The sequence below is a fragment of the Neolamprologus multifasciatus genome, chromosome 9, assembly GCF_963576455.1.
Source record: "Neolamprologus multifasciatus chromosome 9, fNeoMul1.2, whole genome shotgun sequence".
NCBI lineage: Eukaryota > Metazoa > Chordata > Actinopteri > Cichliformes > Cichlidae > Neolamprologus > Neolamprologus multifasciatus.
The window spans coordinates 278927-339874 of NC_140447.1; the positions used below are offsets into that span (position 1 = coordinate 278927).

The window sequence follows — 60948 nt, forward strand, 5'->3', positions numbered from 1 at the left end:
CACCAGGCACATGATTATTGGAAAGTGTCTCTATATAATTGAAGAAATGAACAAATAAAACTTTAATTTTTAATTTAATGTTTATTATAATTATTGTTTATTATAATATAATAATTGGCAGCACGGTGGCACGGTGGTTAGCACTGTTGCCGCACAGCAAGAAGGTCCTGAGTTCAATTCCAACATCAGGCCGGGGTCTTTCTGTGTGGAGTTTGCATGTTCTCCCCGTGTTTGCGTGGGTTCCCTCCGGGTACTCCGGCTTCCTCCGGCTTGTTAAGGTTAGGTTAGCTAGATTAATTGGAAAAATCCAAATTGCCATTAGGTGTGAATGTGCGAGTGAATGTTAGTGTGAATGGTTGTCTGTCCCTGTGTGTTGGCCCTGCGACAGACTGGCGACCTGTCCAGGGTGTACCCCACCTCTCGCCCTATGACAGCTGGGATAGGCTCCAGCGCCCCCCGCGACCCTGAAAAGGATAAGCGGAAGCGAATGGATGGATGGATGGATGGATGGATAATATAATATATTTTATTATATTTTATATAATATATTTTATTTTATTATAATATAATATATTTTCATTTCTATTTTATTACGTTTAGACATTTAAATTCAAGGAGTTTAAACCATTTCATTTGTCATTTATAGCAGATATTTAGCAGATTTTATGTGTGTTTTCACTTCTGCTTCAAGCTAATTTCTGCTTCAATGCCAATTATAAAAAGAAACTTTCATGGTTTACCTCCTCTGTGAATCGCTACCTTAACGTGGTGCAGGGGTTTGTGTGTCCCAGGGATCCTGGGGGCTATGCTTTCCGGGGGCTTTTGCCCCCTGGTAGGATTTCCCATTGCAAATTGGTCCTGGGTGAGTGACCAGACAAAGAGCGATGAGTAGAAGATCGAGGGCACGGTTCACCCTTCCAGGGAAAGGGTTGCCGAGTATGCCCCGCCCTGGAGCTAGGCCCAAGCCCAAGGGCAAACGTCTGGTGCCCAGGCCTTTGTCCATGTGTCCATGGGCCTTTGTGTCCATGGGCCTTTGTCCATGTCCCCTTTTTGGGCTGTGCCCAAAAAGGGGACATGGGCCCATCCTCCTGCAGGAGGAGTTCCTGGCAGACCAATCCTCAGCTACCAAGACTGGCAATCGAGAATGGATACAAATGATACTATTATGAACAGTGGTTAACACAAGCACTGTCCTTGGTACAGATGAGTGGTCACTCAGTATGTGTGCCAGCACAGTGGCACAATAATTAAGATACTGGTTTCAAATCCCTGGCTTATTTCCACAGCCCACAAAACTGTCCAGGTAATGTGGCTCAAAGATATGACCACATCAAGATCAAATATTTGACTAAGCTCTGTTTCAAGTCCAAGTTCATTCTCCACCTTGAGACAGATTTGGGTTCCTTCATATAGTGTATTTCAGCCCCTACAATCTGGTGTGACACCTTTTGTATGACAGTGGTAAAAGCTGAAAACCTAGTCCCACACTAAGTATGTGTTGATGAACAAACAATTAAAATTAATTATTGCTTTAATAACTTCAAAATAACCTTAATTTGTTCCAGTGATTGTTTTTTACTGGCCACCATTTTATGAGGAATGTAAAAGTGGTGGCCTCACAGTATTGTGTTCAGCTTCTCTGCAGTCAAGCCAGATAAGTGGCTTCTCACTGCAGAAGGCCATTGGTCTAAACACAAAAACCAAATTCAAAGCTTTAGTTCATATTTTCAGTTGCTTTAAATATTTTCCCTTTAGTGATGTTAAGGCAAACAATAAATCTTCTTGCAAGTCATCTTGATGCACTACACATAGACAAGAAAGCCTCATTTCCACATCTGTGAACACATAAACATAAATTGTATTTATTTGTATATAAGGATGGACCTAGTAAAAACATTTTCAGCTGCCTTATCAGTTTGCACCTTGCCCAGCTTTAGCAGCTGCAGCTTCCAGGCATATGTCCTTTATTTCTCTCCAATATCTAATGGCATTTCCCCCCCTTGGTAATAGTATTAGCTACTAGATATGAAGCCTTCAAGGCAGAAAGTTTAACCGAGTTAAGGGCTTGCATTTGTGGACACCATTCCTTAAGCAAAAAGAAGAGTTATTTCTGGCCAACATATAAACAAGAATCTTGGGATACTGGAGTAAGGGCATAACTTACTGTCCTTTTGTGTGATGGAGATGTGTTGAGAAAGTACCACAGAAAACAATGTGAAGTTTCAAATAGGATAGGCTCAATTTTCAACTGTTAGCCTCTGTTATAATAGATAGGTGGCAGACTACTACCTACTGGGATTCTGCAATTTATTTCTATTCCTGGATAAAGACAAAGAAGAAGTTGGGCGTCAACTGCCAACTTTTTGTTTTGTTTTGTTACCATGATATTACTTTGATATTGATAAGTTATTACTTTGGTAATTGAGTTCTAATAACTTGAAAATTACCACATTATTCGATCTTATTTCTCAGTTTGATTTGACAAGGTCTCCCTAAATGTCTTTAGAATACATCTGTTGACAGAAACATACAGAGATGGATTTGCTGGTATGTTTCTGACCATTGTCTTGCTGCATAACTGAAGTGCACTTGAGCTTCAGAGCCAGAACATTCAGGATTTTTTGGTAGAGAGCATAATAATTAACTTAGGGATTAATGAAGTATTCTGATAGTGATTGAAATTGTGATTCATCATTAAAATGTTCACTTGCGAATATGGGAAAAATCTTTGTGTTATTTTGGTCACCAGTGGTTTTTGCCTTAGAACTTTTCCACGGATGCCCTTTTTGCCCAGTGTCTTTCTTACTGTTGAATGTTGAACATTGACCTAAACAGAAAAAAAGTGAGGCCAGTAGTTGTCTAAATGTTGTTCTGGGTTCTTTTGTGATCTCCTGAACGAGTTTTTGATGCACTCTGAATACCACTCCTGAAAAGGTTCTCCACAGTTTCAGGTTTCCTCTATTTGTAGCCAGTGTTGGGGAGTAACGGAATACATGTACCGCCGTTAGGTATTTAAAATACAAAATATGAGTAACTGTATTCCGTTACATCCATCCATCCATCCGCTTCCGCTTATCCTTTTCAGGGTCGCGGGGGGCGCTGGAGCCTATCCCAGCTGTCATAGGGCGAGAGGCAGGGTACATCCTGGACAGGTCGCCAGTCTGTCGCAGGGCCAACACACAGGGACAGACAACCATTTGCACTCACTTTCATTCGCACATTCACACCTAGTGGCAATTTGGATTAATCAATTAACCTATCCGCACAAGCTGCATGTCTTTGGACGGTGGGAGGAAGCCAGAGTACCCGGAGGGAACCCACGCAAACACGGGGAAAACATGCAAACTCCACACAGAAAGACCCCGGCCTGATGTTGGAATTGAACTCAGGACCTTCTTGCTGTGCGGCAACAGTGCTAACCACCGTGCCACCGTGCTGCCTATTCCGTTACAGTTACAGTTTAAAAAGGTGGTATTTAGAATACAGTTACTTTGTTGAAATAAATGGATTACACGGTGGTACTTCCCCGTTTCATATTGTCACGGATCAGGCCTGTTTGGGTTTTGTTTGACAGCTACGTTCTGTTGTTCCAGGCGGCAGCGTTACGGTTGCCATGGTTACAGGGTGACGCTCTCTCTCTCTCTCTGCGTGTTTCCTGGGTGAGAGAGCGCCTGTTTTTGTTGTTGTTGTGCTAAGCTAACAGGCAGAATGCTACAGGTATAGCTCTAAAGAATGTAGCATCATAGGCAGTGTAGTCCGTGCTGCAGGGAGAATGGACTGCCATACACGTTATGTGTCTGTGAGCGAGGGAGGGAGAAAAAGGAAAAGTACGAGCTGTCATCGAGCAAAAACGGGAGCTGGAAGCATGTAAATATAATAATAACCACTGCAGCCAAGAAGAGAGCCTGACGAGCCCAGTTGTAAGTAAGCTATTAAGACTCGACTGTACACCGTGTTCGTGTTTTCCTCCAAAAACAATAAGTTCTGTTGGAGCAGCTTTTCAACCCCTCTCTCTGTCTCTCGCTAGCAAAGTTGACCCAGACAACAAAGTAAAGCTAGTTTTCAGCTACGAGCCCGACACAGAACCCACCGTATTAGCCAGAGGTCCCTTTACTACGGTTCGGAGCCGCGGACCTTCAGTAACAGTAATAAATCACAGCAATAGTACATTCATGTAGTTGTAAACAGCATGATAATATATTGTAATCCAAAGTATTCAGAATACGTTACTCTCATTGAGTAACGTAACGGAATACGTTACAGAATACATTTTGGGGCATGTATTCTGTATTCTGTAATGGAATACATTTTAAAAGTAACCTTCCCAACACTGTTTGTAGATAATAGGTCTCAGCCTGGTTTGCTGGAGTCCAAAGTTTTAGAGATGGCATCATAACTTGCTACACTGGTGCTAAATGCCTCCCAATATGCACAAGGCTGTCAGACCCACAGCCTGTACAGCTGGTGCCAACCTTGGTTTAAATGATGGAAGATCTGGCAGCTATGCATCAGAAGCAGGCAGTGGCGGACTTGAGGCAGCAGGACCTATTGCAGCCTCAGGCTAGCAGCACACTGAAGGCAATATTTAACTGGCTCCTCTTCCCATGGATGCAAGGCTCAAGGTACGTGAGGCCCGTGGAAACAGACGAGAAATTTTCCACTGGAGTTTGCCCTTAAGAAAATGTTGACATTGAGATGATGGCCAAATGGTATGCAGACACAACCCTATTTTGCAATGAGTGGGACAGAATTTTTCAATTGAGTTGTAACACTTCCAATGGGGAAGAAAACACCCAGCTGTTGGTTCCAAAGAGCTGTCAGGAATAATTTTCCAGGCAACTCATTATACCATTACCATTGTCTCATTACCTGATGGCTGTGACTGTTACAGGTCATCACTTGAGTTGACAAACTGTTTTCAGACAGTGCTCCTGGGCCCTTGCAGTGATTTCTTTGACAGAGTCATGCCTGTTTTTAAGGGCCTGAAGATGACAGCCATCCAACACTGATTTTCTGCCTTGTCCCTTGAACACAGATTTCAGCAGATTCTCAAAATCTTTTGACGATACAATCTTATGCTGAACGTTCATTTTAAATTGTTCCACAATCTGTAGACAGCTTTTTGCAAATTAACAAATTAACTCCATTGGGGTGGCTCAGGCGGAGCAGAGCAGGTCATCTACTAATCGGAAGGTTGGTAGTTCGATTCCTGGCTTCCCCTAGTCTGCATGCCAAATATCCTTGGGCAAGATACTAACCCCAAATTGCTCTCCGATGCATCCATCGGAGTATGAATGTGTGTGAATGTTACTTAGAAAAATGTGCTTGTGTGAATGGGTGAATGTATAAGTTGTGTAAAGCGCTTTGAGTGCTCAGAAGAGTAGAAAAGCGCTATATAAGAACCAGTCCATTTACCATTTACTCAAATTTATTTCTAAGAAACACAGTCTCCCTAAGATGCTCCTTTTATACCAGTTATGCCGACCAGTTTTCAGTTAGCCTGATTAGTTGCCAAATGTTCCTCCAGCTGTTTCTTCTAAGTATCACTTACTTTTCCAGGCTTGTTGCCTCTATCCCAACTTTTGGAGAAATGTTGCTGGTATCAAATTCAAAATGAGCTAATATTTTATAAAATGGACATGTCCAAGTTTGTGAATATGATTGTTGAATTGAATTAAGTTGAAGTGTCTTAAGAATAAAAGACCTAATGATCATTAATCGAGAGTTCCAAGTCTTCTTTAATATGGCAAATTGCTGACATGTAAATATTGGTATAATGAAAATTTAATTGAAGTCCCAAGTTTCAGCTTTAATTTAAGGGGGGCTAATAAAAATATTGAATTAACTTTTCAGGAACCTTTACTGTAACCACTTGGTTACACTGGTCAGTGTATTTTTCCTTCTTAAAAATCCACCAGGTTGTTGATTTGACCATTATAATTTTTGGTTTTTCTCTGATAGTTTTTTTTTGCTTTATAATGACATTCGTTTTGGACCTTATATTGAAAGTTCCAGTGAGCAAAGGGACAGTTCTAAGTCTTTTATCTGTTTAATGTTGAATGGCATAGCAAGGTGAAATTATTTTTCACTCCCTATAAACTGGGGACCATATAATTCAGAAAATGTCTGTAATTTCTAAACAATTGCAATCCTTTTGTTAAAGCTCATTAAGTCTACAATTCAATCACGTCTTGATCAGTGTTCCCTCTTGTGAAGTAGTCAGATTCGAACGTCAAGGAAGGTGGTAGGGAAGCAGACTACGCAGACATTTCAGGTAGGGATGCACCGATACCGTTACTGGTATCGGTTATCGGGGCTGATACTGTAAAATGTGTGTGTACTCATACTCATAAAAGTTAACCGATACCATGAACCGATACCAACTTATTTCATTAATCAGAGGGTGGCTTGTCATTTCTGTTGTAGTTTTTTAGATTGGCCACTAGGGGGACATCCCGCGCTAAACAGGCACAGGGTTAGGCGAGTGAGACTGGCAGCTCCAGATAACAAAAGAGAAACTGGAGGCTGCTGTAGCTAGGCTAAACAAAATGTCAGCAGTGTGGAACAGCCAACTTTAACTCAGGTTTTGGAAAAGCGAAGAAAAATGTCAAGAGAAAATCCACAGGCAGTTTAAATAACAGAGGCTCTGACTCATTTTATTGCTCTGGATGACCAGCCAATGCTGGTCATCCATGGAAAACATAGGATTCTTCTCAGCATACTCGAGCTGCGATATGAAATTCCCAACCGCCCATACATCAGAGAGATAATGGTGCCAAAACTGTCTGAAGAGGTAAAGACAAGCAGTGTGTGCGCGATGTCAGTCCTCGGTTTAACGGCACAGTGGACTGATGAGGAGTTTGTTCGTCAATACCAAATACTTTCGTTATTTTGTTTGTTTGTTTACAATATGGACACTCTGCAACAATTTAAAAGTTTATTTATTTATTATTTATTTTATTCCAAACAGAAGTGTTTATTTATTATTCTGAAAGCTCGAGACAGTGTCAATAGTTCAGTGATATTTTGTAAAATTACAATGTGGAGACTCTGCAATAATTTAACAGAAGTGCTTATTTTTCACTTGAAATTTTTTTGTGGTCATTTTTATTAAGATTTTATTTTTTATCGGCAGGGAATATAATAAAACCTGTCTTCCAATTAATTGTATTTGTATGTGTGGTAGAAGTATCGGTTTTTGTACTCTGTATCGGCAAGTAATCAGATCCAAGTATCGGTATTGTATCGGTTTGAAAAAATTGGTATCGTTGCATGCCTAATTTCAGGTTTCAAGAGGTGAGCAATTTATTTACAGTGAACTTAATTTAATGTGTAACTTAACAAAACTTCCCCCAAATTAACTCAATTAACAAAATTCAACAGACCATGGATCTGGTAAAACAGCTCACCTCTCCTCTCTCTTGAATCTGGTAGAGACTGGCTTTAAATAGGACCATCAATTTCTCTTCACTTAGCCCAGCCAGTACCACTCTCTCGAACTGAGGGATCTAAAACTTTACACAGATGATTAAAAAGACACAAAATCTCTTCACACTTCTAATATGCACATTTACACAACTAAATGGCAGTATTAATGAAAAGAAAAACATTCAACAAACCCCTTTAAACCTTAACACAAACAAAAGGAAGCGTTTCTATTGACAAAGAAACCCCCCCACTTGGTTTGACCTGCTGATGTCATGTGTGACATCATCAGGACTTTAAAATGAGGAAATGCTAGGCAGGCATTTCCCCACACCTGACCCTCATGAAAACTGAAAAGACAGAACAAAGTAAGTATGAACAAATGACTTAATCTGTAACATAATAAAATATAAAGAAACATGTACCTGAGTATTTGCCTTAATTTGCAGAATGTTTGATTTGCTGGCAACAGAACGCTTACACAAACAATCCCGGGATAGTGAGTGAAGCAATGTTACTTGACAAATAGCAAATCATAGCAAATAAATAGAAACGGAATAATGTGTACAATGTGCAAAAAAAAAAAAAAAGGTCAACACATATGGGACAAATGGAGAGCATTGCAACTGCTCATCCCCTTTGTCACACCTCTAATTTTTCATGTGTCTGAGTGAACACACAAACTCCCTGAGTGGTCCCTTGGACCACTGTGAGCAACAGCAGATGTGTGCACTGCTGGCGTGACGCCAGCATCGAATCCATCCAAGTTACATGGTTAATTAAAATAATAAAATTACAGCATTTACATTTATGTTAGACTACTTTTAATTAACTGCTTTAGCCCACTTACAATGACAATAACGTGGGGTGGCTGTAGCTCAGGTGGCAGAGCAGGTCAGCCACTAATCAGAAGGTCAGTGGTTCGATCCCAGGCTGCCTCCTGGCTGCATGCCAAATATCCTAATAATTATATAGTTACTTCTTCAAAAAAGTAACTGAGTTATGCAAACAACAACATTTTTTGCAGCTGTTTACCTAAAAATGCAGCCAAGGCATTTTTTAAAAATAAACCTTTCAAACTATTTACAGAACAATCAGCTGTTCTGCGTCAAATCTGATGTCACACAAATTATTTGTGGCACTCCAAAAAATAATTTCTGTCCACTGTGAGATAAAAGAGAACTACAGCCTGACAACAGGAGATGTATCACTCCTGTAACACCTGTAACATTCAGCAGTCGCCTCATTGTTCTGACACACTACAAAACTACTGACTACACTACACACTAACTACACAAGATTTGCGCTAAACGTCGCAAATCTCTCACATCACAAAACACCACCGTCACTCCTAAAACCTCCCCCTTCCTAAACAACTAAATGCCATGTTGCCATATCATTTTTTGATTGGTTGACATGGTACATTTTTCGACCAATAGGAAAGGGTGTGGGGTTCTTTTGGTTTTGTTTTTGCTCACAGGCGGAGAGCGCTTTTGAGCGTTTTCCTTACCGTTTCTTCCCGCAGTAAATATAAACAACGATAGTATTCAGGAAGAAAACCAAACATTGCATATATTTTTATCATCACTCTGGTTTTACGTGGCCGATCAACACAATTTAAAAACTGGTATAAAGTCCACACTTTTTCCGTCAATTGTTCTGTCGGTCCTGCTCACATCTGCAATGGTTGTACACGTTGTCATTAACGTGGCTTCACTCCACATCAGTCACGCCTCTTTGCTAGCTAAAACACCGGTGTCGGCACATAAGGACGCTGTCATAGCCTGTCAGCGACGTTGATTAGCTCCGTATATACGAATGTGAATCGCATCATTGGCTGGACTATGGGATAAGGTGGCATCGTTTTAATCCCATACAGGAGCAGCCAGTCACTTATTGACTAACACTGCGAAACAGAATTGTTAAAGTTTTAATTTTAATTTCAATTTAGGTTAGTTTTTTTTTTTTTGTGCGCTGCGATGATGTACAGAGGAAGCAATGCAAAAAGTGCGTCACTGTCCAAATATTTATGAACCTAACTGTATTAGAACATGCTTTGTACCTTTGGTTGTTAAGCTAAAGAAAAACAGCAGCTATATAATCGTGGTTCATCCTGTGGTAAGCTGGGTGCTTACTTCTCAACCCTGTGTCACCATCCTCATTAAAGTGGCACTCTGCAGCCTCCCTTATACAATCAAGTCTGCCCTAACGTGCACGCCACCTATAAATCACCTTGTGAAAATCAATGGGCTTTAGTAAGCCTGGGACTATTGTATCCTTGGAAAAGTGTGAGATGAATTGAGATGAAGTAAGGGCAAAACTGGTACAACATCCACCAAATGAGATGCAGGAGAAATGACTGTAAATAGAGTGGGCTTTAGGATATATGTCTGTAACACATCCTTAGTAACAAATCTTCAGTTTTACAAATTTGAGGAATAGTAATAATGCACTATTGGGAACTGTCAATTTATCTTTTTGTATTTTTCATTTCAGACACACGCACACACACACACACACATATATATATACACATATAAATCACATTGCTCATTCCTACTCATACAGCTGGATGTCATACATGTACAGTGTTGTGGTCATTAATCAACAAAAGAAATACATTAATTTCAAAGTAATACTAAATTACTTCGTGTAGAAAGCAGTTCATTAGAGCGGTCCCCAACCTTTTTTGCGCCACGGACCGGTTTATGCCCGACAATATTTTCACGGACCGGCCTTTAAGGTCCATCCATCCATTCGCTTCCGCTTATCCTTTTCAGGGTCGCTGGAGCCTATCCCAGCTGTCATAAGGCGAGAGGCGGGGTACACCCTGGACAGGTCGCCAGTCTGTCGCAGGGCCAACACACAGAGACAGACAACCATTCGCACACACATTTACTCCTAGTGGCAATTTGGATTATCCAATTAACCTATCCCCACAAGTTGCATGTCTTTGGACGGTGGGAGGAAGCCGGAGTACCCGGAGGGAACCCACGCAAACACAGGGAGAACATGCAAACTCCACACAGAAAGACCCCGGCCTGATGTTGGAATTGAACTCAGGACCTTCTTGCTGTGCGGCAACAGTGCTAACCACCGTGCCACCCTGCCATGCAGCCTTTACGGTGTTGCGGATAAATACAACAAAATAAAACTAGTACCGGTATCGAAAAAAAGGGGTTAGGGTTACCAATTTAAAGCTGTCTTTATGGGAATTTTTGATGTTGGATCAAAAACTAACATGCTTGCAGTTACTGCAACCTCTAAACCCAGACTAGCTCATCAGATTGCTGGACAGAAGAGTGTAACTCTGGAGAACACATCTCCACTGCTTTAACGTTCAGACACAGTGTGCTCTACAGCACTGCATCTGATGCTTTGAATTGCACTCGGTGAAGTAAGGCTTGGATGCAACTACTTCGCCTTGGAAGCTGTTGTTGAGCTTATCTTAAGGCAACACTGCTTCCACTTTGTTTTATTACTAACAGGTGACTGTAGAATCTATAATAGTGAGGAAACTTCACGACTGGACTTCTTGCACAGGTGGCATCCTATCAAAGTACCAGGTTGGAACTCCCTGAGCTCCTCAGAGTGAGCCATTTTTGACAAATGTTTGTAGAAGCTGTCTTCATGCCTAGGCGACTTCCATGACCAGCTGCAAGATGTCTAAATTTACAAACTTCTGTCTCAGAGTCATGCTAAAAACCTATTCATGCAGTTATTACCTCTTGGCATGACTAGTGTAATTCATTATTATTGTTATCAGGTTGTTCTAAAAACTCCCTGGAAAGCCTTCAGTTGATCCAAAATTCTGCAACAAGAGTAAAGAAATGGCACATTTGTCTCATACTGGCTTCTTTTTATTGGATTTCTGTTCATTCCAGAATCAAATTTAAAATCTCCTCACATACAAAGTCTTCAATAATTAGGCACTACTTTACCTTAAAGTACGGTGGCCCTGAGAGGCCAAACGGACTGCAACTTCAGAAAACACTTGCAAAAAGAAAAATGCTGCAAAAAGAAAAATGCTGCAAAAAGAAAAATGCTGCAAAAAGAAAAACACTTGCAAAAAGAAAAACGCTGCAAAAAGAAAAATGCTGCAAAAAGAAAAATGCTGCAAAAAGAAAAACGCTGCAAAAGCACACACAACACAACGGAAATGTTTCTGGGGAGACAATAACCAGACAGACCAGTTGCACGAACCAAAACATGCTAACAAGTGCACTGGGACTGGGAGTAGGGATGGGTATCGAAAACCGGTTCTTGTTGAGAACCGGTTCCCACTGTTTCAATTCCTTGGAATCGTTTGCCATTTTTGCAAACGATTCCCTTATCGATTCCAGTCGCCCCGAATGACGTCACCACGTTGCGGAGCATCATTTACCTGGCAGGAAACATGGCGGCTCAAACGCTAAAAAGTTTGGTTATACTTTACGAGAACGGATGACAACAGGGCAACTTGCAATACTTGCAAAGTAGATATTTCATTTAAGGGAGGAAACACTACGAATATGCAAAAGCATTTGCTCACAAAACACGCGATGACCTAAAATGAATGTCGTGTTTTTAATTCCGCTCCGGACTCGTGAATCTCAACCCAGCAGCAGCGGTAACGTTTGCACGTCCTCTCCCGTTAATGCGGCAGGTAAATAATCAACTAACAGTGCATATTATGTTAGCGCGATCTGCCTTATTACAAAACCTGCCATTACTGTGCATTTAGGTGACCATGATGAGACAGAGTCTGGCTCAGATGCTGGCAGTTCTTGCTGCAGTCTACCGGTAGCGTCTCCTTTCAGGCCAGGATAGACGAATGTCACCGAGCAGTGACTAAGTTTGTGGTAAAAGGCTTGCACCCATTTGCCACAGCAGATGCCCCCGATTTTCGGTAAGTGAATGTGTTTAATTGTAGGCAGGGACATTATTGGATATTCTTGTGTAATTGCTACAGAAGAATATTTATTTTATTATTTTACATTCACAATTTTTTTTCCTGGGGACCCTGTGACACCCCATCAAAGAGCCGTAGGTTGGATCTGTTAAGATCTCACTGTTGGGTTTGTAAGGCCATGTTACTCCTAAATTTCTATCTTGTTCAAAGAGAAGATGTAAAACAAAGATCTAAGCTAATTGACCTTAGTGTTCTCCTTTTTTTAAAAAAAAATAATCGATAAGAGAATCGATAAAGAATCGAATCGTTAAACAGAATCGAAAATGGAATCGGAATCGTGAAAATCTTATCAATACCCATCCCTAACTGGGAGACACTTCAAAGAAGTGGAAGCGGAGCGGCCAAAGAGTAAACTTTCAAAAGTAAGTTCTGAATATTATGTTACTTATTTATGTGCAAATGTTTAATAATGAACATTAAAACATTACTGTTGGCCACATGCCGGCAAAGTTATGTGACATTAGCGATGTTTGTACTTTCAGCGTTTACTTTGTTTTAAAGTCTTTACTTTAAAATATACGCCGTTCGATAGTCGACCTTAATCTTACAGAGAATCTGATGATTTTGTGGATAATTAAAGTCAGTCATATATCCACAAACACAACAAGCTGAAAGTCAGTGATGCTGCTCGGTTTGCAGTCCTGAATATCACGGCACAAGCAGGATTCACTGCACTGTTAATGTTAGCTATGTTATATTGCTGCCTCTGTTCGGTGGTGTCGAGCCAAACGGGCTTTAACGTGCGTTTGAACGAGCTGACGGTTCACTCGTTAAGCTGAAAGAAAGATGCTTTAATCACAGGAGTCACACATGTGTCCACTGTACCATCTGGGAACTCTTCTTGTTTAGCACTCGTAATAACACAAACAAAATCCTCCTTCTTTTGTGCTGTTTTGTAGCAGTGTATACACCTGAGACTGTCACCTGTGTGTCTGTCCTGCACTCTCTCTCTGTTTCTTTCTCTCTGATTGTGTAATAAAAGTATGAACATGTGTTTATAAGTTACACTTGTGTTGAATCCTGCAGCTTATCACACATTTGATTTCCATGTGTGACAACTGCAAGTGTCCAGAGTGAGGACAGACTGAGGGACCCACTGCTGCACATCATCTGTGAGGCTTTGCACCCCTGATGATCCACCAGGACAAACTCAGCAGTGTGTGAGGAAGAGGAGGAGGAAGAGCCAGCAGCAGCTGGCAGATGGAGAGAATAGACAGACTGTTCCCTGTTTGTGAAGGACTGCTAGGAAAGTTTAAAATAACTAACTGTCTGTCCTGAATCAGTCTTATTAGGTAATGTTCAAATAATTTGATCATTCCAGTGTTTTCAGTGTGGGAGAAAGTACTCAGGGCCTTCAAGTTACACACTATGAAAGGCAGCAACAAGTTTAATGTTCAGAAACCTAAAGTATGTATCAGCAGCAGAATGGAGCTAAAAATAAATGTTTGTTTCAGTTCTATGAAGCTTTGAGTATTTTGGATTAGTAGCAGTGCTGTGTTTGTTGCATCATATTGCTGTAATTGTTTATATGCTTTATATATTCTGAGGTAAGTTGATCTATAGTTACATCATATTCTATAATGATGTTATGTGTTTGTGTACTTTCTGCCCAGTTTGACCCATTTAGCAGAAGTCAGCCTGTTTAAGGCTCTGATATCTATTCTGTGTGACTTAAAGCAGTTATGACATGGTCTGATTTTCTCACCCAATAAAGGGATATTTAATATATCAGTCTACTCTTCATTCTGTCAGAAACAGTTATCACAGCTCGTACATTTGCTTCTTCCACACATATATAAGCATTGAGCCAAATTTAGTAATGCCAACATATTAAAAGAACAATATTTGTCTCTTATATATAATACATCTATATATACACTGTCACAGATACTTTTCTTTAAGTGAAGATTTAAGGTGATAGGAAATATAAATAAATGCAACTTGAATCTTTACTGAAGCTCAGTGTTTGGCACAGAGTTCATGTTCACTGCTGTAATAACTAATAATGATTAATATAATAACTATAATATTGACCATATTATATTTACATTACCAAAGTGAGATGACTTTAGTCTCATGAACAACATTAGCTAATTGTTATTTACTAGCTAATCTTAAATGACTGTTCAGTACAGAAATGAAGCCCAACAATCATGTTTTACTGTCCTGTGGTCTCAGCCTCAGATACTTATCAAATCACACAAAGCTCATGTAGAAACAAATGTACAAAAGATTTTCTCCTTCATTTCTGTCAAACAAAGCTGTATGAAACGTTTCCAGCTGTTAGTATCATGGTTGCTAGGCAACCTGGGCAGCGCGACGGAGGCTAGACCGTCCCATCTCACAAGCCTACAAGCCTCGCACTTCCGGCCGCAGCGATCTTTGAGTACGCGGCCCTTGAGGACCGTTAAGGCTGCGTACTTTAAGGCTGCAGACCCTGAATTGGGAAACTGTCCCTGAATTGGGATACAGCCATACATACATGTTTTGGTTCGTGCAACTGGTCCGTCCGGTTATTGTCTCCCCAGAAACATTTCCGTTGTCTTTTTTCCTATTTCCGTTGTGTTGTGTGTGCTTTTGCAGCATTTTTCTTTTTGCAGCGTTTTTCTTTTTGCAGCGTTTTTTTTGCAGCGTTTTTCTTTTTGCAGCATTTTTCTTTTCGCAGCATTTTTCTTTTTGCAAGTGTTTTCTGAAGTTGCAGTCCGTTTGGCCTCTCAGGGCCACCGTATTAAAGGCCTCAAGTTACCACATCACCTCAATAGAGCACTTCACTCTCAGACTGCAGGATTACTTGAGGTTCCTACAGTATTTAAAAGTAGAATGAGAAGCAGAACCTTCAGCTTTCAAGGCCCTTTTCTGTGGAACCAGGTCGCTGTTTGGATTTGGGAGACAGACACTATTTCTACCTTTAGATTAGGCTGAAAATTTCCTTAAGTTAGGGCTGGATATGATGCTGCTGAACCCTTAGGCTGCAATAAGCCAAGGCTGCTGGGGGATTCCCACCCAGCATTTCTTCTTTACTTACCTTTACTTTAGAGGCAGGGTACACCTTGGACAGGTTGCCAGTCTGTCGCAGGGCTAACATATAGAAACAGATAACCATTTGCACTCACATTCACACCTATGGGCAATTTAGAGTTTCCAATTAACCTTTCCCCACTAAACTGCATGTCTTTGGAATGTGGGAGGTAGCCGGAAAGATTTCAGGTCTCGGCCTGATTTGCTTGAGTCCCAAAGTTTTTAACAGAATTCTTCCTGTTAAAAGGGTGTTTTTACTTCCCTGTTGGGAAATTTTCTCTATTATAGTAGGGTCTTTACCTTTCAATATAAAGCATTTTGAGGCAACTGCTGTTGTGATTTGGCGCTATATAAATAAATGAAATTAAATAAAAACAATTCAACAGATCACATTCAGAAGACAGGCAAAAGATTTTACTTTTGCATCAAAAACACTGATTCTTTTTCAGCTGGTTTCCTTTATCTCAATTGCCGTAGCCGTTTCTAGAAAGAAATACATGCAAAGAAATCTGCACCTCCAGTGTATTTTGTAGGAAGTAGAGTACTCAAATCTAAAATGAAAAATACAAAAGTACCCTTTTTTATTTGCAAATGCTGAAATGCAGTGAGTACAATTAATGACCAGCATGTTTTGAACTGGCATATAAGCTTAACATGGATTACATTCACACATTCAGAAAGATCGTGAAATATTTGGCATTGAAAAACAGAATGTGAGAGAAAACGTGAAACGGAAAAGCACAGAGGGATTCAAACACAATATTTCATGTTCATTTGAAATTCTTCTTATTAGTGGAATGAATACAGTTAATGGCAGATTTCACCATAGGTGGACGGACGATAATCCCAAGGCTAAAGCTAGTGTATACCTTAAATCTGTATTCCTTCTAATGGACATCAGGTCCTCAGATTGCAAAGAGAAGAATCATAAACATGATCATTCTGATCACTTGATAGATATCCTCAGCCAACATTTCCTTTAACACTAATAATTGTTAATTTCAAGTCTTATAACATGGTGTTAATTTTGTACATCATGGTCCCTAATACTGTAAAAAGCATGATAAATCAGGGGGTGATTTTGGGCTGGCATGCATGATTGCAGTGTCTCTCAGTTTCATAGTTAGATCTCCTTTGAAGATGAAGATGGCTACAGAAAAAAAATTGATGCTTCAGAACAAGACATTGGTAAACAACAGGCAACATGATAGATATACTGACGTGGCTTAACCGGTTTCCGTAGTTTAGGCACGAATAAAAACAAATGTATTGAAATGTATGACAACATCTAAATAAGCTGTTAATGCATTTTTTATATGCACCATAATATTACGCTAGATTATAATAATTAAATAGAAAAGTTTGAAAGTAACAGAACATGTGTATCTGAACTCTCCTAACAATGTTTCTGAAATACCTAAAAGCTCTTTTCACACAAAAGTAGAATCATCCTAATTCAGTTTTTTCCTTCGGTATATAGCAAATCCTTTTTTCCTAAAAGATAACATTACAGTAATTTTTTTTTGTACTTAAATCAATTTGCGCATTTTTGCAATCTTTATCAATTGTAACATGTCAAGTTCCTATAAGTAACAAATCATAAATACAGAGACTCAGACAGTTAACAAGCCCAAATCACACATTGTAGGCAGAAACACTCTTCATATATTTAACTGCAATACAGGTTTTTAACAAAAAAAGGAGCACAAAAGGCACATGCAGTGAATCTGGCTGCTAAATAAGTGTTGATTTTCCATCCTCTTATTTCTTCTTCACTTGTTTTTGGCAGCCAGTGGTTTGCGGCTGATTTTCTTACTCTTATCGTTGTTCTTTTTGGGTGGTTCTGGGTTGGCCTGCATGTGTCTGCCATAAAGACTGGGGAGAGGAAAAGAGGAGGGAAGACACATTCAATATCAACGTACATGTTTATGATTACATACAAAAAACTGCACAAATGTTTTTCAGAAAAGATCATGTAAAAGTCAACCAAAAAATGTGAATTTTACTGGTAGTGCTCTGTTATACATAACAAGTTGGAATAAATTACAGGTACAAGGAAATTTTTTATGCATTACTAGGATTTGTGAATTAACTTCCATTAAAAAGTAGCCTTGTCTTCCTAAAAATACAATTAGAGATAATTTGACTAAGCTGAGCAATAACTCAAAGACATCTGTACTGTGAAAGCTCTGTGAAAATGACTTCTCAAAATGCTACATGGTGTAAAACAAGTCTCCAGACACAGGTGGATGTTTACTTATAAAAAAGGGGAAATGATGAAGCAAACTAAAATAGATGTACGGCCGTTACACAATTTTTAGCAAGGCCAAAAACAAGCTATGAGTGGATCAGTGGAAATATGCAGTGATATGGTGAACTGAATTAATTATAACTAATTCACATGAGATACGAGTACTCTCTCTGCTAAGAACCCTAATAACCTGTGTTTTAAAGTCTTTGCTTACAAACATGAGAGGGGTATGCACAAAAGAAAAGGTATGAAAACTCGTACTGATATACTGCCTTTCTACTGAATTTGAGCTCTCAAAGCACTTTCTACTACAAGTCTCATTCACCCAATCATACAAACATTCAGGTGGTGCATTTATCTATACCTTTTAAGCATTTTTATCTAACATTCAAACATACTATGACAGATGGATCGGGGCAACTCAGGGTTCAGTATCTTGCCTAAGGATACTTTGATACATAGAGAGGAGGGGCCAGGGGTCAAACAACAAATCGTCTGAGTGGTAGATCTGAACCACACCCAGCTCGACAATTTAAGTGTAACACGAAAATCAAGAAAAGCATCAACAGTGAACACACAGTTGTTGTGTTCAGTATTGATTGTCCATATTATTACAGTATACCTTTTAGTGTAAGTTACACACACCACCACATACACGCTCCTCTCACCCCACTGCCACCTTTGCCGTCCCATGGGTCTCATCTTTGCACAGATGCAAGAGAGCCCATCGGACTGGAAAAGAGTTCTCTGCTCCTCACTGCAGGATGTTTCCACAGATAAACGTGTTGTTTTTCTCTCTTCTAGGCTTAAAATTTTAAATAGTATTCAAAATATAATAATAACGGATTGCATTTATAGAGGCTGCCATATCGCTGCCAACACCAGTAGGGGGTAGGGTAAAGTGTCTAGCCCAAGGACACAACAACCAGGACAGAGAGAGCAGGGGAATCAAACCGGCAACCTTCCGATTACAGATGAGCTTGGCCCTGTGGCGACCATGGTTATATTTTATTGTACATAACAGTACAAGTAGGAAAAGGAATCCAGGGTTGAAATTCTGCCTTCAACAGCAGAGATAATCATGTGCACACAGGCCAGCAATGGCTATAAAGCTACAGCCAAACAAAAATGTTGTAATTATTCAATTATCTGTGTTTAGACATTGTTTCAGGTACGAGTACAAACTGTTCATTGCCTCATTCCTTGTGAAATGAGACAAAAAATTCACCTATTATCCTCTTCTATGATTAGACAATGCTTAGATTAGGGAACCATGTACAATTGAATCGGGTGTGGGGCTGGAAATTGGGGTGAAGGGTGTACATAATGAGTATATCCCTTTGTGGAAAAACAAATTATGCAAAGGACTTCTTAAAAATGCGTTAGTATTCCAACTAGTAACTGTCCTATTCTAAACATCAACTATTTCTATTTTCCTTTATCTGGTGTCAGTTGTTTTATTCTAGCTGTAGCTGTTACGAAGCCTCAGTAAATTTCTCCCTTTTCCAGCCAACTGGTATCTAATGCTCTTCTACTTGTATCTCCTGACCCAAGGCAACCTTGCACACATGTGCATTTCAACACTGCCAAATAGATGAATAGCTTTAGTTAAGAGGACCTGGAGTGACTTATGGGATGTAATGGAATTTCTAGATGCACCAAGTGCCACCAAAGTCACAGTGTGTCTGTTCTCTCTGCGATTGATATCAAGACAACAGTTTCTTTCCTTAGCTGTTGTTATTTTGGATAAGCAATTAAAGCGATGTACAGTGTAGTGCACATAAATCCGGTTTCTTTTAAACTGTTTTGTATCTCTAAATTGAATTAGTACATTTAGTACAAAATATATTTTAACAATAATGTGTTTCCAAAAGTGATCAATTTCTATCATGCATGGATATACCAGAAAAAGCGTAATAAAACAATAATGTGTTACAAATATGGTCTAGCTTTTTATGGCTAAATGCCATTTTTAGACAGCGGAAACATAAATTGTGTATCTATAAGAGCTTGTCTCACGATCAGATCGCATTTCCCAACAGTTTCTGCAATAGCCATTGTTTACACTGTCCTTTGTTGGCATCGGCAAAGGGAGATGTCACCGTCATCTGAGGTTTATATAAAAACTTCCAAACTGCTGAGATTTTAATGAGGTCACAGAGGAGCGTAATATCCACACACTTCTTTCGTCTTTAGTAACACACCTTTGAAGTCTGAATAGAATTGAATGAACGGTTGTAGTGATAGGCTACACAGATAGGCTAGACAGATGTCAGACAGACGTACAGAGACCCCTTTATTTGTTAGTTTGGTTTGAATGAGATGAGTCTATGCAACTGTCAGGCTTTTCTCTTGGGTGGTCTGTGGACAGGGTGACTTTAGGCATTCAAACTTCATAAACTGGAGGGTCAATGCTGAAGTGTTTGCTTGCATACACTGAGATGCGGTTATGAAAGCAGATGACCTGAACATTTAAAAGGAGCCACCCATGATTTCCTTCTATACGTATAAATGCAAGTCATTTTAAATACAATCCCTGAATACTAATTAAAAACTCACACCACAAGAAATTACCTAGAATAATCATAGTTAAATAACGGACATTTGTAATCCTCTTTTACCCAAAGTTCTCTGTGAATGATTTAAGATCAAGCTTAATGGGTTCGGCACCGCTATCCACTGTTTTTGTCCGTTAATCATCCCAGGGACCATGTCAATAGACATTAAGGGCCCACCCATGGTCTTCTGTAATATGGCCTCACCATAAGTCCTGATACAAACCTTATAAATTAACCACAAAGTTAATGTTTCTAAAATCAGATTACATAGAAATGGAGCATGGGGGAATACCTGCACGCAAGAATGTAACAAGACTGGCACTAGGAAGTCATCAAAGCTAAATTTCACCATTTTTATTTGGTTATTAGATAACATTCAGAATTTCAGCTAAATTAAGGCTGGTATTGTGCCAACAAGCAATTTATTGTGGTCTACCAAGCAACACAGAGTTCTTGTGGCAAGACTTAATTTGAAGAAGAGGAATGGTGTGTTTGAAGGTGTTTCCAGGTCATGCTGGGAGCAATTTTCTATCATTGTATTGATATCGCTATATTGCTGTCATCGGTCAGAAGTCTTATAGCCTAAACAGAACTTGGTGCTTCTCACCCGGCATTGATAGCTGAGATAAACGGTGAGTAAACAGCTTTCTACGGATAGGGGAAAAACTCCAGGAGGATCCAAACAGTAATGGAAACCTGGTGGCTGCAGCCATTGTGGGGCACAGTGGTACAATGTTGATTACACTGTTTTTCCTCTCACTAGGCTGCAATCTACTCATCTAGTGGTGAAGTGATCTAGTGGTGAACCCTTTAAAGTTGAACTTTAAAGGGTTCAACTTTAAATTTGGTCAGGCTGAACTACAGACCTCAGCCATGCTAAATTGTGTAGCTTTTGTTGTAGTGCACCACAGCAAATTTTAAAAAATTCAAATCATAAAATTTTAAATTAGGTGTCACGCATACATTTTCTAATTGACACCCATGTGAATGGGTACATAAAGCCCTGAACACTGGGGTGCAAGGGCCACATCATTATTATAATTCTTATTATTATTATATTTTTAAGAACAGATGGCTTTTATTTATAGCCTAAAAAGACAATGCACGCAGAAAACTAAAATACATACTTCAAAACATCGCTTTCAAAACAAGACACTGAAGACACTAGAAAAGCTTAAGCATGTCACTGAATTTCTACAGCTAATGATGCACACGCACACGCACGCACACCCTAAGAATGTGCGTATACAAATCCACAATAGTGAAAACTGTCAGTCTATGATTGAAGTGTCTCGTTTTCTTCACCCTGCCTCCATCCCATGTCAAACCTCTCATCTGGGAATTAAATATGCCAACCCCCTCCCATGCTGCCCATCAAAGCAACTGTAGCCCTGGGCAGAGAGACACACAGGCCAGAACAGAGAGGAGTGGGACAGACGGAGATACACCCAGTGGAGGAATAGCAGTAGGCAACTCTTTTTCATTTTAACATCAGTGTTTGCTTTCCATGGGCATTTTGCCTTAACTCGCGCAAAACCCATTTACGTTTGGAAACAGTACAACAGCAACTCTCTAGCTAGATGTAGTATTACAAAACCAGCTGGGTTTTAGCCATGTGCAGCAACAGCTCAAAAGGAGTGAGTTGATCACTAATTGGAAGGTCAGTATATGAACCCTTAAGTATCTCAGACGCACACAGTTGTGAGTGTGAGTATTTTTTTTTTTTTTTTTTTTGAGTATTGTGTAGTGTGAGTATTTTTGATCAATAAAGTGCGGTGTAAGGCTAAAGAGATACCTATTTAACATTTCCCTACTTTAAAAAGCCTGTCTGTTTGGAGAAACCACATCACCATTTAGGGTCTGCAGGGATACATATCAGACAGAGAGACAAGTTGAGACAAAGTAGGATCCTTGTGCTTTGCAGAGCTTCTTGCCCACTAGGGCCATCCCAGAGGAGATAATGGGGCAGGGGCAGGTGCCAGGAACCTCCTGGGAGTGTCTGGAATCAGCCAGGCATAGGGGCAGTTGACAGTTTTTACCATGTAAACAGAGCTCTAGGGATGGTACTGTCTCACTATTGGTCCTCAGTTTTGTCCAGGCTGAATTATGTCAACATCAACAGGATGGATTACTGTTAAACATGGTCCACTCATGTTAATTTCAGGATGAATTCTAATCCCTCTATGATCCTTTAATAATTGTAATCAAGTCTGTAAACACAGCTATATATTGTGTATACTCTTTGGATTATGACCAAATATGATAGCATGCTTTGGTTAACTACTGATTCTAAACTGGTGATAGGTGTTGATGCAGGTTACAGATACTACTTAGGAGCGCAGAATAAAAGTATACCAAAATACCTCGGGTTTACACTGGCAATGTGAAATCAATTGGACATCATTAAAAAAGAAGTTTTATAGTAACATCAACAAAATTTCCTTGTTAACCCCTCCAATTGCTACTTTGTCTGTCCATCAATCCTCTTAACCACTTGTTCGATGTGGGCGGCTTTAGGCTATCCAAGCTCTTAGTTGGAGAAAGGTATGGTAGACTTTGACGTGGTTGTTGACAGAGTTTATTGTTATGTCCAAAAAGGAAAATGAAGTACAAGGGCTACTATTTTAAAATAGGGTAGTAATTCAGGCAATTCCTTAGCTGCCCATCTGCATCTGATGGTACCCCCACCCCCCCAACCAAAGGGGATGGGGGTACCATCATGTTACCCAGTCTGGGTAAGAGGCTAGGTGCAGCCTGGACAGGTTGCCGGTCCATCAAATACACTTTCATTTCACAAGTCACGGGGGACGAATATCTTGGTTGTCTTTCGTAATGTTCTTTTGTAAGGCTCTTTGAGTAATTGATTTGCCCATACCCTCAACATAGGATGACCTCTAACTGGTGTGGAAAGGTGCTGTTAATAGGCCTCCTTTGATCTTAAGCATTGCAATAATGTTAATATGTCAGGAGATCAGAAGAAATATTTCATAACAATTAAGAAAAAACGTTAATATTCTTGTGTTATCTCAAATAGATGTCTCTTCTAAACTGATTTTAAGTTTTGTGCTTTTATGTCTTAATGTAAAAAGAGGTGTGTATCTATTTCATAAAATTAAATTTTATAATGTTTTAAAAAGATCTAAATCCTTTACAAAGATGATTACGATTTTGTCAGTATGTGAAAAAAGAAAGTGGAAACAGCTATTGTAATGAACACAATAGAGCTGCTTGAAGGAGCTCAGGACTGTGGTAACTGATTGAATATGCTCCTTTCAACAAAAGTGATTATTCATTAAGTCAATATGTGGACAGCCAATGCAGCACACTTGGTGTTGTCAAAACAAGCAGTATTCGCATAATTATGGGTACCAAGCATTGATGGATGAGAGGCTCATGGATAAAACGGAAGAGGGGGAGCGGGAGTAGAGAGAAATGATCAGTATGTCATAAAGGAAAAATTAAATGAGTGTTAAGACAGAATAATAATGCAGCCTTATTGATGCTAGGATCCAGTTTTCATTAATGCTTTTTAATTTTAATTTTAAGTCACACCTATGTTAAGTTAAATAGAAGTAATGTGAGTGGCTGTAGTGACCAATACTGCCAATGAGATACCACCTAGGGCTGGGCGATATGGCCTAAAATTCATATCGCGATATAATTTGAAGCACGTGCGGTAACGATATATATCACGATATATATTATTTTCTTCTGTATAACGTATTTTCCACACTATAAGGCGCACTTAAAATCCTTTAATTTTCTCAAAAATCGAGAGTGTGCCTTATGTATGAATTCTGGTTGTGCTTACTGACCTCGAACCGATTTTGGCTGCAGAAATCTGTTAAAAAATGTTTTAGTACAACTTTGCTAAGCCGCACTGCTTGATGGATTGTCAGAGCATTACGGCTGCCGTAGTGAGGAGCTTCACGGAGTAATCTGGGTCCAAAACTCCGTTCCCTTCAGGTCCCAAAGTCAAACGAACACTGAGAGTTAAAAACGGTCTAAATTCTTTAATCTTTAATAAAATCATCAGCATTGCTGCTTTATCGGGTGTAACAATTAGGTTTAACATCCATGAAAACAGAAGTTATTAAATTTAACGGAGTTAAAGTTAACAGGAAGTTAGCTCGCTAGTTTCCACCTAAACATTTCATACCATGTTCTGACTGAGAGATTTTTGAAACTAATTCAAACGTACAGCTCCGCTACCACTTCCAACATAAATGAAGACAGAAAACTAAACAGCAGTGGCGTTTGTAGGGTTACTGAAGTTGGACTACCTGGTATATAATGTAATGCTACGTGATTGCTAGCAACACAGCTATGTTAGCATAACTTTAGCTGTATAAAGGTAATTAACATTATTAATATACTGCAACAACATGGGAACAGAGCAGCTGCGAGAGAATTCAACATTAATGAATCAATGTTACGGAAGTGGAGGAAGCGCAGTTTTTGGCTTTCCCATATTTCAAAAGTGCTTCATCTCTTTGCTATGACTGTCAGCATAATTTGCAGATGATAATGGTTGTAGCCACTGCAATGCTTTTGACCAAAACAGGCGCGGCTTGATGACATCATCAACATGCGCTATCGCAATAGAGCGATATAGTCAAAATCTCTATCGTTGGCCAAATTTATATCGTTTCTATCGTATATCGTTTATATCGCCCACCCCTAATACCACCTCAAATAAAAATGTGCATTGCTCCAAATATGCTGTCATATTAGAACAAACAGTTAATCTAATTTTTATGGCGCTACTGGCACACCCACCCTGACAGTATTAAATGCAATTAATTAAAGCTAATTACTTTAATAATGCTTTCCTTCTGATGTATATCTGAAAAGCATTATCCATGCCATTAAATAAAATGCAATTTCAAATGCAAATCACTTTACTGTATTGTTTTGAATCACGCAAAATAATAACAAAAATCCATCGCATGTCTTGAGGTTGTCAGCATCAAGCATGCTGCTACTGCTGAATATCCTGTAGCAGCCAGAAAATGATTTGATGAAACCAAAAACGACAGAAAACAGCCACAAAGACTGATCTGCGTTTTCTGCAACTGGAATAAAAACTTACTGTTAAGGCACACCAATTAGCATAATAATACAAAAATGTGTAGGATTTATTAATGAAGATATAACCTATAGGAAAAAAAACCTATATAAAGGTAATCCGTGCTTGTTCTAAAATGAAGAGTGTTTAAATGGTGTATATTTTTATTAACAATACTTGACAATCAGAAACCAAATATCTAACTACACCAACCAAAATTAACATGCTAGATAATCTGTTCTGATTATCTTTTTTGATATGCAGTTTGCCTTTGCTAAATATAGCAACACTTTTCTATTTATTTATTTTTACTACATTTTATGCTATGCAGAGTGTAGTACAAACTCAGAACAGCTTTAATTTTTACTGTCACTATCACAGATACTAAATAACATCTCCACCACGTGGAGGTTGCAGAACCTTCTTCAGTTCTACCTCCATATCCATGTGGACCTGCAGGGGTCATGACTTCTCTACATGTCTAAGGATCACACAGACTAGCAGACATCTGAAGTGACAATCACACTGAGGGGAACTGCAGTCCTCACAAAATGGTGAGATCACAGTTAAAATGACGTGCCACTTTAATTCTCCAGATAGTGTAGCATACATGCTGTGGTGTGTGTATGATACCTGAAACACAGCAGACAATAGCAACTAGTACAAGTCATTTGCTAATTTGCATTTGACTATGCTGCTGTTCATCCTGTGTGGAGTGATGCAATATTTGTTTTATTCCAAAAAAACGGTCAAAATTAATTCTGCATTCTGCATGTGTAATTTAATTTTATGCATTTATTCCCTGTCATCACAGTTCTTACAGATCATGTTTTAGTGTGGGATGAAGGCCATGGGCGTAATCTCTTTTATGTTTTGGCCCTTTTATTTTCTCTGTCCCGAACCTGGAAATTCCCAGGAAGCTCAAAGACAACTTTCACATTTTAACAGTTTTTAAAAGTAAATTCTCTCATATGCAGCCCAGCAGTAAATTAAGCATTTATTGCTGCAATCTTGATGGAAACAAGATAGCAGCGCATACAGATGTATGCAGCAGCACAGCGTCCCTAACTACTGTGCACCTAACGCGCTGATCACATACAGTCGTCGAACTAATAGACATCAGCCTGAACCCTGACTTGGGATTGGACTGACAGTATCCTACCCAACTGGGTGCTTTGTGGGTTATTGTCTGGAACAGCAAGCGATGCAGACGGCAGAGAGAGAGGAAACAAAAACAGGGATGCAGAGCTGGCTATCGCTACCAGCTGCCTTGCAGCATAACTATGCAATGGTTTAAGTTGCATAGTTCCTAAACCTATGTTGGTGAGGTTTAATACCTAATCTTCAAATCAGACAGAAAGACTGTCTCACAAATTCAAACTGGGACATGCCCCCAAAAAGTTGATTCTGTTCATCTCTGGACGTAGCATCTTCAGTCAACTGATTGATTCTCAGCTGACTGCAGGTTTCACCAACCTTATAGAAAAGACATTTGCACAATGACTGAAATGAACACCACTGGCAATCAATAGCCTGTGATGTGAGTTTCTTCATTAATTATTGAAGAAATGAGTGACTTCCTAAATTAGTGGCATAACATTTCTCCCACTGAAAATGCTACGTTCAGGTGAAGGGAATCAACTTTTTGGGGGGATTTTCTTACCTGGATGATTGTGCATACATCAAAACAAACTGGGACATGGTTCCACAGGACAGGAGACATGACAGCTGAAGGCTCTGCCTCCCATTCAACTTTTATAAAGAAAACAAATTCACAAGTAAGACTGCAATCTGAGAGCACAGTGCTCAACTAGTACAGTGGTCCCTCGCTATAACGCGGTTCACCTTTCGCGGCCTCGCTGATTCGCTGATTTTTTGTGTGCACTTTTACATGTTTTTTGTTTTCTACAGCACATTGTTTTCTGCGTCCTGATCGGCTGTAGATGATTGTCAATCAATCTCGTGCTGCGGTCTTGTACAGTACAGAATGCGTTCAAGCTTGTCAAATTTACATAAATCTTCGATCGCTAGCAGTGTGACTCTGAAGTGCTGTACTGTATGTTTGTAAGTTTTCTCCCCAACAAATACAACAATGTCGATTAAACGTTTTTGCACCATCAAAGGCAACTGCGGGTGCCTTTGGTTTCAAGCTATAATACTGGACTTATTTTTCTACGAAGGTTTGAACTTTGAAAGCGTTTAAACAAGAGAGAAATGTGAAAACATTCATGCCTGTCTGAGAAAAGTGTATAAAGTTTGTAGTTGGCTACTTTGCGGATTTCACCCAACGCGGGTTATTTTTAGAACGTAACAACGAGGGACCACTGTAGTTCAATTCCATTAAAAGGAATTTTGTCAGCGATTCTGTTCATAATTTTTATGGAGAGAATTTCTAGGTGTAGCCAAGTGGCGGAAGGCTTCCACTTGGGTGGTCTGAGAATCTCATCTCTGCTTTTCGCAGATGATGTGGCTCTGTTGGCTTCATCAGGTGACGGCCTACAGCTCGCATTGGAGGCATTCGCAGCTGAGTGTAAAGTGGTGGGAATGAGAATCAGCACCTCCAAATCTGAGGACATGGTCCTCAGCCGGAAAAGGGTGGAGTGCCAGTCCAGATCAGGGATGAGTTCCTGCCCCAAGTGGAGGAGTTTAAGTATCTCGCGGTCTTGTTCACGAGTGACGGGAAAGGGAAGCGGGAGATTGACAGATGGAATGGTGCTGTGGCTGCAGCGGTGTGGATCCTGTACCGGTCCACCGTGGTAAAGAGAGAGCTGAGCATAAAAGCAAAACTCTCTATTTACTGGTTGGTCCATGTCCCTACCTTCACCTATTGTAATGAGCTTTGGGTAGTAGCAAAAGAATGAGATTGTGGATACAAGTGGCGGAAATTAGCTTTCTCCGAAGGTTGGCTGACCTCTCCCTTGGAGACAAGGGAGGTGCTTAGAGTAGAGCTGCTGATCCTCCACAATGAAAGAAGCCAGCTGAGGTCATCTGACAAGGACGCCCCCTGGGTGAGGTGTTTCTTGCATGTCCAACCGGGAGGAGGCACGGGGCAGACCCAGCACACACTGGAGAGATTATATCTCTCCGCTGGCCTACGAACTCCTTGGTGTTCCTCTGGAAAGGCTAGAGGAAATGGCTGGGAAGAGGGGATTTCTTGGCTTCTCTGCTTATGCTGCTAGCCCCGCAACCCGGATCAGGATAAATAAATAATAATAATGTAAATAATGTATACTTTATTGATCTCTGTGGGGAAATCCCTCTCTGCATTTAACCCATTCACTCAGTGAAGCAGCGGGCAGCCACTGGGCACCTGGGGAGCAGTATGTAGGAACGGTACCTTGCTCAGGGGTACCTGAGGGTAGCCGTTCAGTGGATTCAAACCCCTGACCTTCCGATCATGGGGCCACCACGCTACCTACTGAGCTATCTCTGCCATAAGCGAAGAAAATGGATGGATTCATTCTTTCAATTTTTTGCGACACTGTGCAACCTATAATGTCTTGGGGACAGTGTTTGCACAATGGATACACATGTTGTGTCCCATGCCCCTACATTCATTTGCTTGTCGTTTTAGATTGTTACCACTATATCATTCTTATTACTATGCCATCTGATATTTGCAGAGTTACAAGAACTTCTTCCTGTTTTTTTTTTTTTTTAATATTAAAATCTATGACATGTAAATACAAGCGGCAGACATGTAGTCCCAGCTCCCACCTATTCCTTTCCTATCTCTCTTGCTCTTGTGCTGAGCAGGCTGGAACCAGATATTAAACCAGTTGTACAGCCACATGACCAATGCAAGCAATCAAGAGCAAAACAGTTCTAGCTAGAGGTCAAGATAAAGATTTCCTATTTATTTTAAGTGTGTGTATTTCTGTGTGTGTGCGTGTGTGTGTTTTCATGTATAGCTCCAGTGATGAACTGTTAGGGCCAATTAAAATCAGAAGAAAAGAGGCGAATGGATTCAGTTTCCTGATGATGTCTTTATAGAGTTCTGCTATTCCACACGGCTTAATTAATCACAGCAAAGCTCTGTATGTGTGTCTGCGTGTGCAAAGAGAATAAAAGTTGGTATTTGATTTTCTTTTTCGTACGCGTGTGTGTGTGTTAAAAAGTTAAAAATATCTATGTGAATATATGCGTGTATGATAAATGTGCATGAAGGCCAAAGGCCATTGATCTGATGGAGGCGTTCCTCTTGCAGCCTCCTCATCTTCAACAGAGTTGCCGAGCAATTACGTAGTATCATTTACAGTCAAGTAATGTTTGTAGAAAGGAGGAGCTGCAGTGAAAATAAGAAAAGGGAAATGCAGAGAGGGACTAAAGGCAGAGGAAAGGAGTAGAAAGTTCCTAACTAAGATTCATGAGAAACAACTAAGGTTTTTAGCCAATGGTGGAAAAGTTCTTTGCCTTTATCATTAGTTACATTTCCTGCTGACCCACCAGTCTTCTGACAGATATGTAGTGCATGTGAGTACTACTTTAGTAACCATAAATTAAATAAGTAACAAATCTTTTACCTTTGTTACACAATCATAGTGGATATCTTCTGCTACCCTTCTACACTCATCAGTTTTTAACCAGATTGGGCGTGGGCCCATTTCTACTAAATTCCTCACATTTACAAAATGTGGAATTTACAAAATTAGGAATGAAATGAAATAGAACTATTCAATTTATTTATATAGCGCCAAATCACAACAAAAGTCGCCTCAAGGCGCTTCATAGATAAAGAGAAAAGCCCAACAATCATATGACCCCCTATGAGCAAGCACTTTGGCGACAGTGGGAAGGAAAAACTCCCTTTTAACAGGAAGAAACCTCCGGCAGAACCAGGCTCAGGGAGGGGCGGCCATCTGCTGCGACCGGTTGGGGTGAGAGAAGGAAGACAGGATAAAAGACATGCTGTGGAAGAGAGACAGAGGTTAATAACAGATATGATTCAACACAGAGAGGTCTGTTAACACATAGTGAGTGAGAAAGGTGACTGGAAAGGAAAAACTCATCATGGGAATCCCCCGGCAGCCTACATCTATTGCAGCATAACTAAGGGAGGATTCAGGGTCACCTGGTCCAGCCCTAACTATATGCTTTAGCAAAAAGGAAAGTTTGAAGCCTAATCTTAAAAGTAGAGATAGTGTCTGTCTCCTGAATCCAAACTGGAAGCTGGTTCCACAGAAGAGGGGCCTGAAAACTGAAGGCTCTGCCTCCCATTCTACTTTTAAATACTCTAGGAACAACAAGTAGGCCTGCAGAGCGAGAGCGAAGTGCTCTAATAGGGTGATATGGTACTACAAGGTCATTAAGATAAGATGGGGCCTGATTATTTAAGACCTTGTATGTGAGGAGCAGGATTTTGAATTCAATTCTGGATTTAACAGGAAGCCAATGAAGGGAAGCCAAAACAGGAGAAATATGCTCTCTCTTTCTAGTCCCTGTCAGGACTCTTGCAGCAGCATTTTGGATTAACTGAAGGCTTTTCAGTGAGTTTTTTGGACATCCTGATAATAATGAATTGCAGTAGTCCAGCCTGGAAGTAATAAATGCATGAACTAGTTTTTCAGCGTCACTCTGAGACAAGATATTTCTAATTTTAGAGATGTTGCGCAAATGGAAGAACGCAGTCTTACATATTTGTTTAATATGTGCGTTGAAGGACATATCCTGGTCAAAAATGACTCCAAGGTTCCTCACAGTGTTACTGGAGGCCAAGGTAATGCCATCCAGAGTAAGAATCTGGTTAGATACCATATTTCTAAGCTTTTCAGCGCCGAGTACAATGACCTCAGTTTTATCTGAGTTAAGAAGCAGAAAGTTAGTGGCCATCCAAGTCTTTATGTCTTTAAGACATTCCTGCAGTTTAACTAATTGGTGTGTGTTATCTGGCTTCATGGACAGATAGAGCTGGGTGTCATCTGCATAGCAGTGAAAATGTATGCTATGTCTTCTAATGATGCTGCCTAGGGGAAGCATGTATAATGTAAACAGAATTGGTCCTAGCACTGAACCCTGTGGAACTCCATAATTAACCTCAGTGTGTGAAGAGGACTCTCCATTTACATGCACAAATTGGAGTCTATTAGATAGATATGATACAAACCACTGCAGTGCAGTACCTGTAATACCTACAGCATGTTCTAATCGCTCTAATAGGATATTATGGTCAACAGTATCAAATGCTGCACTAAGGTCAAGAAGGACAAGCACAGAGATGAGTCCACTGTCAGAGGCCATAAGAAGATCATTTGTAACCTTCACTAAAGCTGTTTCTGTGCTGTGATGAACTCTGAAACCTGACTGAAACTCTTCAAATAAACCATTCCTCTGCAGATGATCTGTTAGCTGTTTGACAACTACTCTTTCAAGGATTTTTGATATGAAAGGAAGGTTGGAGATTGGCCTATAATTAGCTAAGACTGCTGGGTCTAGAGATGGCTTTTTGAGTAAAGGTTTAACTGCAGCCACCTTGAAGGCCTGTGGTACATAGCCGATTATTAGAGATAGGTTGATCATATATAAGATCGAAGAATTAACCAATGGCAGGACTTCTTTGAGCAGTTTTTGTAGTTTTGAATGGGGTCTAAAAGACACGTTGATGGTTTGGAGGAAGTAATTATTGAAGTTAACTCAGAAAGATCGATTGGAGAAAAAGAGTCTAACTTAACATCAATGGTACTAAGAGTAGCTGTAGATAATATTACATCTGTGGGATGATTATTGGTAATTTTTTCTCTAATGATAAAAATTTTATTTGTGAAGAAGTTCATGAAGTCATCACTAGTTAACGTTAAAGGGATGGTTGGCTCAAAAGAGCTCTGACTTTTTGTCAGCCTGGCTACAGTGCTGAAGAGAAACCTGGGGTTGTTCTTATTTTCTTCAATCAGTGATGAGTAGTAAGCTGTTCTGGCTTTGTGGAGGGCTTTCTTATAAAGCAACAAACTATTTCTCCAGGCTAAATGATGATCCTCTAAATTTGTGACACGCCATTTCCTCTCCAGATTACGAGTCATCTGCTTTAGGGTACGTGTTTGAGAATTATACCACGGGGTCAGGTACTTCTGATTAGAGACCTTAGTTTTCACTGGAGCTACAGTATCCAGAGTCGTACGTAGTACAAATGTGCATCTATTCATATTTATGCATTTTGCAGGTTAATCTGGATATTTGAATACATCTTTTTCTAAAAATGAAAAATATATATGAGCTCACCCCTTCACTCGTAGCAGCATTTATTACAAATATGTCTGTTTTCTTTAATCCGGCAAACTTAGAAACTTGTTCAGCAACTTCTTTTTCTATGAAAAAGTGTTTGGTGACAGTACTGACTTTACATTCACCTATACTACTTCTGCTACAGACATACTGTGACTACTCTGTAAGTGTTCTGTTCTACAGAAAGCAATGGGTATAACCTTTATTTCTGCTGCTTTTAAATTTCTTTCACTATCAGCTCTGACTGATTTCAGGACTGGGCTTGTTGCAAAGTGGCATCCTATCATTGTACCACATTAGAGTTCAAATATTTGCATCAAAATAAAACTGCTCATCTTTATTCACCCAAATTCAGTGGCTCTCTTAGAAAAAAATTCAAAAATGTACCAAAACCTAACACAAAAATGAAATCAACATTGTACTACTTTACTCTGTGCTACAATTATGTAAAACAATCTTTACATATATATATTTAAAATTAATCTGTTTAACGTAACAACGAGGGACCAAAGAGCTCAAGTCCAGAAGTGCAATTTTTGGCACTTTAGGTAAAATTGATTGCGCTAGGCAATAACATATCTTTTGTTGAATATGTTTACCATTTTCCTGAAGCCATTCGATACACATCTTCGGCCAGATGGAATATGACTGCATTGGTCATTTCAATATGCCTTTGGGAGCTTGATGGATAAGCAGACATAGGCGGCTGTACAGGGTGACATTTATGGATCAACCAGTTTCCAGAACGAATATGAGACAAAGGACTGAAAACATCCGTTTAGACCGTTGTGGTCAAATGCATCTATTGAGGGATGAAATAACAGCCTAAGAGAGCATAGAATGGGGTCTGTTTGGACACGGTAACAACCCTAATGGGAATTTAATTAGTTACTAATGATACTAAAGCTTAGGTCCCAATTTCTGCTAAGCCAGCTACTACATGTGGAGTAGGACAAACGCATCTGACACAGAAGAAGAGAATACATCTAAACAGGTATACATATACAGTTGTGGTCAAAAGTCATAAAAGAACCAAACTTCATGAATGTTTTTGTTACAAAGAAGCGTCTTTTCCAATCACTCTATCAGAGAAAAATCAGAGTTGTAGAAATAACGAGACACTCAAAAGAGCCATATTATATTCTTTACAAGTGTATGTAAACTTTTGACCACAACTGTACTTTATTTAAATTAATCTATGTATAGTCTGCATTTTTAAAAATATTTCAGAGATTCAACTTTCAAGAAAACCTTATTTTTGAGAATGACATAAAGAAAGATATTTTGAAAAATATTTAAAATGATTTTTCCCACCACAGCAATAAGATGATAACAGCCAGATATTCTTTCTATTTTCATTAGACAGAAACTGGGGTGTGGACAGATGTGTGTGTATGTGTGCATGCGTGCGTGCGTGCGTGCGTGTGTATGTGTGAGTGTGTTGACACGATTTGAAGAGGAAGGACATTTAGTCAGGTGTAAATAAAGCTGTGAAGAAATTAACACCTGTCAAAAGAAAGGCTGCTGCTAGATGTGAGTGTGTGCATGTGTGTCCTTCTCTTTCCCCGTTGTGCTGTTTTACAGTAATACATATTTCTTATTTACTTATTTTCACAGTCTATTCATATTGTGTCTGTCACAGTTTGGGACAGCAAACTGAAAACCAGCCATGAGTGGAGTTAAGCTTGTCCAGATGCTGAGACCAGCGTAGACCTTGTTCATCACATAAGTAGTAACTGAAGACTTAAATGAAAACAAACAGTTATCCATAATGTGGTAGTTTTTCAAAGTTTAGTCACTTAGCCTCTGAATGTGGATACTGGATCAGCATGTTGTATGAAATGAGCTAAATGTTCAGCATTTTTTATTATACTTTAATCCCCAATAAATCTATTTTCATACATTTTTCTCTGTTTTTGTTATCAGACCAATGGAAGGATTAGTTAACAATCACAATCATAAAATCCTTATGTTAACACAATGACCTCTGACATAAACACCACTTACCAAAACTAACATAAGTTATGGCTTAAGCAGAATTTATTGTCACTGTACAAAGTATGTGGTATAACTGGTCTGTGGGTCGCTCTTGCTTTGCTGTATATCCGCCAGCCAACCACACATAAGATTGAAGTTATAACAAAAGACCATTAAAAACAACAAAAGGTTTCTACTGCAGCAACGGTCTGTGTTTTTTATACTGTAGTTTTCAATCTTTGAAGTTTTATCTTTTTTTTCCTCACAGTTTTCACATTTCTGGTGAACTCTGTCACCGTAACTACCTTCCCTATTCCAGCTCACCAGTAAACCAATCAGATGCATACTTTATCTGCTTCCAGCAGCATGTGGTTAGGATGTTGAACGACTCACGACAATAACGACAATACATACTTTGTGTTTTTGCAATAAGGGACTAATTGTATATTGCTTTTATTCATATACAAAAGCAAAGTGGTCTGTGAAAGAAATTCTGTTTCAAATCTTTGAGGTGATAGCTGAACTCAAATGTAAGTAGTTCGTATGCATTTCTGTTTAACTGACGTCAAACCTACAGCAGAATGACTGTCAGTTATTTCACGGTCTTTAGGTAACGAAATCTCTTTGAAAAAAAGCAACTGACTGCAAGTTGTCGAAGAAATGATCCCTGTTAGTCAAGCAACCATTTCAAAGACAAAGATTTGGTTGTCTTTGTCAAAGATTTTGGTTTGCAAAAGGTTGCAAAAATGTTGACTGTACTGTGACCTCGAACCACTGTTTTCCTTAGTGTGGCTGTAGTGTTAGTGCAATATTTGCTGTATTAAAAGTGATCAAAAAATTATGAAAATGATCCAATAAAATTAAAAATCCTTACATTAATTAAATTTGTCTATTTCCCCCCCTCCTATTAAAGGTCATCATATTATGTATCTAAGAACCATTTTCAGTGAAGATGGCTTTTTTAAAATCACTTTCTACATGCGCCAGTACTTGCAACTCTGTGATGCCAACTGGATCTGTTACAGAGTATCAAAAATGTGATTTTTCACTTGGGATAAATCACAAGAGGTGAAACATCTTCACAAACATAAAGCCGTCTAATTGACTTATTTTTTCACCTTGACTTCAATTGAAAGGGACGCAACTCAAACCGAATTGTAAAAAGCTTTTGCGTTGGTCTGGATTAATTACAAGGCTATTATGCAAGGCTCCCGGTTCCTTGAAGAAATTGTTTTGTTGTGGATGAGCTTTTGGTTTGTCTGCAGGTGTACAGATGGGAGTGATTATGCATATGTTGCTTTTATGAATGCTGACTTCAGCAGTGACAGTGATTGATTGCATAGACAGAGTTGGAGTCGACTATATAGTGCAGGTAAATGCTCCATCATCCACCCTGACCGATACAAATAATCATGATGTGCAACTGTTTATCCTAAAATACAACCCGAGCGTTCTTGGGTGGCAGAGCTGAATTATAACGCCACACATTTTAGTTATAGTCCAGGAAAAATTGCAACAATGCAATCCACCACAAATGTTTTATGGTGGATATTTTAAAAAACTGAAATGTATGAATATTTTGTTGCTGTATTGAACCGCAAGCTGTGCTCTGTTATTAATGCTTGAGATGTTTTTAAAAGTTGGCTTGATGGACATATCTTTTTTATAAGGCCCAATTTACACTGCAGACCTTCACAAACAATCAGACAATACCCTATGAGCAGTGTTGGGGAGTAATGGAATACATGTACCGCCGTTACGTATTTAAAATACAAAATATGAGTAACTGTATTAAGTTACAGTTACCATTTAAAAACTTGGTATTTAGAATACAGTTACTTTGTTGAAATAAAGGGATTACGCGGCAGTATTTTCCTGATTCATATTGTCGCGGGTCAGGACTGTTTGGGTTTTGTTTGACAGCTACATTCTGTTGTTCCAGGCGGCAGCGTTACGGTTGCCATGGTTACAGGGTGACGCTCTCTCTCTCTCTGTGTTTCCTGGGTGAGAGAGGCCTTTTTGTTGTTGTTGTGCTAAGCTAATAGGCAGAATGCTACAGGTATAGCTCTAAAGAATGTAGCATCATGGGCAGTGTAGTCCGTGCTGCAGGGAGAATGGACTGCCATACCCGTTATGTGTCTGTGAGCGAGGGAGGGAGAAAAAGGAAAAGTACGAGTTGTCATCGAGCAAAAACGGGAGCTGGAAGCATGTAAATATAATAATAACCACTGCAGCTAAGAAGAGTGCCTGACGAGCCCAGTTGTAAGTAAGCTATTAAGACTCGACTGTACACCGTGTTCGTGTTTTCCTCCGAAACAATAACTTCCGTTGGAGCAGCCTTTCAACGCCTCTCTCTGTCTCTCGCTAGCAAACTTGACCCAGACAACAAAGTAAAGCTATTTTTCGGCTACGAGCCCGACATGGAACCCAACGTATTAGCCAGAGGACCTTAAGTAATAGTAATAAATCACATTCATGTAGTTGTAAACAGCATGATAATATATTAAGTAATCCAAAGTATTCAGAATACGTTACTCTCATTGAGTAACGTAACGGAATACGTTACAGAATACATTTTGGGGCATGTATTCTGTAATCTGTAGTGGAATACATTTTAAAAGTAACCTTCCCAACACTGCCTATGAGCAAGTGTTTGGCAATGGTGGGAAGGGAGAACTCCCTTTTAACAGGAAAAAACCTGGAGCAGGTTCATGGAGGGGCAACCGCATACCACAAATATTAAAGTAAATTCAGGTAGTAAGTGAAGAAAAGTCAAAATAGGATAAATATGATCTTCCTACTGCCTATCATGCTTTTGCAGCGAGTTTTCAGTTCACATAAAAAATTACTATAATCTAGACTAGAAGTACTCCTCCGTGAATCGCTACCTTATGGTGGTGGAGGGGTTTGTGTGTCCCAGGGATCCCAGGGGCTATGTTGTCTGGGGGCTTTTGCCCCCTGGTAGGGTCTCCCATGGCAAATATGTCCTGGGTGAAGGACCAGACAAAGAGCGATTCAGAAGACCTTTATGAGGAAAACATTGAGGGAACAGTTTACCCTGCCCGGGATAGGGTTACCGGGTCCCCACCCTGCAGCCAGGCCCGGGGAGGGTGCCTGAGGGCAAGCGCCTGGTGGCCGGGCCTTACTCCATGGGGCCCGACCGGGCACAGCCCGAAAAGGGGACATGGGCCCATCCTCCCGCAGGCCCACCACCCACAGGAAGTGCCGTAGGGGCCGGGTGCATTGTGTGCTGGGTGGCAGCCAGGAGCAGAGGCCCTGGCGGACTGATCCCTGGCTACCAAGACTGACAACACCTCACTGGTGTGGAAGGAGCTTGAGTTAGTGCATTAGGTTGAGAGGTACCGGCTAGATATAGTGGGGCTCACCTCTGGCTGCGTGGCTTGGTCTCCTGGACAGGGGCTGGACTCGGTCTCAGTCTGGAGTTGCCTCTGGTGAGAGGTGGCGGGCTGGGGTGGGTATTCTAATATCCCCTCGGCTTGCTGCCAGTACGTTGGGGTTCTTCCCGGTGGATGAGAGGGTTTGTTCCCTGCGCCTTAGGGTCAGGGAACGGGTCCTGACTGTCATGTGCGCTTATGCGCCGAGTGGCGGTTCAGAGTACCCAGCCTTCTTAGAGTCCCTGGGTGGGGTGCTGGAAGGTGCTCCACCTGGAGACTCTGTTGTGCTACTGGGAGACTTCAATGCTCACGTGGGTAACGACAGCAAGGGGCGTGATTTGGAGGAACAGCCTCCCTGATCTGAACCCGAGAAGTGTTTTGATATTGAACTTCTGTGCAAATCACAGTTTGGCCATAACAAACACCTTTTTCGAACATAAGAGTGTCCATAAGTGCACGTGGCACCAGAACGCTCTAGGCCGCAGGTCAATGATAGATTTTGTAATCGTCTTGGAGGACAAGCACAGAGATAAGATCACTCTGAAGCCACAAAAAGATCATTATTATTACTTTACTAGTGCCATTTTGTGCCTTGATGAACTCCAAATAATTCCTAAATGAACCATTCCTACAACAGCTTGACAATTTTGTTTTACATCTGATGCTACAGTTACCTTTCAGTAATTATAACAGCCTATGTACCTTGTTAATTAAAGATAAACCGATCACATATAGTTTTTTGTTTCCCAGGAGCTATGTTGTCTGGGGGCTTTCGACCACTTGTAGGGTCTCCCATAGCAAATTGGTCCTGGGTGAGGGACCAGACATAGAGCAATACAAAAATTGCTGTGAATGAAAGACCAAGGGAACAGTTCACCCTGCTTGGGATAGTTAACAGGGCCCTGCCTTGAAGCCAGGCCTGGGGAGGGTGCCTGTGTTGGAGCGTCTGGTGGCCAGGCCTTAGTCCAAATGGCCCGACCGAGCAAAGCCAGAAAAAAGGACATAGGCCCACCACCTGCAGGAGGCACTGCAGGGATCGGGGTGTGTGTGTGCTGGGCAGCAGCCAGGGGAGGAGAACCTGCCGGACTGATCTCTGGCAGACGGAAGAAGCCTGAGCAAGGGTGTGGGGTTGAGGCGACCAACTAGATGTAGGTATGGGATGTAGCATGGCTTGGTCTGCGGAACCAATCTCCTGGAGAGGGGCTGGAGTCTGTCTTATTCTGGAATTGGTCTTGGTGAGAGGCAGCGGGCTGGGATGGGTTAGTAGATCTTCTGAGTTCTTCCAGTGCAGAAGAATGTTTGTTCCCTGCACCTTCAGGTCAGATGCTTATGCGCTCCCAAGGTAGGGTGCTATACCTGGGGACCCTGTGGTCTTACACTCATATGGGGAATGACAGTGAGACCTGGAGGGGCATGATTGGGAGGAATGACCTGCCAGATGTGAGCCTGAGCGGTGTTCTGTTACTGGTCTCCTGTGCAAACCACAGTCTGTCCATAACAAACATCGTTTTGTAATATAAGGGTGTCCATAAGTACATATGTCACCAGGACACTCTAGGCCACAGGTCAATAATTTTGTAATCGGCTCATTAGATCTTAGCGTAAAAGCAAAGCGTAAAAGTCTCGATTTACGGTCGATCTACATCCCTACCCTCACCTATGGTCACGAGCTTTGGGAAGTGACCGAAACAAGATAGCGGATACAACCGGCAGAAATAAACTTTATCTAAAGGATGGCTGGCTCCTCCCTTACAGATCAGAGTAGAGCCGTTACTCCTCCATATCGAAATAAGCCAGTTGAGGTGGTTTGGGCATCTAACAAGGATGCCTCCTCGGTGAAGTGTTCCGTGCATGTCCCACTGGGAGGAGGCCCTGGGGTAGACCCAGGACACGCTGGAGGGAGTGGCCGGGCAAAGGGAGGTCTGGGCTCCTCAGCTTAGGCTGCTGCCCCTGTGACCTGGCCCCAGATAAGCAGAAGAAGATGGATGGATGCATAGATTTAAAATCACATCATTAAATAATGGTAAGACTTCTTTGAAGAGTTATGTAGGGATGGGGGTCAAATAGATGTTTGGTTTGGAACTATTAAAGGTAGTTCAGAGAGGGAAAAAGAAAAAGAAAAAGAGGGGAAAAGAAAAAATCTGAAACTACTGCAGTTGCTGTACTCCTGCTACATTGATGAGAATACTGTAATAACTTTTTTAAAATATACACATTTTCTTTTTAAAGAATTTCATGAAGGCATTAGCCATGTATTCCTTTAGAACTAAATGAATCCAAAGAAAGAGACAGAGGGAATGGCACTTCCATGCCTGAGAAACTATTATTATGCTGAACAATTGATCCCGTACTGCACTGGTGTAACAGAGGCTATAAAGCCAAGTGGAAGGAACTAGAATTTAGAATGTCATCTAATGTCATTTAGAATGTGAACAGGGAAGCTGCTGTTGTGTTATCGGTTGTTATCTGTGTTCTGTTGTTATCTGCTGTGTTGTTTTACCCACTTTGGGATCCTGTCATTGATTTAATAATCAACTAGCTCTAAGACGGATCAACAAGCTCTAACAAAGAAAAGTTCACTTTGTTGCTGCTCCCGTCCACCACCGTTTGTTTTACACTGCGAAAATCAACAGTAAAGCTACAGAACCAATGCTACATTAAAAAATGCATAAGAACTGTAAACTCAGCTTGATACGATGTTTAAATTAGACAGCTCGTTGAAGGCTGAAGGCCGCCATCCCACTTTCTGTCGCAGTGATAAATGGTTATAATGCATAATTTCCGTATAATGCAAAAGATTTTAATCCTGGTCAAAAAAGTCTTAAAACCCACGTTTCTTTCTTTAGTTTATAAAAACTGAGGGATAATCATGATCTTGAACAGAAGATGCAACCATGTATGTGGTATGTGAAAAAAATAAAACATATATCAAAATCATCAGTTAAGAAATATAATTACGGGCATTGTAAGGATGCAGCTCTGTGATTAAAGCAGAACGGTTACAGCCAACATTAGACTCAAAATGTTTTGTCATTTTAAATTTGGCTTTTGTTTGATGGTAAATAATACCATCAAAAAATCTGTATGAAAAACTGTCCCAAGCTAAGAATGATAGTGTCATATTAAAAAAACATGGAAAAAAGGAGGAAAAGGACTATCCTCTGAGGACTAGAAGGAATTATGTAACTTTCAACACTGACTCAGTAACCGTGAGTCTGTATGGAAGCTTATGTTGTCCCGATAGTGGAGCATTACATATCACGGTGTATCATGGTGAGTGGTCTGATCAGAGAAATGTATTCTACCAAATACAGAGAGATCTCTCAAGAAATTCGCCACAGAAAAAGTGTGTTCTAAGGCCATTTCCACATTAACATGAACACTATATGAGGCATTATATTTTATACTCTAGACTCCCACATTGCTGCCTTTTTAGAGTACCACATAGATCTGAGGCAAACTCAACATACCCATGATGTTTACTTATCTTGTCTAACACATTCCAACACACACCTTTGTTTGACTGCACCAAAAGAATAAAAAGCTGCTCAAAGGCCATTGAACTAATGGATTAATTAATCTCCTAAGACCTGAACTCTTCTGCGGCATGCATTTTTAATTTCTCTTTGATATTTGGGCATATTGGGGCCCGATGAATGTAAGAACAAAGAATTACCAGATTTTTTTTTAACCTTATTTTTGTTTTTAAGAAAAATAAAAGCCACATGTGAAGATATTAGTTTAAAATTTTGATAGAACAGTAGCAGTATAATGTCCTTGTAAGTGGATATCAGGCCCTTGTAGAGCAAAATTGAGTATTTTGGTCTAAATAACCCAAAATGTGATGTCCACATATGTGGACGCCAGGTCCTAGGAGGTTAAATCTAAAAACACAAAACAAAACAAAAAAAACAAACATTCCCTGAGTTCCCATTGATGCTTTTGAGGGAAAGATAACGCTTGACACATTATCTAAAACTATCTGCACGCTGGAGTCTACATCTTGTACTGATGGGGAGATCATGGTCCAGTGAAATGATAGGTCAGTTTAAAATGGATACAACATACTATGGCAACGGCAAAGCCTGACTTTACATGTTCAAGCTCTGCATCTTGCGCGTCTTCTTGTTTCATTTTTACTGGAGACCACAATGTTTGTATTTCCACTGTCAGCCTTCTTGATTGGTCTTTTGGTAATTAGTTCACTAGCAATGACTTTAAAATGCATATTAAAAATAATTTAAATAATTAAATAATAAAAAATCAAGACATTTAAGTGCTGCAGAAAAATATTTTGTGTGTGGGTCAAAAAAAAAAAAAAGAGTTCAAATAGGACAAAGTGTGACATTTGTATGCACTACTCTATATAAAATCTCATAGAAGTATGCAAACATAAAGTGGAATGGAATTTGTTTGAGACATGGTCTTTTTGTCTCTCTCGCCCACAGCCACACAGTGCAGGGATCAGTTCCAGAGCATGCCTCAGAGCAGCAGTTTGAAGCATTCACACAGAGGATTTGCAGCATGTCCTGCTGCTTGGAACAAAGAATTAATAGCAGTCTTCTGCTTTCCAGTGCAAACTCTAACTTTCTTCTCCGCCAAAGTACCCTTTGTGTGTGTGTATATATATATATACACATGCACATATATATATATATATATATTACTGTGACAAAGAATGCAAGCATTGCAGATAAACATATACATTTGTGTGTGTGTGACTCGTAATACTTACTATTTATAGGTCTCGGAACGAACATATTCAAAAACATGGGAGACTCCTAGCTGGAACTGGTCTGCAATGGGAGTAACCCAAGGATTATTCTCTGCTTTAAACACCTGTTTAGGGCCAGTCAGATCCAGATTACCTGTAGACAAGAGGACATACAAACATGCCATTGAAGCATTTTCTCATATGTCTGATGTTTATCTTGTATTCTGCAAACTAATCGCATTTACAAAGTTAGATGCAGCTTGCTATACAGCTTCAGAGCCATCAGGTTGAGGGCTTTGATCATGGGAATTGCAGTGCTAATTAGGAAGAGTACAGTACTGCTCTAACAGTTCACCCGCCCAGATTTATTCAGTTGGTAGAGTAACTCAGCTCTTGCCTTTATATATGCTTAAGACCCTTTAAAAAGGAAATGTGATGACAAAGAACACAGCTTTTCTCACCAGATTTCTATTTTAAACATAAACACTCAGTTTTAACAGATGAATGTATTTGGATCACAGTGATGATTTAATAATACGTTTTTAGGGCAAAGAGCCAGTCCCCATAATGTAAAGCATTCAGTTTTAGGAAAAAAGAGATTTGATTAGGTCTGCGTTAAGTTTGGGTTAGGCTAAGAGATAGGTTCAGGATTTCAGCATCGGTCAGCAGACAAAGGAAATACACATACAGTAAATCAATATGCTATTCTCTAAAGAGTTGTTTGTATGTGGGCAGTACCAAGTTCCGGGGGCAGAACGGTCAGTCTGTTGCCCTGGATGTGAAGCTCTTTGAGATGAGCTAAATCCCCAATCTCCTTAGGCAGCGAGATCAGATCATTATCTCTAAGACTCAACTAAAGAGAAAAAATACACAAAGCAAAAAGAGGATGCGTTCACTTATTATACAAGATCACATACTTACATTGATTCAAAATTCAAATGGGACTTAAATATTCCAAGACTTCTATTCATATTGACTTACTATTTGCAGCTTCGTCAGCTTCCCAATGTCAGCTGGAAGGACCTCAAAGTCATTGTCACTCAAATAAAGAGCTCGCAGAGTTGCTGGAAAACAGAGATCCCTGTTACTTTGTATCCATGTGCAATGATGGTGGAGAACAACACAACAGCCTAATCAATCGAGAGCAAACTCAGCAACATCATCAACATAAGTTAGCAAGAGACAGGGTGAATTTCCAAAGTTTCCAAATTAGGCACCTAGTTGTTTATGGAAGGCAAAATATTAAAAAGCTCAACTAAACAAGACCCCCGTCCATCCGTGCAATCTGCGACAGGTTCGCAATTTTGGCCCCATAGGCTGTATTATTGTAGGGTCTACCTTACAATATAAAACGCCTTGAGGCGACTGTTGTTGTGATTTGGCGCTACATGAATAAAACTGAATTGAATTGAATATAGCTTCACTGCCACAAGAATGGGATAAACTAAAATAATTCTATAACTCTTTGAGACTTTGGAAATTATTTTGGGCAGACTCTATGATTTTGAACTTTTGTGTGTGTATATGGACGGATATTAATGGGAACCAAAAATGAGTAGTTTACTATACTTGTGGAAACTAACAGCCCTCGTGGGGACCAAAACCCCAGTCCCCACGAGTTTGAAGAACTGTGGTTTTAGTGTCACTGTTACAATTAGGTTATGGTTAGGTTTAGGGTAAGGGTCAGAGTTAGGCATTCATTTTTGATGGTTAGGGTTAGAGGGTAAGGGGCTAGGGAAAGCAATATGTCAACGTGATGTCCCCACAAGGGTATAAATACACACACACGTGTGTGTGTGTGTGTGTGTGTGTGTGTGTGTGTGTGTGTGTGTGTGTGTCTTCATGCACACTAACTGAGGTAAAAGAAATTCCCAGGCAGACAGTTCTGGTTCAGGTTGTTATAGGTGAGGTCCAACACCTCCAGAGCAGGCAATGACCCAAATCCTCGGGGCAAGGTACTCAGGCGGTTCATCCTGTTCTCCAAAAAACAAACACAAAACCCATATCATGCATTACATAAAAACAATACACCAACTTCAGCTGTTCGCAGTTTCTGTTTCTAATTTAGGCAATGACTAAATTACTTATTGTGCATCATAACACAATAACATCAACAGAATGTTGAAATCTGAAAAATGTCAAATCTGTGTGTGCAAGGGACAAGGCTGAAAATTAATATAGAATCCTCATCTTTGGGAAGGTTGGTGGTTCGATCCCTGGCTCCCCCAGTCTGCATGCCACAGTATCAGGCAAAAGTATACATACCACCTACTAACATTTTGTTAAATGTCCCTTTTAAAGTTGCACCTTGACCAAGAGTCAGATACCCTCTCTACGTCCAAGAAACTTCTTAAAACTTTCCTTTTTGCTTAAGCATATAATTAGAGCTGGATCAGGTGACTGCTACAAAATGTAATAATTGGTTGTGGCATATGGCTGCTCCACTCTAAGCCATGTTCTGCCAGAATTAAAGATTTTAAGCTTAAGTATTCCATTCATCAAGATCTGATGCATCACAGATCCCCAACCTAAATAGGACACACACTTCACAGCAATCACCATAGCTATTCTACTTTAGAAATGGGTACAGGTAGAAATGGAGGCTACAGTGCTACTGCTTTTATTGGCTGTTGAAAATCAAACATTGGCCATTTGATTGGGATCAGCATACACTCTGATTTACCATTCTTCTGCATTCTTCACTGTTGGCCTACTGTTAACATGCTGTCTTTGAGTCCACGTTGAATCAGCAGCAGTGGATAGTTTTTTTTTAACCTGTAGTTTGCATTTTGCTGTCATGTTCTTGTGTTTTCATACAGCAATAATAAAAGCTCTTTCAAACTGTAACTCATCAATATTTATAGACTACTTCAAGATCTCTCTCCTCCCTGCACAAACTGAAGCCAGCTGATCGTAGTCTATGTGAACAAAAGGAGCAGGTTTTTTTCTCCTTACACTACATGGACACAGTCTAAGGAGCTTGAAAAGAAAGATGACCAGACTTCTTTAAGTTTCTCTCATTTGAAGAGCTTCTTCAGTTCTACAAGCAATTAGCGGAGGTTCCCAGATTTAAGCACTATTGGGAGCATCCCCAAGAAAGTCATGGACCCCCTTTTGATCCTCTACCTAATCACATGAGCCCAGGTTTGAAAACAGGTGTGGGTCACAATAGGCCAAGGTTTCGGGTGAACCCATTGTGAAACCCATTGTGATTTCTTTCCTTAGTGACTGTAACATGATTTCTAAATTTACAGATGAGAAATCATCTCAAATGTGGCCATACTTCTTGATCTTGCATTTCCACAATTACAGATTCCCATGGTACAAATCTGAATTTTTTGTTTTTGCCTTGTCCTTGATGATTATCATGAACATCGTAACCAAATAAATAGGAACAAAACAAACAAAAGGTGTGAACAGACAGATTAACAGAAAAGGAGGATTTGATAATGGAGGAGACACCAGCTGAGTTTATGCACATATATGCTTTCAGGTAGAACGGAGCTGACAGGTCACAGGGACAACCATTCTATTTGACTTCTATGTGTTTGGCAAATGAAATTACGAACCTACGAGGTCCAATCACATCAATGCAAGTCCAGCGACACACATACACATGCGCACACACGTACAGACGCACACTCACAAAACAAAAAAATAAACAGAAAATGAAAAGTGAATGCACAGCCTGAATAGTAGTTTGAGGCTTAGACTATCCAGATCATGTTTGTTTGTGGATCAATACACACCATGGCTCCTCTCCTAATCCTCCTGTCACTGACATCCTGCCTGTGTGAGGCTGCACTCATATCTAAACATACACATACATTCACTTCCAATTTGTGACACAGAAACTGCAGTTTTGATTAGATTAGTTTGTAGTTTTTCTGTAACACTAAAACAATAAATGAAAACTCTTGAGCATTATTTGTGTTGTAAATCACTGGAGATAACCCAGCAAAGAGTCACATAAAGGCTGTGTGTTTGAGATGAGGTTTAAGCATCAAACACATGCTCTTTTACTCACTTGCTGCTCATCAAATAAACAAACCAATTTAGATAAATTGCTGTAATCAAATCAAAGCTGCAGCAACCTGAGGTTGCACAGACTTAAAAAGGTGGAAAGAGATAAATTTACTGTATACAGTAATGTGTACACACTGGTGTGAGAAAGTATTTCCCCGTTAAAACATGAATGGCCTGTCACACCAAAGCACTGAAATTAGATTCAAGTCCAAAACTTTCATTTAGTTTTGTTGAGCCATTCAGAAATAGACTTGCTTATGTCCTTTACATTATTGTCCTGCTACTTAACCAAAGTGTGCTTGAGCATCAGGGTACAAACTGATGGTTGGACATCCTATTTTCTGGTAGATACCATAATTCGTGGTTCCATCACAAGTTGTCCAGGTCCCAAAGCGGCAAAGCAGTCCTGGACCATCAAACTATCACCAACGTGTTTGATTCTTGGTATGACGATGTTTTCGTGAAATGTTGTGTTAGCTTTAGGTTATATTTAGATGATATCGTGATTAAACAGACCTGGCAGTAGTTAGCCCTGGGTGCTGGCATGTGAAATTGAACATGTAGTTAATCATATTATACTGGTAATATTATACTGCAGTTGTAAATGGAAGTTATCACAGTATAGTGGTGCAATAGATGAGCCTTTCTGCTAGTTGAAGAGTCTTCCACAATATTTTCATTTTTTTTATTGTTCATTTATTTATTTTGATTCACTTATTAATATATTGATATTTAGTGTCTCTGGATCAATGCAATATCGCCATGCAAAATATCACAATACTGCGGCATATCAATTTTTCTCACTTACCTCTATTCAAACAATGCAGTCTGACTTGGACTGAGTACAATTGCTCTCCGCAAAGTTGTCAAAGGTTTGAAAATGATTGCTGTCTAATTTAAAAATACAGATTGCCAACTGACTCATCAGAGTCATTCAGACTGATGTTGTCATCAGTCTGAATGAGTCTTTTTGATTTGAAGCGACTCGCCTCAACTGGCTGCCAGCTAATTGCACTCTGGTGATATTGTTTTAGAATTGGAAGGTTGCAGAGCACAAATGTAAAGGTTTTATTCAAATTTCTGTTAAATGTAAACATCTAGAGATATTTGATTCTTGATGACTTATGACAGTTAATTGCTTTACAATCAGAAAAAGATTTCATTTAATAGCCATCTTTACACCATTTAATCGCAGGCTAATGGACTGAAGACATAGTGTACATTTTCATTTTCATTGCTATACTGATGACACCCAGCTCTATCTATCTATGAAGCCAGATAACACACACCAATAGTTAAACTGCAAGAATGTATCAAAGACATAAAGACCTGGATGGCCGCTAACTTTCTGCTCCTTAATTCAGATAAAAGTTATTGTCAGTTATTGTACTCGGCCCTGAAAATCTTAGAAATATGGTATCTAACCAGATTCTTACTCTGGATGGCATTACCTTGGCCTCCAGTAACACTGTGAGGAACCTTGGAGTCATTTTTGACCAGGATATGTCCTTCAACGCACATATTAAACAAATATGTAAGACTGCGTTCTTCCATTTGCACAACATCTCTAAAAGGAGAGAGCAGATTTCTCCTGTTTTGGCTCCCTGTTAAATTCAGAATGGAATTAAAAATCCTGCTCCTCACATACAAGGTCTTAAATAATCAGGCCCCATCTTATCTTAATGACCTTGTAGTACCATATCACCCTATTAGAGCACTTTGCTCTCGCTCTGCAGGCCTACTTGTTGTTCCTAGAGTATTTAAAAGTAGAATGGGAGGGAGAGCCTTCAGTTTTCAGGCCCCTCTTCTGTGGAACCAGCTTCCAGTTTGGATTCAGGAGACAGACACTATCTCTACTTTTAAGATTAGGCTTCAAACTTTCCTTTTTGCTAAAGTATATAGTTAGGGCTGGACCAGGTGACCCTGAATCCTCCCTTAGTTATGCTACAATAGGCATAGGCTGCTGGAGGACTCCATGATGCATTGAGTTTTTCCTTTTCAGTCACCTTTTTCACACACTGTGTTAACAGACCTCTCTGCATTGAATCGTACTCGTTATTAATCTCTGTCTCTCTTGCACAGCATGTCTTTATCCTGTCTTCCTTCTCTCTCCCCAACCAGTCGCAGCAGATGGCCCCGCCCCTCCCTGAGCCTGGTTCTGCCGGAGGTTTCTTCCTGTCAAAAGGGAGTTTTTCTTTCCCACTGTCGCCAAAGTGCTGCTCATAGGGGGTCATATGATTGTTGGGTTTTTCTCTGTATGTATTACTGTAGGGTCTACCTTACAATATAAAGCACCTTGAGGCGACTGTTGTTGTGATTTGGTGCTGCATAAAGAAAACTGAACTGAATTGAATTGATTGAAAGCAGTCTGACTCCAACATTTATGGTAAGCTTTAGTAACAGTGTTGGTATGCTTGACAATCTCCCAGTGTAGCAAATAAAATAACATAAAGCAAATAACTTTATCTTATTAGATAAAACAGATAATGAAAGATAATTATGAGGGCATAATTCACTGTTGAAAAAATGTGACAAACTGCAATGTATCGTATTGCAGTACTTAACATTAAATATTAAATATTAAAAATCCCAAAACACTGTATCACGAGCAAAGTATTGTGACAATATCATATTGTAGGGTTTCTGGCCATTCCCACCTATATCCAGCATGGACAGCTAGGCAACAATAAAGAGTAGGTGGCGATTGTAAACGAGGTAACAATAGCACATACCCAAGGTTGAGGTGTTTCAGCTTCTGAAGGCTGCTGATCTGAGTAGGAAGCTCTTCAATCTGGTTGTTGAACATGTTTAGAACTTCCAGGTTCTTCAGTTCTGAGATGTTAGCAGGGACAGCTGGAAAACACCAACACAAGGAAAATAAATGATAAGTATATCCAGCATACTGGGAACATTAGCACAAAAACACACTTCTCCTGGATGTCTGAAAATATTGATAGTGTGGTATCACACAGGTACCATCTCTACAGCGAGGATACCATCAGCAACTCGGGCCTTGTTCCGAGACAACTGACTTTTTAACTAACCCTACACACCCACCATTTACCAGGTTGTTTACAACAAAAACATACATACTGTGACAAGAACATCGCCTTCCCAACTCTGATCACCAGTTCATCATCATCAACTTGATTAAACACTGTGTTGACCAACCTTGATATAAGATTGAAGAGTATAAACGAGGCAGTTTTACTCTTCCCTACTATTTACAGTTCTACTGATGATCGGTGGGCTGGACATTTGAACAGAGACAAGTTAGAAGAAAAGAGTAAACCAACTAGGCCCTGACATGAATGCTGCCAGGAGGATGAGTGTTAAAGCGGTGAGGTCTGGGCATACTCATAGGACTTGCGTGTGAACGTGTGTGTGTGTGTGTGTGTATTTTTAACTTGTTAGTTGAAATGTGCAATATCTACTTTTTACATTTTAAAAATAATTGAAGATAAATCTGTGGAATTCACATCAAGCCTTCCACAAAAACAACATTAACACAAAACACAAAGTCTCTGTCTGTAAGGATAATATTGTTTCAGTCCAATTTAAGATTATATATGGTCAAAAGAGTTTGTAAGAAATTATATATGAAGGTATTACCACTGTTTGTTAGATTGACCACATATAAGTAGCTTATCTTAATGGCATGCCCGTCTTGGGCTATGGTGGGCTAAAGACTGGGGTGGAATTGTGGGACTGGGTGGAGATGGTAGGTTCTTGGTTCAGCCATTGCTCCCTGGTCTCTCGTTGGGTGGGATTGGACTTCACCTTTCTTGCTTCTTTTAATGCACAGCATTAGCCTAGCACAAGCTCACCTATCAGATTTATAATAAGTGTATTAACTATAGTTGTTAGGAGCAGATTGGGATGATGGTGGGATGCTGCCCCACACAACACCGAAGAGTTTCAGGGCGATTCAGAACATCATTCGGGACAGATTATCTCCTTGGTAAATTCCACACTTGATGGTGACTCGTGCAATCGGCTTTATGCTGGCATCTGGTGTTTTTTGCCACATCCTCATCGATTTTCTAATGAAAGCTGTTAGGGTCCTGAGTCATAGGCCTTTGTATAGACAATCTAGGTGATGCACAGGTTGGTCAGTGTGGTATTGCAGTCTTGAGTGATTACTCTGTCTACTAAGACCAGTGTTGGGACTAAGGCGTTATTAAGTAACGCGTTACAGTAACTACGTTATTATTGTGGTAACGAGCACGGTAACTAGTTATTATGCCAAAATCAGGAACGCGTTAGTCGTTACTGGGATTTAGATAGGGTCGTTACTCGTTACTTCGTGTGGTGGCTATCGCGGAGCTTCCACAGATTCAGTAACATTAGCAAGTGGTGGAAGCAGCAGGTGGATGAGGGAAAGGGGACGCAGAAGGAAAAGAGACCCGAGGCGGCCGCCGGTCCAAGTGTGAACTTCAGGTAAGAAGTTGTGACCTGCAGTCTATCTGGGTCAGATATAAACCACGTTTAGGTGGAGTTTATTTTCGTTATTCTGACTTTTTCCCTACTGCGTACTAGCTAGCATGACGGAGTTTCTATACAGCTGTGTGGGTGCTATGAAGTTAATGATGTTGAACTTTATTTTGTTCATAAGTTATTAGAGTTGCCAACCGTCCGTCTGGTATTCAGAGAAAATATTACGCGTTTCTTATTGAGGTGAAAAGGAACAGTTTGTCCCGTAATTCAGCTACAATGAAAAAGGCACAAAGCTGGAGTTATTCTGTGTCTTTGCTGCACAGCTGCCTCTTCTTCTTTCATTCTCCCCCCTCCCTCTCCCGTTTCTACTTCAATCATGAAAACTGATCAATGATCAGCTGATCGGCTCTCTTGTTTGTTTATCGCCCACTTTGCGCCACAAAGAGGAAACCAGCCGATGTCGCGTTAAACAACAGCAGCACGTTTAAGCTTGATCAGGTGTTGTTAGAATTTATTTAATGTTAATTTCTAGTATCAGCTGATGTTTGCTGGAGCCACAGCTGTAAAAAAGCTGCTGGTCATGATATCGGTTTGGTTATCTGGTGAGAGGGAAACATGAAGATGAAACCAGGAGATGTCCTTACTGAATCATCAGAGCTGAACAGGTGATGGAGAAACAGGTTTACCTTTTAGGTGACATAAATGAGTTGAAAGGAAGTTATGAACTGTTTCTGAGAGACAAATAACCCCAGAATCCTTTTTTAGGTAGCTGACAGCTGGTAACTGTGCAGGTGCGATCCGCACCTGAAGATGCAAAGTTTTGCCAGGGGGGCAGGTAGGGCATTAACAGGGAGAGGTGGGCACAAAGAAATACTTTTCTTTCTTATTCTCATTTAAAATGTCTAGCTTTTAAAAAATAATTATCTGAATCTTACAACAAAAGATTGATAGATTGATGTATATATATTATCAAAACAGTGTACATCACTATCACAACAGCGTTTGTTTTCATTCAAAGGCTTTATGATTTTTCCTATAATGGCGGCCGGTCTCGAGTCAAAACCCCCGGGCCGATTTTTTGTCCCAGTCCAGCCCTGTATGCAGCTCATCTGCAGTCTGGTGTTACCTACATCTTCCTATTCAGAAGGCAGAATTTCCGAGTTCTGAGTACAATCAAAGCACCATGACTGCAGTTTTTGTGTTGGATGTAAAAGGCGCACATGACGCTGTGACATAAGCTAGAATCATGGCAGCGGTCAATGACAGTCCAGGCGTGGGATTTCTCTCGTGGAAATATGCACATTATCTTTTCCTTTCTATTGGTAGGTGGCACAGTGCACTTGTGGCAAGTAAGCAAGCTAGAAGACTGGCAAAGTTATGGAAGCAACACATTAATAAGAGAATTCTGAGTAAAACCAAAGTTACTTTCCCTAGTAACTAGTTACTTTGAAAGTAACGAGTAACTTGAAGTAACTGAGTTACTTTTGATAGAAGTAACTAGTAATGTAACTTAGTTACTGTTTTAAAGTAACTTACCCAACACTGACTAAGACCTTGCACATCACAAGCTCACCCCTCTGGTGAATCTTCCAATTCCCTTCTGGACCCTGCTCATGTGTTGAGTCATGTGCCTGCTCATCTTAGCTGCTGTGACGCCTGAGGTCACTAGTTGGATAGGACCGCTCCCTTTTGGGAATCCTTCAGGATCAGGACTGTCAGGCCTTCTGTTAGCCATTGCAGGTGCAGCTCATTCATTAGCAGCTCATTCATTAGCAGCTCATTCATTAGCAGCTCATTCGTTTGTACTGCCAGACAGCCATATCTTCTTTAGCCAGTAGGTGTGAATGATGCCTTTGCTTTATATCATGAAGCGTGCCAGTGCCTTACGCTGAAAAACAAGCTGACGCCATTATGTTAGCACCTCCAAACCTCACTGTTGGTATGGTGTTTATGGGGTGATATGCAGTGCCTTTTGACCACCGAACATGGTGTTTATTATGGCATTCAAAAAATTAAATTTTGGTCTTATCTGACCAGACTATATTCTCCTTGCTTATCTAAATATTGTTGAGCAAATTTTAAACGCGTTTCAATATGCTTTTCCTTCAACAATGTAGTCTTGCATGGTAAGCATGCATACAGTTTAGATATTCTTCTGTAACCAATGCCATCAGGAAGGTCTTGAGAGAGCTCTCATTGGTTTTACCCATCATGAGATGTTTCTTGCGTGACACCCATTTACAGGCCATCAGTTTGGACTGAACCAGCTGACATTAATTTGCACTAAGTGGCAGGATTACGTTCTAATTACTGATGGATTTCAGCTGGTGTCGTGACTTTCCATGCCTTTTTGCGCCCCCCTTTCTTCATGTGCGCAATACTTTCTCCCTGTGTCATTTCTTGATTTTACACATAATTTATGGACATCTATGATTTGATTTCTATGCATGTGTGGATTGGATGGGTTGTTACCGACATCTAGTAAGAATTTTAATGTCCCTAATGCCCAATTAGAAACATATTTAGTGACGCAATCAATACTTATTTTCCGTGCTGCGTGTATATCTTTTTATTATGTCCTCTACACTGCTGTGGGGAAGAAATGTAAACCATATAATAACTAATTATTTCTTAAATGAAAGATATACTGTACATTCTTTGGCATTATTAGATTACCTTATTTAGTTTTTTTAACTCATAAGCTAGTGTTTTACATGACTTGAAGACATACAAACTGAATAAACACAAGACCAGCGTGAAAGTGTCAGTACAGTGGGGCAAAAAAGTATTTAGTCAGCCACCGATTGTGCAAGTTCCCCCACTTAAAATGATGACAGAGGTCAGTAATTTGCACCAGAGGTACACTTCAACTGTGAGAGACAGAATGTGAAAAAAAAATCCATGAATTCACATGGTAGGATTTGTAAAGAATTTATTCGTAAATCAGGGTGGAAAATAAGTATTTGGTCACCTCAAACAAGGAAAATCCCTGGCTCTCACAGACCTGTAACGTCTTCTGTAAGAAGCTTTTCTGTCCCCCACTCGTTACCTGTATGAATGGCACCTGTTTGACCTCATCATCTGTATAAAAGACACCTGTCCACAGCCTCAACCAGTCAGACTCCAAACTCCGCCATGGCCAAGACCAAAGAGCTTTCGAAGGACACCAGGAAAAGAATTGTAGACCTGCACCAGACTGGGAAGAGTGAATCTACAATAGGCAAGCAGCTTGGTGTGAAAAAATCAACCGTGGGAGCAATCATCAGAAAATGGAAGACATACAAGACCACTGATAATCTCCCTCGATCTGGGGCTCCATGCAAGATCTCATCCCGTGGGGTCAAAATGATCATGAGAACGGTGAGCAAAGATCCCAGAACCACACGGGGGGACCTGGTGAATGACCTGCAGAGAGCTGGGACCAAAGTAACAAAGGTCACCATCAGTAACACACTACAACGGCAGGGAATCAAATCCCGCAGTGCCAGACGTGTTCCGCTGCTGAAGCCAGTGCATGTCCAGGCCCGTCTGAAGTTTGCCAGAGAGCACATGGATGATACAGCAGAGGATTGGGAGAATGTCATGTGGTCAGATGAAACCAAAGTAGAACTTTTTGGTATAAACTCAACTCGTCGTGTTTGGAGGAAGAAGAATACTGAGTTGCATCCCAAGAACACCATACCTACTGTGAAGCATGGGGGTGGAAACATCATGCTATGGGGCTGTTTTTCTGCCAAGGGGACAGGACGACTGATCCGTGTTAAGGACAGAATGAATGGGGCCAAGTATCGTGAGATTTTGAGCCAAAACCTCCTTCCATCAGTGAGAACTTTGAAGATGAAACGAGGCTAGGTCTTCCAACATGACAATGATCCAAAACACACCGCCCGGGCAACAAAGGAGTGGCTCCGTAAGAAGCATTTGAAAGTCCTGGAGTGGCCTAGCCAGTCTCCAGACCTCAACCCCATAGAAAATCTGTGGCGGGAGTTGAAAGTCCGTGTTGCTCGGCGACAGCCCCAAAACATCACTGCTCTTGAGAAGATCTGCATGGAGGAATGGGCCAAAATACCAGCTACCGTGTGTGCAAACCTGGTAAAGACCTATAGTAAACGTTTGACCTCTGTTATTGCCAACAAAGGTTATGTTACAAAGTATTGAGTTGTATTTTTGTTATTGACCAAATACTTATTTTCCACCCTGATTTACGAAATAAATTCTTTACAAATCCTACCATGTGAATTCATGGATTTTTTTTTCACATTCTGTCTCTCACAGTTGAAGTGTACCTCTGGTGCAAATTACTGACCTCTGTCATCATTTTAAGTGGGGGAACTTGCACAATCGGTGGCTGACTAAATACTTTTTTGCCCCACTGTATATGCTAGTGAAGGAGGACTCTGCAGTCTTGCAAACCACATATTAGTGCTTGTGATAATATGATAGCAAACAGTAAGGTGTGTGTCAGTGAAGTCTCTTCTCATTCCTCCTGTGGGACACTATCAATGAAATACCAATAATAATAATGATAATAATAACCTTTTCAGCCATGCTTGAAAACACTGATATAAAAAAGTTTGGTGTAGCAGGTCTTCAATACCTCCTTTATGCCAGTAGTATTCATCATTAATCATGTCCACTAGCCACTATCAGGGACAAACAGAGACTGCAGCGTGTTGTGCGCTCTGCTGAGAAGGTGATTGGCTGCAGACTCCCATTTCTGCAGGACCTGTACACCTCCAGGACACTGGGACGTGCAGCTCGGATCTCAGCTGACCCTTCTCACCCTGGACACAGTCTGTTTGACCTGCTCCCCTCAGGCAGGAGGCTCCGGTCCATTCGCACCAGAACCTCTCGCCATAAGAACAGTTTCTTCCCCTCTGCTGTTGGACTCATGAACAATAACCGTATGACTGTTCCCACCACTAACACATGACCCTACGCTGTGTTCGCTGCATCATTCCATGTTTGGCACTGATCACCACCTGCACTCATGTATATATCTATCTACTTAGCACTTTTAATTCTTATTCTTATTTTTATTTTCATGTCTATTTAAGCGTTTATGACAGTATGTTTGCACTAAGTACCGCAGCAATTTCCTAATGTTGTAAACCTGCTCAACATTTGGCAATAAAACCCTTTCTGATTCTGATTTAAATGGTCTGAAAAATCACGACACAGAAAGATCAGGTGTGAGAATGGGATAGAATCAAACGTATAGAACAATATAAACCAGAATCCTGAAAAGAAAACATTTCTGTTAGGAGAGTCACCGTTTCCACTCCTTTGGAGTTCTAAGGTAATATGATCCAATATAATACTACAAACAATATAGACTGTCAAGTTTTTAAGACAAGTGTTAAGACAGAGGATCATCTTTCCTCTATTATTATAATACCGTCTTTACGTTGCAACAAAAACCACCTTGACATGACTTCTGTTGTGAATGGGTTTATAGTATTACAATTATAACAGTGCATTTATATTATAGTACTGCACTGTAATGTAACTGTTAGAGTAAAAAGTATTTCCGAAGTGCTGTGAAACAGAGCAAAGAAATTTTTCACACAGCTTCACCAAACATCCTAGTTTTATTTTAGATGCTTACACGATTTTACTTGTTTTAAAAAGAAAGAGCAGCAATGCATTGTCTCCAGATTCAGTTTTGCTGCTGACTGCTTGAGGTGTTTCTTCAAAGTGACCAAAAGATGCGCTTCCAGTATCTTACTCCAGATCATCTTTAGCATATTTGAGTCTATATCACAAGTAGAGTTCTTATTGGTCTGTAGCCTCCTAGCCCATTGATGTGCAAGGTCTAGTGATTGTCTTCTATGAAACTACAACTCACAACTTAGCCAAGTCATTCATTTGTATCTTTTGGGACTTTTAGACACATCTCTCACTAATTTTTGAAATGTTTTGCTTACAGCTCAAGCCTTTGCTGAAGTTTTTATAATGTGTATAAATTGGAAGCTAACTCTCAGTTTTACCTTGATTTTACAAGCTTTGAGCTAAGGCATATCACTGCACAGCAGTAGTTTGTGCTATAGCACAATAAAAAGGTCAGTTTTTTAGGCAACTAATGATCCTGGTCTTATTTTCTCTAAATTAATTCAGTTATTGTGTGCAAATAGGAATGCTTAGAAACACTATGGTGAAAATCCCTCGATCTGTTAACCTAGGAAACATCCTACTTCTTCATGTAGTTTTACATTTAGTTTATATTTCTCATAATTAGCTTTTATGAAAAATGTAAATTATCATTTTATTAACATCACATCAATCAGCAAGACACGATAACCAAAACCCAAGATGTAGTTTCATACCAGTATAAAAACAGCTTTAGTGAATGTGTGTAGTGAGCCTGTGATGACCTCTGCTGGTGCAAAATACAATCACATGACTTCAATGCCATTAGATATTACAAAGTAGTTCCCTCCAGTTCCCTATTTATGATATAAATGGTGTCTTTGTTTCAGGTGTTAAACATCCTGCAGATCAAGTGTATTTATGTATGTATGGGGATTTTATGCAAACAGCTCTTAGAACAGAGCTAGTTAAACAAGGATGGGAAATGATAAATCAATATGAACACTACAAGTAGTCCAATGGAACTCCTTTATATGTCTACACCATCTGAAACTCCAACCAGGGTTTACCATTCACTCAATATACAGCAAGTATATACACAACATGACCTTGCTTCAAATTCATGCCATGCTTCACTTGCCCAGTGATGCTATCTAACAGGACTGAGAGATGGGCTCCTATCTCTGTTATACCACGAGGGGTGGACTGGTTCACAGCACCATCAATTTATTCACAGTTGTGGTCAAAAGTTTGCAAAAACTCATCACTATATTCATGCCCAGTATATGTAATCTTTTAACCGCAACTGTATTTATAAACTACAAGTCTTCAATCTGTTACTGCTTGTCCTGTTGCACAAATGAATGCCTTTATTGTCATTATAGATGTACAATGGGATACAAATGAGTTCAAATCCCAGCTTTAGTGATGAAAAGAGAACAGTATGAATGTGAATACACAGACTGGGCCTACCACTGACATAACAGGATATTATGGTTAGTTGATGCTGTCCAGATGTTTGACTTTTTATTGATTCTAATATGCCAGTGCTTTCCTTTTAACATAGCCTGCAGGCTATTTATTTTACAATATGCCTTACTCTACATCTGACAATAGTTAAAATGATGGCAAGCTTCACAGAGTTGTTTGATGTTAAACAGCTTAATATCTGAGAGAGCAGAGAAAGAGATAAGAAGTTACCTGTGAGCTTGTTGTGGCTGAGGACCAGCTGAGTGATATTAGACAGGGTGACTGAAACGACAAGGAATATCAAGTCAACAAAGCAAGGTGACAAGGTGATGACAAGGTACAAGTGTGTGTTATGTTGATGCACTGTTACCACCAACACAGAATACAAGTAGTAAATATATAATACATTGTATAACCAAGAGTTAAAGTTGGAACAATCTGGAATGAGGTTGAGCTCATAAGCAGTTAAATCTGACAGGCAGTTAATACAAAATGTTACCGAGTTCATTTTTCATGGGCTGCAATGTCAGGAACCTGCATACAAAGGCTCCTGACAAAGGCTCCTGGATACAAAGTCTTTCCATGGGCCCACATGTATGTATTCTTGCATCTAGCCACTTGTAGGCAAATGTTTATATTATACATCCATTCATTCTCTTCTGCTTATCCTGTTCGTGTGGAGTGAGGGGTGTGAGGTGTTCTGCAGTCTCTCCCAGCTATCATGGGATCACTGACTCTCACACTTAGGCCCCATTTAGAATCATCAGTTAACTTAATCCCACTAACTGCATGTCTTTGAACTGTGGGAGGAAGCTGGAGAACCCGGAGAGAACCTATGCAGAACCTATGAAAAGTTATTGTTGAAGCAAAACAGAGTTATGTATAAGAACTCAGTTTAAAAGGTAAGGGAACATTTGTTTGGCCAATTTCTTTGTTGTAACAATTCTTTTTGCCAATAAATGTCAGGATACCATTAGAAAGCCTGTTTATTCCATAACTTCCTTCAGGATTAATAAAGTATTTCTGATTATTTGCTAGAGGTGGGAATCAACATACATCCCACGATACGATATTATCACAATACTTAACGCACGATACGATATTATTGCAATTTTTTAAAATATTTTTGCGATATTCAGATTCTGTACATAAAGGTAAACTTTATCAATATTCATTTTCTCTAATATCAAAGTCTCACACTCAGTCTTTCTCTCATTTCAGTTTTATTGTTGACAAACTGAACGGTTTGTATTACAGTCTAGTCCAACTTAACTGAACGCAACCATCTGGTACAATTATAGCTATTCTGAACTATGCAGTTTATGAAAACTATGCAGCCCCTTCAGCAACTGAAGAATTTGAAAGTAAACTAAAACAAAATATAATTTTACATTAAATAAAAAAGTTTTAAACTTAATTAAAATAAAACATGTCTTAAATTAAAATAAGTAAACTGTCATGTTTATTGCTGCCAAAAAAAAAAGTTAAACACATTTGGACAGTGAAGGAATGTCAGGATTCTTGCTCAGAAAAAGGATCAACATGCTCTGAAGTCATAGCATGTTCCAGTCCACAAAAACTTTTTTGTAACAAAATATCGATTTCTGATGTCCCCGTATTGATACATTATTAGCAAACAAAATATCACGATACTACACAGTATCAATTTTCCCCCCACCCCTATTATTTGCCCTTAAATGGTGCCAAATTTAAGCAACAAAGTAGAGTATGAGTATGTGGTTTCTGCCCATGAAAAACTTCCAAATCTTCTGCTACTGATACTTCTGCTAATTGGACTGAATGAATTAAGTCTGAAGAAAACTGACATACTGAAAACTTAATGATCTATTCATTTAACAAACGGCCTCAGCAGCATGAGGAAGAACCATACACAGCCAAAACAGCCTGCCCTGTTTCAAGAAGCGTTATTACAACAAACACCTGACCAATAAACAATTTTGTTACTACTTATTTTAAGTGAATATATCATTCTGTTTTGGCCAGTAACAACAGCTTTTCACATTACATTATAGTCACTGTACACACGCTTTAAACGTGACGCTATTAGAATACCACAGTTGGAAGTGACGGTCGCAGATGGCTTTCAACAATGTATATTTGTCAGGAGTGGGGACACCAAGCAGTCTTCTCTGTGTGTGTAACTTCTGTGTTATTTCTAGGGTACTTTGACTGTTACGTTAGCAGGCTTAAGAAAGTTTCGAGCTTAAATGGAAGACGGTCTTTTTCTTACATAGTCCTGGGATGTCGAGCATGTTTGAAATACCCCTATCGCACATCTCCACCTCCGGAAGGTTCTTATCTCGACTCTCCTCCACAATCTTCTTCAAAGACTTTGACATTTTTTCCTGAAAATCCAAAAGAAACAGACGTGTTTAGAAACTCGTAATCTGTAGCTACACTGCAACGCTAAAAGGGGAAGCTCCGCCTCTTCACAATTCTTCTATTTAGCAACGCAAAAAACGGAAGACAGTTGTGTTCATACGAGATGGGCTTACCGTTAAGAAAAGACCGACAAAAAAATGTAAAAAAAAAAGAAAAGAAGGAATTTTAGATTTTTAAAATCCTGACACAGCCGTCCTTACAAGCTCACGCCCTACCGGAAGTTTATGTGAGCACTACCATTCCATACTAGGATATTTCCTGTTCCTAGACGCGTCAGCCACACCTCGGCTCCAGTGCAGCGGTGAACAACGTTGTTAGCAACATTGTTTAAAGTTTAAAAATAGTTTAAAAAAATAAATGATACTGGATACTACAACCGTTATAACTACTATTATCATTATTATTTAATAATAGTTATATACAGGTCTCCCTTGTAAATGAGACATCGAGT

The 60948-nt window shown here is 39.9% G+C and overlaps 1 protein-coding gene and 2 long non-coding RNA genes across 3 annotated transcripts; 1 reads left to right on the forward strand and 2 right to left on the reverse strand.

Annotated features, from left to right (window-relative positions):
- The first annotated feature begins 12683 nt into the window (after positions 1–12683).
- LOC146510723 (uncharacterized) lies at positions 12684–14518 on the forward strand. Its single transcript, XR_014876006.1, has 2 exons — positions 12684–12738; positions 13403–14518. It is a non-coding gene; the product is annotated as an uncharacterized LOC146510723 (long non-coding RNA).
- A 1401-nt stretch (positions 14519–15919) lies between these two features.
- rsu1 (Ras suppressor protein 1) lies at positions 15920–60742 on the reverse strand. The gene is made up of 9 exons (XM_085172222.1): positions 60611–60742; positions 60346–60460; positions 58326–58376; positions 49331–49451; positions 44427–44545; positions 43554–43636; positions 43311–43425; positions 42594–42726; positions 15920–17269 (listed from the first exon to the last, which is right to left on the reverse strand). Exons 2-9 carry the CDS (start codon positions 60452–60454, stop codon positions 17167–17169), a joined length of 834 nt encoding a protein of 277 aa, XP_085028348.1. The 5' UTR covers positions 60455–60460; positions 60611–60742; the 3' UTR covers positions 15920–17166.
- Positions 32458–42586, reverse strand: LOC146510725 (uncharacterized). The gene is made up of 2 exons (XR_014876007.1): positions 33259–42586; positions 32458–32846 (listed from the first exon to the last, which is right to left on the reverse strand). It is a non-coding gene; the product is annotated as an uncharacterized LOC146510725 (long non-coding RNA).
- Positions 60743–60948: the final 206 nt, after the last annotated feature.

Bases quoted from the DNA above. Each gene is read 5' to 3' on its own strand.
- rsu1 (XM_085172222.1), bottom strand. From the start codon at position 60,454: ATGTCAAAGTCTTTGAAGAAGATTGTGGAGGAGAGTCGAGATAAGAAC. The intron at 43,637-44,426 runs GTTAGTGTGCAT...TCTGTTTTCCAG, and splicing joins TGGGAATTTCTTTTACCTCA to CAACTCTGCGAGCTCTTTAT. The intron at 42,727-43,310 runs GTACTGCCCACA...TCTTGTCTACAG, and splicing joins CGTTCTGCCCCCGGAACTTG to GTAATCTGGATCTGACTGGC.